At 37.4% G+C, this 72089-nt stretch overlaps 5 protein-coding genes, 1 long non-coding RNA gene and 1 pseudogene across 7 annotated transcripts in view; all 7 read left to right on the top strand.

Moving 5' to 3' along the window:
- The first annotated feature begins 4132 nt into the window (after positions 1 to 4132).
- Positions 4133 to 20202, top strand: LOC104905819 (probable nucleoredoxin 2). Of its 2 annotated transcripts, none has more exons than XM_010694456.4 (4): positions 4133 to 4289; positions 4432 to 4578; positions 15024 to 15527; positions 19368 to 20202. In XM_010694456.4, exons 2-4 carry the CDS (start codon positions 4444 to 4446, stop codon positions 19977 to 19979), a joined length of 1251 nt encoding a protein of 416 aa, XP_010692758.2. In that variant the 5' UTR covers positions 4133 to 4289; positions 4432 to 4443; the 3' UTR covers positions 19980 to 20202. The 2 variants fall into 2 exon arrangements, with proteins under 2 accessions (XP_010692758.2, XP_010692759.2); XM_010694457.4 differs by having other exon boundaries at positions 4179 to 4289; positions 4436 to 4578.
- A 17900-nt stretch (positions 20203 to 38102) lies between these two features.
- On the top strand, positions 38103 to 39182 carry LOC130592076 (uncharacterized; annotated as a pseudogene).
- Positions 39183 to 40453: 1271 nt separating this feature from the next.
- LOC130589632 (uncharacterized) lies at positions 40454 to 41801 on the top strand. The gene is made up of 2 exons (XM_057391038.1): positions 40454 to 40912; positions 41785 to 41801. The coding sequence occupies exons 1-2, from the start codon at positions 40480 to 40482 to the stop codon at positions 41799 to 41801; spliced, it is 450 nt and encodes a 149-aa protein (XP_057247021.1). The 5' UTR covers positions 40454 to 40479.
- Positions 41802 to 41846: 45 nt separating this feature from the next.
- LOC130592077 (uncharacterized) lies at positions 41847 to 42712 on the top strand. Its single transcript, XR_008970235.1, has 3 exons — positions 41847 to 42059; positions 42168 to 42404; positions 42596 to 42712. It is a non-coding gene; the product is annotated as an uncharacterized LOC130592077 (long non-coding RNA).
- A 5616-nt stretch (positions 42713 to 48328) lies between these two features.
- On the top strand, positions 48329 to 49703 carry LOC125494104 (uncharacterized). The gene is made up of 2 exons (XM_048637671.1): positions 48329 to 48436; positions 49284 to 49703. Exons 1-2 carry the CDS (start codon positions 48329 to 48331, stop codon positions 49701 to 49703), a joined length of 528 nt encoding a protein of 175 aa, XP_048493628.1.
- A 21472-nt stretch (positions 49704 to 71175) lies between these two features.
- On the top strand, positions 71176 to 71697 carry LOC130589634 (uncharacterized). Its single transcript, XM_057391042.1, has one exon. It carries the CDS (start codon positions 71176 to 71178, stop codon positions 71695 to 71697), a length of 522 nt encoding a protein of 173 aa, XP_057247025.1.
- The window catches only part of LOC130589635 (uncharacterized), a 759-nt gene continuing 367 nt past the window's right edge, over positions 71698 to 72089 (top strand). Inside the window, exon 1 of the mRNA XM_057391043.1 lies at positions 71698 to 72089. This exon is cut by the window's right edge and continues 367 nt beyond it. Within this exon, the coding sequence (XP_057247026.1) occupies positions 71698 to 72089 (392 nt within the window).

Consider the following 72089-nt stretch of genomic DNA (forward strand, 5'->3'; position numbering starts at 1 on the left):
GGGTAGAATGCACATGCAAATGAAATGACCTATATGCAACCTAATAGTATGCAAATGAACTAAAACTAAATGCTAAACATGAGAATATGAGAAATGATGGAAAAGGGAAAGAAAAAGGAAACTAAATGGCCTAAAATGAATCTAAATGACCTAAATTAAATGCAAATAAGTGAACCTAAAGTACACTTATCAACTATGTCTTTTGTGGTTAGGTCATCTTCAAAACTCAAGGGTCAACAAAGCTGAACCGCTATTTGAAGCATACGAGCGAACAAAAAGGGAAGCAAAAAGTAGGCTAGTTAAATAGCAGAGACACCGGGGGATTCATCGGTATCATCGTCGGCGGCTTCGCATCGGGCGGCCTAACCGACTGAGCTCGCAAGGTCCACCTCCAGAGCCTCAAGCACCAAGTGCTTGACGTATAACTACCTTGGGCCAACTGTCTTGTTATGACATTCAACGAGCCAAGTCGGACGTTGCATACCCCACACGACGATCCGTTGGTCATCGACCTCAAAGTGGCCAACACAAGGGTGAAGAGGGTGTTAGTGGATAGTGGGTCATCCGCTGATATCATCACCCTCGAGTGCCTCAAAAAGCTGATGTACAACGAACGGGATGTCATGCCCCTGGATCAGCCACTCATAGGCTTCGGGGGCAACTCAGTCCACCCGGTCGGCTGAATAAAATTACCCACTCGTATGGGTGAAAAAGGCAAGGGGAGAAGCCTACCAATCGACTTCTTGGTGGTAGACATCCCTCTGCCATACAACATAATAATGGGAAGACCCACGCTGAACAGGACTAAGGCTGCCATATCTACCTACCAGCTCCTCATGCAGTTCGAAACTGACGACGGAAGGGTAGGAAAGATACAGGGAGACCAACAAACAGCAAGAGAGTGCTATGTGAATAGCCTAAAAAATAACGATGTCCAAAAGGACTCGAAAAAAAGAAAGCGAGAAGAGGATCAGCCCTCAACCAGTCTCGGGGTATATATCACAGAGAACCCCAAACAGTACGAGCGCCCTCAACCAACCGAGGATGACGAAGAGGTAGTAATCGGCACAGAACCTAGGCAGACAGTGAGGGTAGGCAAGGCAATGGACCCTCAAACAAGAAAAGAAATTATCCAAGTACTCGAGGAGTACCAGGACGTCTTTGCTTACGAGGCCACGGAAATGCCCGGGCTCGACCCAAAAATCATGTGCCACGAGCTGAACATCAAAGAGGGGTTCGGGCCAATCAAGAAGAAGTTGAGGCACCAGGGCCCCGAAAGAAATGCAACAGCTCCCGTTGAGGTCAAGCAATTGCTCGAAGCAGGGTTCATTCAGGAATGTCAATACTCGAAATGGTTGGCCAATATGGTGTTGGTAAAAAAATCAAGCGGGGCATGGAGAATGTGTGTAGATTTCATATACTTGAACCAAGCCTGCCCAAAAGACAACCACCCGCTGCCGAAGATCGACAGGTTGGTCGATTCCACGGCAGGAAATGCCCTCCTCAGCTTCATGGACGCAAACGTCGGCTACTATCAAATACCTATGGCCGAGCAAGATAGAGTCCACACGGCCTCCATCACACCTCAAGGGGTCTACTGCTACAAAATGATGCCGTTCGGCCTTAAAAATGCTAGGGCTACATATCAATGAACGGTTAACAAAATATTCAGTGACCAGCTGGGTCGGAATATTGAAGTGTACGTTGATGATATGATAGTCAAAAGCAAAGCTCAGTCAGACCACCCAACAGACTTGAGGGAGACCCTGGGCACGTTGAGAAAGTTTTGTATGATGCTAAATCCCAAAAAATGTGTCTTCGGGGTCAAAGGAGGAATGTGCCTCGGATTCCTAGTTGATGAAAGAGGAATCGAAGCCAACCCGGACAAGATAAAAGCAGTTCTAGAGATGAAATCCCCTCAGAACGTGGGAGAAGTGCAACGCCTAACCGACTGTTTAGCGGCGCTCGGACGTTTTCTCTCTAGGTCGGCAGATAAAAGCTTGTCGTTTTTCAAAGCTTTGAAGCGAAAGGAATTCGCTTGGGATGATGAGGCCGAGTAAGCCTTCACCTCCCTCAAAAATCACTTATCAACCTTACCAAGCCCCTATTTTATATATTTAGCCGTCTCGGACTATGACCTCAGTGCAATCCTAGTGGCCGAGCGAGAAGAAAAGTAGCCCCCAGTTTACTTCATCTGCCACGCCTATAGAGGGGCAGAGGCCAAGTACAGCGATGTTGAGAAAATGGTTTTCGCCCTTGTAATGGCAAGTCGGAAGCTCAAGCCTTACTTTCAGACGCACCCCATCAAGGTCCTAACCGGACAACCGCTTCGCATGGTCATTGAAAGTAGAAATCATTCTAATCGAATGACGGACTGGACGGACCAATTGGCTGACTTCGGGTTAGAATTCCAGCTAAGAAGAGAAATCAATGCCCATGCTTTTGCCGACTTTATCACTGAATGTGCCACCCGACCCCCGGTCGGTCCACAAGAAGAGTGGGAGTTGCAGGGCGACGGGTCTTCCACGAAAAACGGATGCGGAGCCTGGCTAGTCATCAAGACCTCGGTCGGAGACAAAATAGAGTCTGCCGTTAAATTCGAATACCTCGGGTCTAACAACGAGGCCGAATTTGAAGCTCTTATCTTGGTGTTGCAGCTTTGCATCCTGACCGGGACGACATCCATCCTTGCGAAATCTGACTCACAACTCATTGTGGGACAAGTCTTAGGAGAATACGAGGCCAAGGAAGATAACATGAGAATGCACTTGGCCAAAGCCCAAGATGTCATCTGCCAGCTCTCCAAGTTCCGGATCGCCCATATACCTCGATCGGAAAACCAATAAGCCGACGCCTTGGCTTGGATGGCTAGTTCCGCTGAGGGGTCGGCTCCCAGAACTATAACATAGGAGGTACTCAACGAACCAAGCATAAATGCTAAAGAACAGCTCGTCCTCAACCGCACTTTCGGCCTGGATGGATGATATCATCAAGTACTTGCGTGACGAGCTCTGCCTAATGATCCTAAAGAGGCTAAGCGGATCAAGCACAAGTCGGGCTGGTTCCTATGGCACGAGGGTCAACTTTACAAAAATTCTTTCACTCACCCCCTCCTCAAATGTGTAACCCCCGAGGAATGAAATTACATCCTAAGGGAAATACACCAAGGGGCTTGTGGAAGTCACCAAGGGGGAAGAACGGTAGCCGGGAAGGCCTCGATTTTGATAGTGAATAAACACGGGGAATGCGTGAAGTTAAGGACAATATTTCTTGAGGAGGTAAGAACCTTTGCATTGAGTGAGATTATCTTGTGGTTATTAAGTCTCTAGAACATTTGGAAGATCCGTTGAGAAATTTATAATCTTAGTTTTGATGCAGAGGTGGATCTTTGGCAGTTTACTTCAGTCACCTTCAATCACTGCTTTCGTGAAACCCATCAAGTGGCACACTTTATAGTGCATAAAGGTTGCTCGGTTCGAACTTTTCACCATTGGTTTGAATTTCATAATCTCGTGCTTTTCTCATCTGCACGAATGTTTTAGGCTGGTCATACTTAGCTGTAGGTCCCAGCCTAGTTTCCATTTCTAATCCATAAAAAAAGCATCTCATATATTCTATTCCAAAACGTCACAGATCGTATTTATTGACAATGATCAATAGATGTTTTATAGTGAGATGTCAAAACGACATCTCACAAGGATACCAAATTAAAGTTTGAAGGTACCAAAGTAAAGTATAAGATGATACCAAATCTCAATCAAATGATTACCAATACCAAAATAGTAACTCTTAATTGGTACAAAAATGTAAGTTTGGTACCGAAGTAAAGTATAAGGTGGTATTAAAGCTCATTCAAATTGATACCAATGTCAAAATAACTCTTAATTGATACAAAAATGTATATAAATTTAAATATCAACATATAATTTACTTTAATGCCTGCATTTTATAAAATTATTTTAATATTCTTGTGAGATGTTATTTTGACATCTGACCATGAATCCCAACCATTTCTCCTCATTGACATATGATGCCGTGGAAGAAGTAATCATACAAAAATATCCTTCACCAATTGCCCTGTAAAAAGTAATCATAAAATAATTCACTCAAATCAACAGTGTCCACGCTATCCACATCTGAGATGAGAAGTAGAATATAAAACCCTGATGAGAGAGAAAGAGAGGGGTAGTATAAAACAGTGAAATGCTACGTGTTGCGGATTTATAATGGTGGGGTAAGTTGGTGATTCTATACTAAGATTGCCATAATTCGCTTTGAAGAAAATTCAGGTACAATTACATAACAAAAGAATGTGGTTCTTTTTAAATTTTTCGTTTTGTTTTATTTTCTTCTTAAAATTTCCCTTCTCTTCTCCCATGAGTTGAATTTGAATAACATTAATTTAACACTATAATTTGTGTTTTTTTTAAGACAGACAAAGTGATGGAAGTAGAGAGAGAAAGAGAAAATGAAATGAATATGGGAGCTTCTGAAACTGGTAATGGAAGTTTATCAAGATTATCATCTCTCTTAGCTTCTAAAGATCGTGATTTTCTGCTCACTTCTGATGATACCCAGGTCAGGATTTATATTATTGAACTTTTATTATTAAGATTTTAATTATTTCTTTGAGATAATAACAAGTTCATGTTATGTTAATACTCAAAACATTTTATCTTACTTGCATAAGTGCAACAAAATTCATTGACCTTTCTGATTTAGGGTTTCAGTAGTTTGAAATAAAAGATAGGATATAATTCTCCTAAAAACATATGGAATTTTATTGGTTTTCTTCCTCAAATAATCTACAAAAATCACATCAGAAAACAAGCAAAGAAAAACACCAAAAGGAGGGTTGAATCTTTTGTATCCCAACATTCATATCTTGTTGAACTTTCAACTTTTTGTTTGTTTTACCAAAAAACTGTATATGGTTTAATTTGCATCAACATGGAAAACCTTGTACCTCTAAAAAAATTTTGTGATGGAATAATTATAATTTCTATGTACCATATGTTAGGAGTTTGATTTCTTTTTCTAGGTACAACGGAGAATTTTAGGATAGTCTTTCAAGGAAAATCCTAAAGAATATGTTTGAAAATTGAAAATTGATGGTGTTGAAATTCTTCTACAGATTTACACCTTCGGCTCCCCGACAATCTTTATGCCTCTAAATCCAGTACAATTGAGCTTGTATAATTTATGAAATCATTCAAAATTTGTATACTTAAGCCTAGGTTCAATCCATATAATTAATGGATCAAACATAGAATTACATGAAAATTTCTTAGTATACCCACAATACAACATTACAACGGAATGGACAATGTGGAGAGCGTAGTATATAGTAGTACTGCCTTCCTTTCTTTTCTTTCTCGGAAATCTTTAATTTTTAGTTGACTTGTATTCATTTTTGGATGTTTTATTTTTGTTGACTCGTTTTTTTGTTTGACAACTAGTTTCACTTAAATGACTTTTTATACACCTATTTAACACTCAAAATAATTGTGCACACTTATCAGCCAACACAATAACTTTAACTATTAATATATCAAATATGAAAATTTTAAAAAGTTTATATTCTAAAAGTACATATATAAAGATGAATCTAACAAGATTTCACGTGATTATATTTTTTCGTATACATAAGTCCCACAACATAATTAAAGAAGAGTTTATAAATAATACATAAGCCAAACTATGTCTAATATTTTGAAACAGGGTTGTATTATTTATGCTCACATGTCACATCTCTTTAATATGTATGAATAGAGGAATGAGTCAACTAAAAAGTGGAAGGAAGTATATACTACCTCCGTTTTACAATATAATGCATGTATGATATAGGCATCATTTTTCTCTTTAGGATGTTTCACAATACATTTGCTCCTTTAAAACATCATCACATGGGTTTATAAGTAATCACAACACTCTCTTTCCTTATCCTTGATTTGCATGTCATATGATAATAATGCATGTATTGTGAAACGGAGATATTATATATGTAGTACTCCTACTAGCATACTACATTTAGTTGCAATATAGGGATGCACAAATCTTAAGCAACGTTTGCTAAATAATTAGTGGTTAAAGGAGACTACATCTACTGCCATTGTTGCAATTCAATTGAGAATATTCATTTATCATTTTTTTAAAAAAACACCCTACTTTAAATGGGCTATTTTCTTCTGATTTATTTTTTGTTTTTTGTGTTTTCTTTTCCTCACTGATAAACTACATTTACACTGCCCTATTGAAATTAAAAGATTGCATTTGACTTATTTCATAGTTCACTATGTTTTAAAAAAAACTTTAAGAGTTAGTTTACCAGACGAGCTCTAGCTATGTAGAACTTTATCACCTTTTTTTTTTATTGATCTTCTAATCGAAAAGTTTTAAATTTTTACAATATTATATTTAAACATTGCTTTCTGATTTGGTGTTGATTTTAAACAGAAGTGGGTCAAGTTTAACCATAAAAGTTCTCCTTTGTTTTGGAGGTTGGGGTTGATTTTTTTGGTGGGGGGAGGGGGAGCGCTTGAAGATTGAGTGTAACCCACTGAGAATTGAGATCTTCTAGGGTTTCAAAATAACTCTACACGGTAGAGTTCGTTAAATATCAACCGTTGATTAAGAAATCAAAGGCTTGTATATTCTTTCCCAAAAATCCCCCCTATTTTCTCTCGAATATTCTGCCCATATCTTTTCCTTTCCCACTAATCATGAACCCTTGATTTTATAATATATTATCAGGATTCAACTCTACTTTGTAGAGTTTTCATAAAATTCTAGAGGATCAGGACCCAAGAGGACACTATTGCAACCACATAAACCCAAAGTTTATATTTGATTTTTACCTTATGGAATGGGAAGAAAAGGAAACAAATTAAATAGAAAGATGAATTCAAATTTTTGTATAAGACGAGTGCATAGTAATTTATTGGGGGTAAATTTTTGACGTAAATGAGTCATTTATATAAAAATGATCTCTTTAAGATAAAAAGTTATTTGTTAGACGGATTTAATTATTTGTCCTAATTAAAATTATAATTTTGCCTTTTGTTTTGACCCCTTATAGTTTGAAAAGTGACTCAATTTGATTTAAAGTGAATCGGTGTGCCAATATATTTATAGTACACAAGGCACGCATAATACTAAGAGCATGAGCAATAAGGTTGGTTTTGGTGGGTCTAGGTAAAAGTAAAGTTAGCTTTACTTAGTTTTACTATTGGAGCAATTGGAGTTGGTTGGTCTGAAATGCTGGACCAACCATGCCTTGGATGGTGTGCATATCAACGAATGGGGTGATGCCATATGTATCAATATTGCTTTATTCTTTCTGAATTTTTTTTTTAAAAGTGAAATGAGCTTATAATTTTTTTTTGAAAAAAATTACATTACAACTATAAAATAAATTATCTATCAATTGAGCCTAAATTTGATATATTTTACCATATTCTTTCACAACCTGTTTTTCTTTATAATAACTTTCTCCTACCTAAAATTATTCAAAATGTATATAAATTAATTAATATATCACTAATTAAAATATGAATAATAATTATCTACTCTATATCAGAATAAGAACATTTTGGATAGAAAAGAGAGTATATGATGGAGTATACCAAAAGTAAGAGAGAGAATTAGAAAAGCCAAGTAAGACTAGTCTACCCATTGTGAGAAAAAAAAAAGATAAGTTGGTGGGAAGTTAGTGGGATGTGAGGTGTAATAAGGAGAAAAGGAGAGAGAAAGAAAAAAAAAACTCAAAGATCAATCATGACTAAACCAACCCACTACTCATGCTCTAAGAGTATGTTCAATGGTTAGACTTTTCAAAGAGTTTATCAAATACTATATTAATTTCTCTTTCCTCCACATCACTCATACTCAATCTACTCAAAAACCTCTATTTTCTTACTCCCAATGGTTAGACTAACTTTTGGGGTCATCACATTTCCCATAAACCAATAATACTTTGCCACTCACACCCAAGTGATACTTTTCAGATTTTTTTCTTTTGTAAACGGTCCATATTCATGAACTGAACAAGCCTCTATCTCCTCCCTTTTTTTCTCTCTTAATTGTTTATTATTTTTTTAGCCTTCTCTCTCCTCATGAACTGTCAGTGCACCAACCACTGGACATACTCTAAGTGAAGAATGAAATACTATGGAAAGAAACACTAGTGTGACTAGATTGAGGAGGGTAATAAAATGTGTTATCATAGGCATGAGTCATGACCGAGGAGGTAGGGTGATAATTAGGTAACCAGTTCCCCTTAACAAAACGTGTTATCATATGCATAGAGCTTGGCTAGGCGTCCAGCCGTTTGAGTCTCTTAGGGGACTCAAACGGGGGTAATTTGGTCATTTTAAGCCTTGAAAATTTCACGCGCGTGTTGCTTGGTACCAATGCTAGGTTATATTGGTACCATTGTCCGAAAATTTTGATACCAAAGTAAGATTTGCTTGGTACCAATCTTGATAACAATTTGATACCAATATCAGGTTATAATGGTACCATTGTGTAACTTTTTGAATGTTTGAGTCTTTTTTGGACTCAAACAGTTGGTTACCAAGGCTTTCTCCATATGCATATCCTTCATTCTACTAAATAACGTGCAACCACTTAAGAACAATTTCATTTTTGCTTTAAGGATATTGTTAAAGAATTCTGCAATATTGATTCATTTAATTTTTATTTTGTTACTTATTTAATAATAGGAATATTACAAAAAATCAATAATTTATTATCACAATATTGCAAAGTGTGAATGTTTTGGGACATTCCAAAATAACATCCTCCATTCTAAGGTAATATAACATATCTATTGTCAAAATGTTTTAAGAAAATGAACAGTTGCTTTCTTTTCGGTTATGGGTTCTTTTTATATCTCTTCTCATCATTCATTGGTATTTTCATTACATGTGTGAGTGACTATGTGACGTTGAACGGGATGAGTGAGTATTCTTTTGTGGAGTTCTTATAATGAATTAGATGAATATCAGTTATTGATTATTGAGGTTGTGACTCATTTCATACACCATGAAGGGTGAATATTAATATGCATGAGTACATTGTAAACAATTTGATAGAAAATTATGGTCTCCAGTTACCCAATAATAATCCTAATATTGAGAAGTTATTCCATACTAGAACTAAGGTCTTGTTTGGTTGACAAAACAAATCATGGGAAGTGCAAATTCCTGGGAAGTAGAATTATATGAAGTTGTTTAATTTGGTTGGCAAAATCATGGGAATTGCACTTCTTAGGAAGTTCTACTTTCTCCAAAATGGAGGAAATTACTTACTTAGGTCCCCCTAGGTAAGTAGAGCTTTCCATAGGAAGTTCTACTTCCCATTATCAACCAAACACAATTTTACACTTCCTAGGAATTTCAGATATATGGAAAAAATAATTTCCTAGGAAATATAACTTTCTATATACAACCAAACAAGGCCTAAAAAGATAAGTCATAAAGTGAATGATAGTGTTGGTGTATAGTATTATTAAAGTATAAGTTATGGATCATCATAACTAATTACCATAATAAGCCCATAATATTTTTCTCCATTATTCTCTGAATTGTATTTCTATTAAGAGGCAGTCATTTTCACGTCCAGGCTAGCCAAACAAGGTCTTGCACATCACTACACTACTGCATTAATGGTACGGTACAACTAGTACATAACACGTGGTCCATTCAGCAACGTCTGCTTTATTTTAGCTCTTTTTATCACTCATTTGAATTTATGCTTTTCCTACAAGATTTTGCTTTTTAGATTGAGTTCTTTGTACAAATTAAAGCTGATATAATAGTATGTGAAGAGTACTAGCTAGCAGAATTTGTCCCACATTGCATGTGAGCTTTACCTATTTTTTTACAATCTACTAGAATTAGTGATACATCTTCTTCTTAATCCATCTCTAAACAACATTTCAAAGCTAAAAGTAGTATGAACCATGAACCATATTGGTATTTCAACAGTTATCTGGTTAACTAGAAATTAGGGAGCCAACTACTTTGATTTGCATGAAATAAAACCAAAATTAGATGAGAATGTATAACATGAGACTATGAGGGACAACAAGATGGATTGATTGCAAGAAAGTTCTAACACAGAAGTAGTAGTGCAACCGACAATGATGAATAAATTGTCTTCTACTCCTATCTATGTCATATCAAAAGATTAGAAAATCTAGGTTGGATTCAACCCATTGCTTTATAGGTAGTGAGTAGCTTTACCATGTCTTGTTTGGCATCTACATATGAGTTTTGGGACCACGCACCCTTTTGGCTTGATGCTTCATTGCCTTCTAATTTTGTTGCATACAGCAAGCTGGAATATTGTGTAAGCTAAATTAGTAGAGTTCTTTTCGAGCTTTAGATGTAAAACAGATGGGGCCTAAGTCCTAACTAACATTTCAATATGTTAGGACTTGTTCTCACTTCTATTGTGTACTCCGTAAATAATCTTTTTTGCACGATCAACTTAAAAGTTTTACATCATTCATAAAAGCCTTAGGCTTATAGACAAGTAGCTTTCTAAAATATCCCCTAAGGGTGCGTTCTGTTCAACTTAAAAAATTAAGTTTCAGGTCCAATAAGTTCAGATAAGTTCAGGTCCTAAGAAGACCATTGGAATATGTATAAGAGAATGACTAGATATTTTAATTTTCGATGTCTTAATATTTTCAACATATATGAGTCTGTGAGAGAATTTGTGTAACTTTACTTTAAATGGGTTCCCAATTTTACTTTGTAATTTCACAATTAGATATCTATGTACATACATGTCTTCTATGTATGTATAACAAAAAAGACAGGAGAGTTACTTAAAAGGCTGAAAGAGGAGGATGATGGGGCGTGGGTGTGTGGGGGTGATTTGAATATGATGCTATGGTCCATGGAGAAGCAAGGGGGTGGCGACTTTAAGTATGAGGAAGCGGAGATTATGTGGGATGCTCTAAACTTCTGCTGTTTGGAAGACTTGCATTATGTAGGGCACCCTTTCACTTGGACTAACAATCAGGGGGGCGAAGCAAATTTACAAGAGAGATTGGACCGATTTGTGGCGAATACGAGATGGAAGGATTTGTTCGGAAGTTCCTCCGTTACCCACCTTGAAAAACGAAAATCGGACCATTTGCCTATACTGTTGCAGATTCGAACTCATACACAAATAGGGTCTAAAGCGAAGAAAAGAAAGCTCTTTCGATTTGAAGAAATGTGGATAAAAGAAAAGGAGTGTGGGGAGGTTATAGTTGCTGAATGGGTTAAAGGGGAAGACGTGAAAGGTAAGCTAGCTCGGACAGCGAGTAGTTTGCGTGAATGGAGCCAAAAACGCTTTGGAACCTTTGCGAAAGAAATGAGAGCTTGTAAACAGCAGATGCGTGATTTGATGGAGGCGGACCAATCTCCAGAAAATATACAGAAAATGAGGGATGTTGACAGTAGGATGGATGTATGAATTGGAGTCGAGGGAAGAAATTTTTTGGAAATAAAGGAGTAGACAAGAGTGGTTGAGCCATGGGGACCGAAACACACAATTTTTTCATGCAAAAGCAAAGCAACGAGAGAGAAGAAATAGTATTGCGAGACTGAAGGATGCGTGCTGCAGGGGTGGTGCATGAGGACGAGGAGAATATAGCGGAAGTGCTGGTCCACCACTTTCAGGAGTTGTTTTGTGCAAATTCGGAGACGGACATGAAACCGGTACTTGACAAAGTACAAAGATCAATATCGGATGAGCTGCAAAATATGATGGCAGCACCATTTAGGCGCGAGGAAATAGAAGATGCTATCAATCAGATGCATCCTACGAAGGCACCAGGGCCAGATGGAATGTGCGCGCTCTTTTACCAGAAGTTTTGGAATATTATTGGGGAAGACATGGTGGAAACAATGCTGGAAATGCTGAATAAGGAAGGTAACATTGGAACGCTAAATCAAACTTTTATTGCTTTGATTCCGAAGAAAAAAGAATGTGAGTCTCCGATTGATTTTCATCCAATAAGTCTGTGTAATGTGAGTTATAAAATCATTGCTAAAGCCTTAGCAAACAGAATTAAGAGAGTGCTTCCGAGTATTATACATGAATCACAGAGTGGTTTTGTTCCGGGTAGACTCATTACAGATAACATTCTTGTTGCTTATGAGTGTTTTCATTACCTGAGGAAGAAGAAGAAGGGGAAAGAAGGCTATATGGGAATGAAGCTAGACATGAGCAAGGCATATGATAGAGTGGAATGGAGTATTCTTGAAGCTATGATGTTGAAAATGGGCTTTCCTGAAAATTTTGTCAAATTAATCATGCAATGTGTGAGCTCGACTTCATTTTCGATTCTTTTGAATGGTCAACCCACCCGACGATTTTGGCCCACACGAGGACTCCGTCAAGGAGACCCCCTGTCACCCTTTGTTTTCATTATTTGTGCAGAAGGCTTATCATCTTTACTTCGTGATGCTGAAGCGAAGAAAGAAATTCATGGTTTAAAGATTGGGAAGAAAGTGAATGCCATCTCTCATTTATTTTTTGCGGATGATAGTGTGTTATTTACAAGAGCAAATGAGGTAGAAGTTGAGAAAATCCTAGAGATCCTTTCAACCTATGAAGCAGCTTCAGGCCAAAAACTGAATATGGAGAAATCGGAGGTGTCTTTCAGCCGAAATGTAGAACAAGAAAAGAAACAATTGCTTCAGATGAAGTTATCTTTTAAGGCCGTAGATGGACATGACAAATATCTTGGTCTTCCCACTCATGTGTGTGGATCAAAGAAGAAAGTTTTCAAATATATTCAGGAAAGAGTTTTGAAGAAGCTAAAAGGGTGGAAGGAAGGGTTCTTATCTCATGCGGGCAGAGAAGTACTCATTAAAGCAATAGCACAAGCAATTCCCACATATGCAATGCAGTGCTTTCGGATTCCTGTGACGGTGTTAAATGAGCTGGAAGGTATGTTCAAGAACTTCTTTTGGGGGGAAAAAAAAGATGAACGGAAGATGTCATGGGTGGCTTGGAGTAAGTTATATGCACCGAAGAGTGAAGGTGGACTTGGGATGCGGAATATGCAAGTTTTTAATGAAGCATTGCTCACCAAGCAAGCTTGGAGGATCGTTAAATATCCGAACTCACTTATGGCGAAAACGTTGAAATGTAAGTATTTTCCCAATACTTCTTTCCTGGAGGTCAAAACAAGCCCTCTGGCTAGTTTTACTTGGAGGTCGATTCTATCTGTGCGTGGACTACTACAAAAGGGTGCAAGGAAGATTGTATGTGGAGGTCATAGTGTGGATATATGGGCTGACCCGTGGGTTCCTGGAATCACAAATTTTAAACCGACGAGAGTTGCTGGCATTGATGAGGATGGGCCGAGGGTGGTGAGTGATCTGTTGCACAACCGTGAATGGAATACCAGTTTGCTGAACCAACTCTTCCTCCCATGGGAAGTCGAGGCCATGAAAAGCATTCCAATAACCCAAAGGCAAGGGGAAGATAAATGGATGTGGCATCATTCCAAAAATGGGGAATTCACAGTTAGGAGTGCATATTATATTGCCCTCCAAAGTAAACAAGAGCAGGGGGCGTCATCGTCCCGAAGCATGAAGAGTGGTGTGTGGCGAGTTCTGTGGCAGGCCAACATTCCTCCAAAGATCAAGCTGTTTGGGTGGCGTACGATACATAATGGTATTGCTGTAAAAGAAAATTTAAATGCGAGGGGACTGGAGAACGATCGCATCTGTCCAATGTGTGGAGAGGAAGGGGAGACAATCATGCATATGTTATTCCTTTGCCACGAGTCCAGGTGTATTTGGAGAATATCGCCGCTAAGACTCAAAGTAGATGGTGCACAAGGGGTCAAAGCAAAGGAGTGGTGTGAAAAGCTCGCAAATACCACGAGAGATATGCATTGGTGGGCGCTATTCTGGGGATTGATGTGGGGGATATGGTTACGGAGGAATGCGTGGGTTTTCAATCAAAAGCGGATGGGACTTAAGGAGGTTGCCGATAACTCAGTAGCTCGCACAATGGAGTTCTTTGAGGCACAGGAGAGGTTACGAGTCACCACCAAGCCGGAGAGTGGGAACAAGCGTTGGCAAAAACCACCCGAAGGAATAATAAAAGTGAACTCAGATGCAGCTGTATTTGATAATGGAAAGATTGGCTGGGGAGGTGTGGGGAGAGATGCAAATGGGGTGGTGAAGGTGGCTTGCAGTGGGGTGTTGGAAGGCAATTATGCGGTGGATGTGGCTGAAGCCATCGCAGCTAGGATGGTGTTACAGATTGCATGGGAAGAAGGTATGCGAGATATCGTGTTCGAAAGTGATTGTCTCAAGCTCGTAAATCACATGAAGAAGGCAACAGTGGAACTCTCTAGTTTTGGTAATATAGTGCAGGATATTTTCGATATTGTAGGTCTATTTGATAGATGTTCATTTTCGCATGTTTGTAGGAATGGAAACAAGGTAGCTCATCACCTTGCCCATTGGAGTATGGAGTCTATGGATAGGAAGGTGTGGTTAGGAGAGTTGCCTCCGGAAATTGAGTCATTTGTAATCATGGATTCGAAAGATGATGAATAAAATGATCACAATTTCCCGTCAAAAAAAAAAAAAAACAAAAAAGGGGATGTTGGAAATTTAGCATGGCGTTTATAAGAGTATGTATCCTACTTAAGTACTTCGTGTAAGATGTTGCTAAATCATTCTTTTCAAAAGATTTTCTATGCAACAGGTGCTATTTGTCACTGGTGCAACTCCATGACAATCGCTTCAAAGTTAGGAGGATTTCAAAGATTCATATCAAAAGAATAAGGGGAAAAATTGATTCGTTTATAAGTAATTGATTGTACCATGTTTTATATGTATACAAGAATTGCATCGAATATTTTATGACATCGATGTTCTTTTACGGGTTTGATAGATGTTAATAGCTAACAAATTCTAGAGCAGATAATGAAGTACAAGACTTAAACATGCTTGCATATATGATCTTTATGTTCTGCCAATTAATTTTCTATGTAGGTGAAAATCTCTGAGCTTCAAGGGAAGGTAGTAGGAATATACTTCTCAGCGAATTGGTACTCTCCTTGTCGAAAATTTAACGAACTTCTAATCGATGTTTACGAGCAACTTAGGAGCCAAGGGAGTGATTTCGAAATCATTTTGGTGTCTTCAGATGAAGATATAGGCGCCTTCAACAGTTATCGTGCTTCCATGCCTTGGCTTTCGGTGCCATATTCAGATTTGGAAACGAAAAAGGCCCTAAATCAAACATTTGACGTGGAAGCCATGCCTTATTTAGTTTTCCTGCATCCTAGTAACTATAGTGGCAACGATGATACCACAATGCATGATGGTGTTGAGCTTATCTATCGTTATGGAATTGAAGCCTTCCCTTTTACTAAAGAAAGGTTGGAGATGTTGCATACAGAACAAAGGGAGAAAGAGGAGAGGCAGACGTTGGTAACTTTGTTAACTAATCATGACAGAGACTATGTTTTGAGTCATGATCCTTTGACTCACCAGGTTAGTAGATACTTGACTCCTATATGCCCGTTAATAATAATTTCCTTGCCTTCATCATCATCTTATAATCTCATATCTCTCTCACTTTGTCCATAAATACTACTATCTAATGTATTTGTTTTTATTTACTATACACGGTGACGTTTATGCTTGTTAATGAAATACTTTCATCATTGTTAATATAAATCTATATCTATACTAATAATTAAAAGACGTTTCTAAAAAAAGTCTATGTGCCACGTCGCGCGCTCTTCGAGGGCTCTAATGCAAATGCTCTATTTCCATGTCAAACCCCTCAATTAAAACATAATACTGTGTAGTGACAAGGTATCGAATACGTGATCTTTGAAATGAAAAGTGAGAGCTTGAACATCAATCCAACATAACATCATTGTTTACTATTTCAAAGTAAAATTCATAAGTTCTTGTAATTATATTTCATTAAAATACTTACACAAGTAGTTAGATACCTAACGCATCTATCATAATAAAAATAGACTATTGTAAACATAAATTCTTACTTCAATTTCTTGTAGAAAGTTATCCTATTGCTTTCATTTCTAAACTTTTAAGGATACATTTTTCAAATTATAACGTCAATTTTTTGTCATTAAACAAAAAATTACGGAAAAAAAAAAACAATTAGATCACGCGGGGACAGTCACTAGTTGACAAGTAAAACTTGTAAAAATGGTAAATGTATCTTTCATCAAAGTAAGGAGATACCACAACGATGATATCGTACCCATAAAGCACAAAAATAGTTAAAACGATAATCCTTCCAGTCCCAACACGGTAATAAAGACAACAAATTAAAGGAGTCGTTGACATGAATCACAAAGACATCACGAGGTTGGGGAGCATCTAGAGTATTTGTTGGAGGGGAGGTCTAGGGTAGGCATCCTAAGGTTTTTACATGGTAAATTGCCATACTAATAATGGCATTGGCAGGAGAAAGGGGATGCTAATACCGCGTTACGGAAGATGCACCTTTTTATATTTTTCCAAGTCCCATGACACAAGTAGGGGAAAAGCTCCCGCCACGCAAGACCGACCGATCTAAGGCTCTAACCTAGTAACCTGGACGTTGCTAGCCATATTGTGTGCCAACCATTCCTTGAAAATAGAGACTATGTTCGAGCCCCAGGGGAATCCAATGTTAGACCAAATCTTGGAGGGTGAGGCAATCACAGATTAAAGCCGTGTTCTCAAAAGGACCTTAACACCTAGGGCAGCACGGTCAACGGTGATTTTCCTAGCAAATTTCGTTGATCCACAGAAGCCACATAAAAAAATATTTTTGGTTAGCAATGACCCTTCCAAATTCAGGAGAGGTTGAGAGAGACGGGAGGAAAGGGGAGCCGAGCTATGTATGCAAGAGCCAAAGAGAAGCCCTTATAAGAGATGATGAACTATGAAAGGGGGAAGAGTAAGAGATAAACATTGGAGGTCCCATGTCCCATCAGAAATAAGGGTTGCAACAGTTATTGAACTGATAGACCTCAAAGACAGAAGTTGATTGACTTACATACCAAGGTTTAACGAGCTATTTTGTTACTCAAAAGCTCCCAACCTTTGCCAATATTTTTCCACACATAGGAGCCATTTTTTAAATGCGTGACACAGTTGGGGTAGATGTATTTGGAGCCAATGTAGTATGTGCAAGCCAAACTTAGCCACGAAAGCCTTATACATTAAAGATCAGATTTAATATCTAGCCACCTCAAATGTAGGAAGAAATGTGGTTTCGCACTTAACCAAGTGAATTTTTTTTTCCTTCGTCACCCCCCTACAAGAAGGTGTTACAAATTTGATCTATATCTTCTAGGTTTTTCCCTAAGAGGAAGGGGCTTGCATGTAGTAGGTGGAGATAGTCTAGAGGGTGGAGCTAACAAAGCATAAACGACTCGCTTTTGAGAGGCATTTTGTTTATCTACAACAAATTGGACCTCGAAATGGGAGGGTCTTTTATTGTTCAAGAGCAAGCCAAGATATAATCTAAGATTTTCACTATCCTGAACATTGAAGGGTGGTCTACTGAAAGAACAATCTAAGATCCGAGAGGGATTGTGAGAGAACGTGAGTTTGCTTTTAGTCTCCTTGATTTTTTTTTTTTTTGGAGTATATGGGAAAATGTCGTGGTTTCATCAAGAAGACCAAAAAGGAGGAGGTCATCAGCAAAAGAAGATGGATATGGGAACTAACCTTTCTCCTAGCTACCTGCTAAAAATGGAGTCCACTTTTGCTCGAAACATGTTTGGTTAATCAACTGAGTAAGGACCTCAAGGTATATATTAAATTTGAGATGATTGGCTTCAGCCTATTGACCAAAATTTCGTGACAACTTTGTACAATGTATTGCAAAGGCTAATAGATTGAAATTGTTTCATAGTTTTCGAAGATTATCGCTTTGGGATAAGACAGATGAGGACATCACACATGTCTTCGAGAATAAATCCACACGTGAACCAAGATTGGATGCTCTTGACAACATTAGGGCCCTCAATGTCCCAAGCTTTTTTGAAAAAAGATAGGGTGGTAAGCCACTTAGCCCAGAGGATTTTAGAGGTTCCATAATAAACAAGGCTTGGTGAATTTCCCAAGACGAGTATTTAAAAAAAAGGAAATGTTTCATAATATATCTTTATAGATTGTATTACCTTATTGGCTTATTTGGAGAACAAAAAGAATAAAAGAGGAGTATTAAAAAACAACAGAGAAGTGAGAAAATTTTCAAAAAGCTATTTTTTATAATTTTGTCATCATCCAATTGTTTTCGTATAGGTCCATTTATATCCAAGGGTATAAAATATCACAAAAAACCAGTTAAAAAAGATCCCCTAAGTCCAATTAGGAATTCATTGGGTCCTTTAGGAACAACCATTGAAATTGCGAAGAGATAAATTGTTGAAAAGTACATTTTAATTATTCAATTATGCTCATATTCCATATAGAAAAACAAAAAAATAATGGAAAGGATGTATAAAATACAAAAACAATAGTATCATTTATTTTTTTCGGAGTATATGGTGAACAAAAAAGCCTTGGTTTCATCAACAAAACCAAAAAGGAGGAGGTCATCGACAAAAAGAACATGGATATGATAATTGAGGAAGTATTAGTTTGATTTGGGAAAAATGTCGTCACACGCATGACGTGCATTAAAAGCTAGTTGCATGAAAACCAACTTAATGAATAGTATAAATTAAAACAATCATTTTCTGTGTATTTGATTTCCAATGTTGGGAGGATCATAATTTTATTCAATATGCTAAAGATTAGTTTATTCAACCTAGCTTTCTCAATTTTTAAGTCTCTTATAGGAATGTTCACTTCATTTAAAGTAACATAATATGGTTTGAGTGCATTAGGGTTTGGTCTTGTCTGATTTAGTCTAGTCTGAATCTTTTTATTGTAGGTTAGTAATATTGTTTTAGCTAAACATTGACTAAAGTTGACACCAATTGATAAGAAAAAAAAGTATTCATCTAAAATATTGTTGGAATTGTCTTTCTTATGTACATTGCGTATATTTAATTCTCATAATCTTTTCTTATATGAAAATGAAGATAATAGGAAACAAGAAGGTCCAATGCGATTTGATTTGAATTTGATAAGAATAAGTAATAAATTTGTGTAGTAAGACTTATAGGTGAAAAGAGCATAGCCATCATATCTTGAAGTTACACAGGAAAATTATTCTAACTAACATTCCATATGATTATATTCATTATGTTGGAGGAAATTGATTGTTAAAGTTTGTAAATTTTGATAAAAGAAAAATACCAGATTAGGACAGATCAGTAAATAACTTGATCAGTATATATTGGAGTACTGCAGGTACCCGTGACATCCTTGCAAGGGAAGACAATAGGACTATATTTTTCAGCACATTGGTGCCTACCTTGTATCACATTCATCCCAAAGCTAATCTCCATCTACAAAATGATAAAGCAAAATCTACAAGAACAAGACGATTTTGAGATAGTTTTTGTGTCAAGTGATCGCGATGAAGCATCCTTTCATTCTTATTTTCAAAGGATGCCATGGTTGGCGCTGCCCTTTCGCGACCGCACCATCAAGGACCTTGCCAAGCATTTTGACGTGCGAGAGATCCCGTGCTTGGTTATCTTGGGTCCGGACGGTAAAACCGTGACGAAACAAGGGAGATATTTGATAAACTTGTACCAAGAAAATGCTTACCCTTTTACTGAGGCAAGGTTGGAGTTTCTAGAGAAGCAAATGGATGAGGAGGCTAAAAGTTTGCCTAAATCAGCATATCATGAGAGGCATCAACATGAGCTAAATTTGGTGTCCGAGCGTACTGGTGGTGGGCCTTTTATCTGTTGTGATTGTGATGAACAAGGTTCTGGGTGGGCTTATCAATGCCTTGACTGTGGGTTTGAGGTCCATCCTAAATGTGTTAGACCCATTCAACAGCCTAATACTTGATAGAGAAAGAGTTCAAACAAGAAGATATAGTTTACTAATATGTCCTCATAAGAATGGTTTTATTCGCTACTACCCCTCCTTGTATATTGCTGGTAGATCCTTTCCTAAGGTTACCAAAGGTCAGCAATTCAAGGGTTTGTAAGAGAGAATTTAGGAAATTGTTGTCACTTATTTGATATATATAAAGACTCCCAAATATGCTAACCAAATTGGTGTTTCTCAATATGGCTGTAAATATTCATGATCATATAAACATGTAAACAACTTATTTCGAAAAAAAACAGGCAAACAGATATACCATTTAGTAATAGATGGAGCTGCTTTCGAGCATCATTGGCAAACGGAACCTCAACGATCCCAATCCTACGTAGAACTTTAATCTTGTAGGATCTTTCGGTCCTATCCATCATTAAGATTCACATGATAGGATCTTAGTATGATCATATGATCCTACGACTCCATAATTTGATACCATCATAAAGTAATTTCACGTATTATTTTTCTTTTACTTAGTTTTTGGTTGTATTTTACTTCAATTTTAGAGTATTATACCACTTTCATCATTTGCAAATGTAAAATGTTACTGCTACCCTAGAACGAGACAAAGAACATACGTTACTTGTAGGGGTCTAGAAACAAGAAGAAGACTAAGTCATAGGTACAATCAATATCTCCTACATTGTAGGAGCCAGATGCATGTCTCTTTGGCCACTCAGTTTTAGCCGCTAAAGAGCAATACAAAGAGAACAACTTAGCATTATTTAAGAGAGATTCAGATTAGACAACGTACAAAAGATACATCATCAAAGGCCATCATCACTTAAACACATCCTATTCCACGATCATCAGAAGTAAATATATTTTCTAAAAGATACTCTTCTATAACTCTTCCCTTAGTCAAATACTTTTGATTATCAATTATTAGCATCGTACAAACATCCAATATAGATGAATTCAACATGGCTTTAACGCTAGCATCATAGACGATTGGGGAATTGCAAGTTGTAGGCGTGATATTATTGCATACGCGGGATTAGCATGTATGTGACTAACTCATTGTAAAGATTTTTTCGAAAAGTATTTTGAAGTCACTAGTAAGTCCTCAAAAGAAAGACTCCTAAACCTAACTAGATATTGGAAAATAGTAGGGAAAACTCAGGGACTTATATAATATAGATTTTCCCGTTCATGACTCCATTAATGGTCAATGAACCATAGATTGAGTTCAATTTTGGGGGGGGGTTTGAAATAGGAAATTCAAGGGTTTCAATATGTTTGAATGTCATTTTGAGTGTTTAATATGAGTTTGAGTATAAGAGAGTATATGTAAAAGTCGTAGGAAAGCATTGTTAAAAGTCGCTAGAAGACATGAGGTATATATAAGCAAAGGAATCCCAAACATGAATCGGAAAGATAAAATAAAATTGTTCGCCTGGCAAACAACTTTGCCCTTGACGTACAACTTGTGCACCAAGCGCACAGCCTGTGCGTCACACACACACTTGCTTCGCTAGTTTTTATTGTAAAGCCAGACTCACGAAGAGATAAAGTGTGAAAAAGAGAAAGTGGGAAGAATAAAGCTCATAAATTAGCGTAATTCATATAATTGAAAATTGAAGTCTTTGTTGCAGCTTCAAGTACTAAAGAAACAGAAGAAGTGACATGGAGACTATAAAAAAGGACAAAATAAATTATTGATAAAAGTTATGGGAGTTGAATGCCCCCAATTAATTATATATTGTTTCTTACACACTTCTCACCATATATATAGAGAATTTGCCCATCTATTCTTGGACCTCATAAGAAATTTTTAAAAATCAGGTTAAACGGGTCGGGTTCTAGTCAACCCGTTTATAAATAGGTTGGGTCCGGCTTGGAATTTGTGACCTGTTTAGGTAAATGGATCGGGTTTGGGGATGCTGACCCGTTCATGTAAACAGCTCGACCTGAATTTGACCCGACCCGACCTGATTGACAACCCTAGATCTACCCCTCATTCAAATCCCTTAATCCATCAAACCATTAAAACTCATATGATCCAAATCCATGATTCATATCAAAGCCCATCCAATTAAACCTTCATCTAAACGTCAAGACTTAAACCTTTCAGGCTTTCAGCAATCTTAATTCCTTTTTCAAGGTATGTACAAGTTTGCTAGGTTGAAAACCCGAAAAGGCGACCTCTGGAATTATTTGGTTGGCCCCATCTTCCTAGACGCTTCTATGGGAAGAATGCTCGAGCGCCGGTCGCACACTTCGAATATCGGGTTCCCCATCATCGGGGATTCACTCGGTTGACGCCTCCATCTCAGAACTGGAGGCCGGGAGAGTTATTCAACGTCTAAGATGGGCAGCTTGTTTGACGCGCGCCAGATTAACCTGCACAGCTAAAGACTGGGTCGTCTGATTTTGTCATCCATATCCATAAAAATAAAATGCATTACAGGCCAGAATAGGCCTAACTCTAGAATGTGTTGAAGAAGGAAGGCTATCGATTTTAGTGTCAGGACCAACTCTTGGGTGGCCGGGATTATTCGACGAATAAGATGAATTCATTATTATTGATTTTATAAAAGAAAAATAAAGAATAGAGAACAAATAAGAAAAAGGGGGATACCTGATGAGCTACTCTGAAGTTAACAGAAGCTGGACGAGCACGCTCTCTCTCTAGAAATTCGAAAAAAAGGGAGAGTCTCTCTCTAGAAATTCGAAAAAAAGGCAGAGTCTCTCTCTCTCTAAGAAAATTCTTTGAAGGTGTGAAATGGTCTCAGAAAGGACAAAAGTTCATATTTATAGAGGGGTGAAAAAACTTGCTACCCCGGTAACAATAATTGTTGGAATCAAAAGTTTATTAAAAGTGACTGGTTAAACCGGCAAAGTGGCGCGTTTTGCCATTTTTTGAAAAACAAGGTGGTTTCCATGAAGTAAAAGGGTTTTTAACCGTCTTGGTGCCAAGCAATAAAACCCCCTTTGAGGGTTAAATGTTGTAGTCTGGAAATCAATGGCACCCCAAGGAACACGTGGATCTATCTGGAGTCTCCACATGTCTACTATCTACAAAAAGAAGTACAGGGCAAAAAGAAGATGGCTGAAGTACAAATTTCCACTAAGAGAAAGTACCAGCCCATCTTCTTGGCCTGACATACATCCAGGCTCGAGTCACAAAAAACGGCTGCATATGTTTGGTTGATGTGTACTTCCCAATCATTGCCTGCCACGTGTCATGCTGTAATTGCATAGCCAATCAGGTGCCCTTAAATTAGGGTGACCTCAAAGTACAACAATCAGACCCCAAACACTATAAATAATCCTTGAAATCAGGAGAAAGGTAACTTTTTGAGCAGTGTGTACTATTAGTCTGTGAAAAACTCTCTATGCAATTTCTCTCTCTAAACTTTACTTTCCCTTATTACTCCTAACTAGGTTTTGGCCCGTGCAAAATGCACGGATTTTTTTTATTTATAAATTTTATTACTTTATGGTGTTTCTCCCAAAATCATGGGGTGAATATTAGATCGTGATTTAAACTTTTTACAATCATATCGTTTATGAGGAATATTTTAAAACCGACTTATAACCCGTGCGTTCAATGACTGATGTAATTAATATTATCGTGCGGCGTTGACTGAAGAAGTCTTTGCTCTACCCATTGCTTCACATTGAGGACCAAATAAAATCACAATTCGCTCCATTATTGGGATTCAATCATGCAACCACTTCTTTTCCCACTTTCTGTCGTCCCTACTTTCCACAGTCCCTCTCACCCCCACTCTTTTGTTGTCTTGATATCCCGTGATCTTTATCACAAATAAAACTTCAAACCCTAATGCTAGTAACTCTTGATATGGCTAACTGAATCCGTGCACATTACAAACCAAAAATGGAGATTTAAAACATAGCTAGTATTGTTATATTTAATTGAACCTTTCTCCTGAATTTGGGCAATATCATATTTAAATAAAATGGAGATTTATTTCAAAAAATTGCTACATTCGATCAATTGAATCTTATGTTATTAAAGAAAAAATTTCCCGTTCAATTCCAGATTTATTCGAAAAAAGTTATCCAAAAAGTTTGACCACAGATTTATCGAACATACTTGATATTTTCGAAAATGGAGAAAAAATGAATTTGATCGTGTTTTTATCCATTAACGTTGGATGTGTGAGATTCAGATGTTATCTACTTAAGTTTTTTACATGAAGATGATGATTCACTTTTTAGATGTTCAAATTGAGATGGAAAAAGATAGAATTTTTATGGCAGTGAAAACTGAGAGTTCTAAGCAAGGGTTTGTTACAGTTTGAAACTTTATTAGCAAACTTAAATTTTGTTAAGATTATATTCGGCTTCTAGATAGAAGTAAGATTCTATGCACCTTTCTTAGAATTTAAAGCTTGTAAGTTTCATACTATTTGACCCATTTATTTATTTATTTTGGAAAGTAAAATATAGAATAAATTGTATTGTCAATTATTTGTTACATGCACAATTCACCATTTTTTTCATTTTTATTGTGAGTTTGTGATTAGCTCACTCACCAATGTCAATAATACTTGTTCCAAATGAACGGTAATATATAGAAATATAAATCAATTTATATGTGGAAATATATTATATGACATTTTATCTTTTCTTTGAGATGAATACCTCGAAATTATGAGCTCTCAAATTTCATATGTATCGTAATATTATTTTTTTTAGTTGTGATTCGGTTGTTGTGAATAAACTGAACAAATATACTTCCTCCGTTTCAAATTACTCGTTACACTTTGACTTTCACACTTGTCGATGCACTACTTTGACTACTAATATCTTTAATTATGTATTAGAATAAAGTATAAAATTTTGATTTTCTGAAAATATACGTTGAGACAAATCCAACAACATGTTAATTACATTATAACATTTGATTTTATCTAATAGTAAATAATGCATGGTCAAACCTCATTCATTAATAGTGAAATTTTCAAAGTGTAGCGAGTAAATCTTATAATTTGAACTTTTTTAAAAAACCTATAATACAACTTATTGTATGATTAATACGTCCCTTGGTAAACTTTAAGTTTAATATTATAATCTGTTAATACTTTTGTTTTAATTTGGGTTTAAGAAGAGAGTACAACATGTTCATTTAAGTAGTTGTAATAGCTTAAGTAGGACCTAAAATATCAGCTTCTTGGTATAAATTTATTTTTTAATTAGTGCCAAAATATATGATTAGTAACTCAAATACCGAATTTAGGGGATATGAATTTTTAATTAGTTTCTAAAATGCCGTATTTAGGGGATATGATTTTTTTAATTAGTGCCTAAAATATCGGATTTAGGAGATATATTTTTTTTGGCAGTTTTATGATGCATAAGTAATTACTAATTAATAGCAATCGATTCCCCTCAAAAAAAAAAATTTAATAGCAATCGATCCCCTCAAAAAAAAAAAAATTTAATAGCAATCGATTCCTAAAATTTAGTTGATTTACATTCTATAACAGAGAACTTTCTTAAATAGCTTTCCAATTATATGCCTAAAAAAAAGTAATGCATAACTGAAATATTTAAAGACAAATACACGTGGCAAAAAATTGTAAAAGATATTACAAAGGATTGACACATCAGCAATTCAATTTGCTCTTGACACATAAGCAAATCCTTATTGCTTTATAGTATTATATAGATATAGATAGATAATGAGCCACATACTAATGTATTTTGGGGAAAAAAATTCAGTTTTTTAAAATTCTAAATGTATCTTGCGATACAAGCTACATGAGCACATTATGATTGCTAAAATCAAGCTAATTACGGATGTAACTGTAGCCATCCAATTTGAATTTTTGCCAAGCATTTTATTCTAGACCATTGATCTCAAAAGATGATTGAGCATAAATTAAGCATGGTTTCAAATTATTACCTAATATAGGAGATTACAATTGATTGAAGAAATATTTTATCAAAGGCAAAATTACGGCACACTTATAGATTGACCAATTGAACAACAAATATTCTATCACTACATATCATAATAGTATAGATATGAATTAAAAAAGGATTTAGTAAAGCATATTCTTGTATATTTCCTCTCAAATTTCGGATATGAGATGATATATCAAAGGAAAGTTTTTATTATCGCTTGAAATTAGCAATTTATTTTCGGCTTTCCTAAGCTAAATGATCATAATTGATTTCATGATTGCAATATCCTAGCTATGAAGATCACGACACACACAAGATTCATGTATTTTACCAAAGGCATGACACATCATTAATATTTAAGTTTGAAGTTTATACAAAAGCTTGACACCTCAGCATTTTTAACATAGACATGACACATAAGCAAATCCTTATTGCTTTATAGTATTATATAGATACCTCACTTAAGTTTCGTAGGGGGAGCCACCGCCCAAATCTCCAGGGTGGGCCTTTTTTTTTTCCAGGTTCGGGAACGAAGCTCAGGTTCAGGATTATCTAATCAGGACATCATTGCACAAGTATCCATTGAAGAACCTATTGTGGGATAATAGTATATTTACGAGTCAAGCACTACGTAACACCATCTATCATATGTTTATCGATCGCTTCAATTCAGGTTTTTGTCCATGTATCAGGATATAATGGATGTTATGCATTAGATTAGGATGAAATTGCCAACTCTAGTGACTAGTGACCTGAATAATGGGTATAATTTTTTTCCCCTTTCGAATGCATCCACGACCATGAAGTCACCACCACCTCTGAGAACCAAGACAACCACCCGTCCACCATTCATATTGTCTCTTCTCCCCACCACCTCCACCATGATTCACAATCTGTATATATGGTAGGATTATTATAAGTAAATTAAAAGTATGTAAGGTTGCCTTATTCTTGAAAAAATTTCAATTTATTTTTAATAGTTTTGACTTATTGTTTGTTGCTTATAATTACAATTTCATAAAAAAAAAAATCAAAAATAGTTTTTAGATTTTATTCAAAATTTCACACAATATTGGTTAAGCAAACTTAAAACAAATAAGGTAATTGGTCTCAACACCCTACACTATAGTGTGGGTGCAGCAAAGAGCCACAATTATGGCTTATAGCCAGAACACCCGAAGTACGGACATGGGTTCAGTCCGTACCATAAATGAGGTTGGTGCTCAGGATTCTCACTGGATTCTCTCCCCTTCCTTATTTTTTTCTTTTTTAACCCTAATTTCCTTACTCAAACAAAAAAAGGCATGTGCCTTCATTTTTTCCTTCCTCAGTTGAACAAAAAGACTTTCTTCCCTAAATTCCTTATTACTTTCCCAAATTCACTCTTTCTTCTGAAATGAACCCTTCTGAAGACTGAAATCCACATAACAATAGTTAGCTCAACTTCATCTTCAAGTTTCAACAAGAACTCCAATACTTGTTTAGGTAATGGTAGGATTTACTATCGACATCGATTGTCTGCAGTAGTCCAAACTATTTAAAAGTTCAACCACGATCAAGGAAAACGCCTCTATGGCTGCCCAATATCTAGCACTCGACAAATAGCCGGTGAGAATTTGGATCACTGACCTTATTTATGGTACGTACTGCACCCACGTCCGTACTTTGGAGTGTTCTAGCTATAAGTCTTACTTAGGGCTATTTGGTACACCAACGCTATAGTTTAGGGTGTTGAGGCCAATTTTGCTAACAAATAAAGACAATATAATTTTGAAAAGAATTTACTTCATTAGTCTGAATTTTAATTTTGTATCTTTTAGTATTTTAAAAAAATTGATTATAAGTTGTATGTATAACTAGAACATGATTTTGTTGATTAACTTTTATTAAAGAAGTTGGTTGGTTTCTATGTATGAAATAATATTATTTTATATCTTTCTTTTAAATTAAAAGCTCTATGTAGGCATAAATAAAATTTTTGAGGTATAAGTGTGTTATAGGAGATCGAACTAAAATGAGTAGAACAACGAAGTTTTAAAATTTATAAGCATGATTTTTCCCTTTCCAAGTTATTTTGCAAACAACAATTGTGGCATTATATATTGAAGAGCAGGGGCGGATCCAGGATTTCGAATTTGGTGGGGCACCAAAAAATCATAATATCATATTTTAAAACAATGCAACACTTTAATCTTCACAACCTTAATAAATAATATTAAGTATTCAATACTATCTCCATTTTTAGTATATTTAACATATTGACTTTCACATTCATCAGCAGATGCAACTTTTATTTCAATTTGTTACTAAAGTTTATAAAAAGCTGATATAAATTTTTTTAATGTAAATAGAAATCAAAACAAAATTTTAAATAGTAAAATTTATTTTTAAGTATTTGCAAATAAATTTTGGTCATAATTAATATATTTTAATAATGTCGAAAGTTAAATGGTTGCATTTATTTGTAAATGAAAGAAGAAGTAATCGTTATATCACAAACAAAAAAAATGGTTAAAATTAGAGGTAGAATTCAGGGAGATGGATACTATTTAAAATATGAAATGAAGATTCAAAATGGAGAAGAAAAAAAATGCTACAATAGAGAAGAGAAAGAGTAAGAAGTAAAAAAGGAAAAAAAAAACAAAAGCAAATAAGAAAGAAAAGGAAAAAAAGAAAAGAAAAGAAAGGAACAAAAAAAAAAACAAACAAAAAGTGAAGGTTGGGGAGTCGAACCTGAGGCGGCAGCAACAACAATATTTTATGAAACTAAGAGAACTACTGGACCAAGTTGCACTATATGTTATTTTTTGCGTGCGTTTAAATGTTAACCTATTGTAAAAATCTATTTGACCGTTAAAAGTAAAAAGAATCCGATTTTTTTTTGGTGGGGCACGTGCCACCCAGGACCCTTAATAGGTCCGCCCCTGTTGAAGAGGTGTTATATGATCTACCTTATTAACATGAGGTTGTGACTTAAAGCATGCTTACATCTACTTACTTTGTTAGCATGTACTTATATATGCATATATATGATGATATGACGTCGTGATATTTGCGAAGAAGAGGGTGACATGTAGCAAGTTTTCCCCATACATTGTAATAATATATATTGATATTGATACGATCGCCCAAAGTTCTTACCTTATGCAAACTGTTGTGATTCTATAAGTTTCTCACATCAGGCCAAGATATGTAACAAAAAGTAACAACAAAATGAGGCCGGCCATAGGAGTTGATATTTTATCGCCGATTCCGTGGTCTTTTATAGGGTACCATTACATCCATTCGTATATTTCAAGCGTTATATTGCTCACGAAAATGGAGGTCTTTGTAACATACTTCACCCCCTCCAATAGATCATACTTCCATTCTCTTAAACTCACTGAAATTCTCCATAATTCTTAACTCTCTACTATCTTTACCATAATTCATTTTGTTTAGTCCAAAAATTGCCCAAGGGATAATATTTGATTAGGACATCGATAACTAGATTAAAACAATATAAATGGGAATAACTTATCAGTTAATTATCCTTTGTGTATAGTTTAAAATAAAAAAGATTCACATTTTTAGGAACCCAACCCTATGAAAATGATTAGAAATGGGTATAAATTATGGTTATGATGGTGATATAGGCCTAACTATATGCATATGCAGATGTGGACTGGACTAGACAAGACTATGCAAGCAGAATGGACTAGACTTTGAACTTACAGGTGAGCAAGCAGACTAAATTCAAAAGGATTTCATATGCTAGCTTCACTAGACTTAGGGGGGATTGGCTTCGCTAGACTCGATGATTTGGGGTTGCTTGTAACAGCCTGCACTTCCAAGCTGCTAACTGATCACACTTAACATACACAATTTCAATTAACACTTAATAAACCTCGAATAAAATATTTACTCGCGCAGAAACATAACCTTTTTACACGATCCTAGACCTGTGGGTTATGGACCCACAACATAAAAAATTTAAAACCAATAACAGATTACATAATATCTTTCTCAATTCCCAAAACATTATAATATTTTATTCTCAAATAAGGATATATACTCCTAAATACAATCTCTGAATAACTAATCTAATTATAATTTCATAACCAAACTCTTCCTTCTTGATACATTCCGAGCTTGCACCACGAACCTGCAATTACAGAAGAGAAATACAAAACAAACCAAAACTAAAACGAGCGAAAAGCCCAATTTCTTCACTTCAGTCTGTCAAAACGGTTTTGATTTACAAACGTTTTTCATATAAGAAACTAACTTGGTAATTTTTTGGAAAATAATTTATCTCTTAAATATATCGCTGGCATAGCTCAATCACTTTACAAAAAAGTCTAGCAAGTAACGACTTATAACATAACATAATATTCAACCTTTTCTGGTCTTAACTGCACTTATATCTCGATGATTTTTCTTCACCTGTAACTTGCCCACTTTTCATATCAATTCATAAGCTAAGCCAGCTAAATCAATAGAGAAATCATTTTATCATCATTATACTCAAATCATATTCCAAGAAACACAAATATTTTCGGACACCTCCAATAACAAAACAAGATCATATTCCACAAATCCGCACATGAAGATGCATCTATAACATGGCGATGACTATAAACGATATATGATATCTAAAAATCAATATAACACACGCACATATATTTAAATAGATTTTGCTGAATATAAATCTTAACTTGATAAGATACTCATGAAAATAAACCCAAGAACATTTATACACAACCTCCAAGAATCATAACTTAATCTCCATCTTGAACTCCATAAATTATGTCCATGAACATATCAACAACAATAAAAAGAATTAGAACCTACACATGATTTTCCTATATGGAACCTAATGTACTTTTATATGAATATGATCCTCTCATCCTCGTGTCTTTTATTTAATCTCAAGTATTTAAACAAATTCATCTTACTCTCTACACACTAGCTTTAATTTCATCCATAATAGAAGTCATCAATATCCATTCTCAAACCAATCTCACATGCTAACTCTAAATAACCCCAAGTTTGATTTATAAATGAATATTGTCAAACAACAAATTAATTTTTTTTGAGGGGAAACATCAAAGCTAGCATTAATCAAGGGACAATTGTCCATCAAAATATAAGGAGCCACTTCCAGAGGGGAATGGTTCTCCCAAATCTGTTCCACCCCAAAAGGGGTTAGCTTAGCTAAATGATGAGCCACAAAGTTTCCATCTCTTTTCACATGAGACAAAGATAGAGAATAAAAACTAGTACAAGTAGCTAGAATATTGGACAAAATATTATCTAAATCTATAAGAAAGACAACATTCTTCGAAAGCCTTTTAATAATTGTTTGACAATCCGCTCTAAAGGCGCTCTACAACCTTAGAAAAGAAAATTTTGATCAGGGTGAAAATTAGTTAAGCATGCCGAGAAGATAGAGCGGGCGCTCTACTCCCTTAGAGGGGGGTGCTCTCGAGCTAGGATATTTCCTCCCTTATTTCAGACCCCCTTAGAGCGGGCGCTCTAACCCACTTAGAGCGGGCGCTCTATACCTGTGCCGCCAATTTTATTTTACTTTCTTTCGTAATTCACTTAACTAACCTCCTCACTATAAAAGGGTGGATGTTAAGAGAGAGAAGGGGAGGAGACATCAAAGTTTTAATATTCAGTTAGTTCATCCCCTTTTAGAGAGAGAAAGTGCTACTTTTAGAGAGAGAAACTTGTAATTTTGCACATTTAAGCTAATATCAATTTAATTCCTTCATTTCATTTGATTTAGTAAGTCTGAATTACTTGTTTACAACATTTAATTCTAGCTTAGTTTTAACATAAAAATTTCATGCTTATGGTTGATTACATGATTTTTGCTCTTGATTCTTGATTTTAGCTTTACACTTGCATTAATCTTGAAATTTTGACAACATGTTCATTGTTCAATCCATTGTTGCTTCTTTTTCTTCTTCTTCTTTAAGATTTGCCATGAGTGAGTAATTTTCTAGCTGGAGGTATGAGTTGAGCTACTTGATGCTTCAATTGCTTAATGAATTTAGAGTGAAGTTGTGAGCAATTATAACTCTTGATTCTAATGAACCTTAGTGAATAGCTTGATCACCTAGAATATAAGGGAATTTAGAGTGTATTTTTCATGCTAACGAGGGATAGAAGGTGTGAGAAAGTATTCTTGATGTTCTTAATTGAAACCTCAATTAAACTATATCATAGCGAGAGCTAGGTTAAGGATAATTGAGAGGATCTGAACAACTTGGGAAAGAATCTTAGAATAATATAAATCAAGATTAAGAGTGCTTAACTGCAAGCAAATTCATTCAAGATTCTATATCAATTGAAGTGTTAATTAATAAGGCTCATAACCTCTAGTTCGTTCTTGATTGATAAATTCTCCTTTATTTGGTTGTAGTTGGTACTTGGTTAGGAACAATAGATTCACTCACCTTACTTGGTCTCAATCTAGTCTAGCTTTCACAATTGATTAAACTCACCTAATCATCCTTATCGTGGATCGATACCAAACATACCACTAGGCTATCTCTAGGGTCTATTTGGTTATAAATTTTGTTTGTGTGGTGGACTTGCTAGCCCATAACGACCTAGTAAAAATCCCTCACCAAATTGGCGTAGTTAAAGTGGAGATACAATGGTTTATGTTTTTCAATTGTGTAAGAGAGTCTAGTTCCTTCTCAATATTGTGAATATTACTTTATCTTTTGAGTCTATTGTATGGTTTTTACTTGTTTGTGTGTTTTTATCCCTTTTGAGTCAAGTTAGCATATGCACCACAATAGATCTCTGTCCGTTACTCCTTTTAGCCCTGGGTTTGAAAGGAATTTTAGAAAGAGGCGAGCTCGAAGAGCTAGGAGTGTTGGTGATCCAAGTAATAGAAGTCTTAGTCCAAGATCTAGCCCAAGAACTCAATAACCTAGGATGGCTAGACCACTTAAGGAGTTAGGTACCCCCGGTGCATTTGAGCCGACTTGTGAGATTCGACCCCCCACCACTAAAGCCAATGATTTCGAGATAAGACTGGCTTTGATGCAACTAATTGTGAGTCATCCATTTTGCGGTATCAAGCATGAGTCCCCTCATAATCACTTAAAAGAGTTTGAGAAGTATTGTGACACCATCAAGGTGAATGGAGCTTCACAAGAGGACATTAGAATAAAATTGTTTAAGTTCTCACTAAGGGGCAAGGCTATGGATTGGCTAGACAAGGAGGTTAAGACTAATTCTCTCACATCATGGCAAGAAGTGACTTTGGCCTTTCTCCAACGCTTCCATCCTCGTAGGATGATGGCCGAAGCATGTGCTAAGATTCAAGGCTTCCATCAAAATCAAGATGAGACTCTATACGATACTTGGGAGAGGTTTAAAGAGTGTCAAAGAGAACGCCCCCATCATGGCATCCCTAAATGGCTCTTCTACCAAACTTTTTACGTTGGGCTATATCCTTCTTCAAAAATGAGCCTTGATGCCGGAGGGTCCATTATGAATCGCAATGAGGATGAAATTGAGGATATATTCTAAGATGTGGTCCAAAGCTACCATACTTGGCAAGAGGGGGAGAGAGAAGGCACAAAGCCAGACAAGGAGAAGGTGCAAATAGTGGAGTAAGGAGACATGGTGGAGAAGATCTTGGAGGGAATCAAAAGCATCATGGACACGCCACCAAGCAAATCTACTCCGGGTGCATCCACTTCACTTGTTTCCAAAGGCAAGGCTAAGGTAACCCCTTCTTCTTACAATATGCCTAGTGGTACAATATTTTGCACTATTTGTGGAGAGTATGATAATTTAGCTTCTCATTGCAATCTCTTGAATAATGTCTCATATGTTGATCATGATGATGAATGCTCTGAAAATGATTTTGAGCAAGTTAATGCTTTGAGTAGTGACATGAGACGTAGAATGGAACATGGACCTAGGTTTGGGGGACTAATCATGGTCAAAGGAATATGGGTCCTAATAATTTTCATGGCCACGGTATGGGAGTTGACTTCCATAACCAGGGGGCTTTTAGGGGGTACGGGAATTTCCCTACTCCAAATGCCTATGGTTATGGGGGTCAAAACCCATACCAATAAGGGAATTATGGTTATTAAAACCAAAGTTTTGGCAACTATAACTCTCCTAATGGAGGCCAAGGGAAACTTAGGGGAAATTTCAACCCCAATTATGGTGGGAACCACGGGAACATGGGGAGGAATACTAATCAATTCGCCACTTATGCATCATACAACCCCCTCCCGGTTTCAACAACCGAATTGCCTATGTGAATCAAGGACCATTCAATGAAAATCAATTTGGTCAAGGTGTGAATCCCCCTTCCCAATTTCCTCAATCTTCAACCTCCGACCTTAGGCTTGACTCAATTGTTAGTCAAATGGCCCAAAACCAAACTCAAATAAAGATGCATGAGACCCAAATAACATAAATTGCCAATGCACTTAAAGGGTAATCATTCCAACCAACCCTACCTAGTCAAGGTCCAGAGCACTCAAAGCAAGTCAATTCAATTGTGACTAGGAGTGGGAAATTAGTTGGAAATGAGAGTGATAGTGTGCCTATAGAGTCAAAGAAATCAAGCAAGGATGAGGGTGAGGTTGAGAGGGAATATGAGTCCACTAAAGATGAGAGTGAGAAAGAGCCTTCCAAAGAGAACCCTAAGCCAATTGAGAAGCCTAAGCAAATTGAAGTAGAGCCTAGACTCCCTTACCCCCGAGAAATTTGCTAGGAACAAAATGGATGTTCAATTTTGGAAAATTTCTTGAGATGTTGAAACAACTCCATCTTTCTATTCCATTCACCGATGCCATAAAGAAAATGCATATCCACTCCAAATTTCTTAAGGACATCTTAAATGGTAAGAGGGAGTGTGATAGCATTGAGACCATAAGCTTACCCAAGAATTGTAGTGCCTTGATTCAAAGGAAGATGCCTCCCAAACTCAAGGATTCAGGTAGCTTCTCAATTCCATGTGCCATAATAAGAATGCAAATTGAAAAAGCTTTGTGTGATCTTGGTGCTAGTGTTAGTGTAATGCCCTTGTTCGTCTATGAGAGACTTAGCTTGGGGGACCTTTTGCCTACTAATGTCACTCTTCAATTGGCCGATCGATCTTTGAAAATGCCAATTGGTAAGATTGAGGATGTGCCATTGAGAATAGGGAAGCATGTTTTCCTGGTGGATTTTATAGTGCTTGACATGGATGAGGATAAGCATGTCCCCATCATTTTGGGTCGACCCTTCTTGGCTACCGCTGAGGCCCTCATTAATGTCAAGCATGGAAAAATCACATTCAAGGTGGGCTACTACCTTTGATTTAAATGATTCCATGAAATATCCCTCAAGTTCTTTGAATGACAAGTGCATGAGAATTGACACCATTGATGGAATTTTTAATGATATGCATGACTTTTTCATTGGCACTAACAGTCCCTTGGAGAGTGTTCTTTTGAATTGGCCAAAGATAGGTGCTCAAGCACAAGAGATGGTAGACATAGAAGCATGGATGGAGATGAAGCCCTTATTGAGGAAAAGCATGAGATGGTCGATGTGGTGCTAGGTCAAGAAGAAATTGTGCAAGCCCTCGAGGAGAAGCCACTCAAACGACCTCCTAAGGTAGAGTTGAAATATCTACCTTCCACTTTGAGGTATGCTTTTCTTGGTTCCAAGGATACATTCCCCGTAATTATTAGCTCTTATCTCGATACTAAGCAAGTTCACAAGTTACTTGAAGTTTTGAGGGCGCATCAAAGTGCCATTGGCTATTCCATTGATGATTTAAAAGGAATTAGCCCGACACTTTTCATGCACCATATTGAACTTAAGGAACTTGCTAAGCCATCTATAGAGAGGCAAAGGAAACTCAATCCCTCTATGGGAGAGGTGGTCAAAAAAGAAATTTTAAAGCTACTTGATGCGGGAGTCATTTACCCCATTGTTAATTCTAGGTGGGTGGCTCCCGTACATGTAGTCCCTAAAAAAGGTGGTATGACCGTGGTGAGGAATGAGAGAGGGGAACTCATTTCCACCAGCACTACCTGTAACACCCCGTCCTTCTACTACTAAGATACTAAACAATATCTAATCAAGAAGTACTAAAAAGACGTTAGCGAAAATAACGTCGGGACGTTTATGCTACTCTAAAACAGTAATTAAAGATAATTCCTCAAACCAAAGTTTCATAGCTTAAAAAGGGAATTAATATCCGAGATCACATCATAGTTCTAAAATAAAGAAATATCCCAATTATATCATATTATCAATCCAAAAACTATGAGACATGCAAGTCTCCCGATAATACTTAAATAAAACTAAATATCCTTGAAATCTATCCAAAAGTAAGTCTCTCTATGGTCTACATAGAATTCATCTACCAAAAACAGTACTAGGAGCTTCTTCTCACTACAAACTCTCACTCTGCTAGCCCAAGCAGTCACAAGTCTAGCAGTCAGTTCCATTTGCAAGGATGTATTAAATAGTTCCACAGTCGGTGGGGAGTAACTAGCAGTTCTCCCAGAACAAGAGTGATCAAAGCACGATTCAGAATTAAATTATTAAGAAAGGAAAATCATGCAATCATTACAACAATAGCATGCACCTAATCATAAAGCTCATAGGTAAAACATGTGATCATCAATAATAAGTAAACATGATATAGTGAGTGAAACAATTCTAATATATATAAACACTAGGGGAAAAAAACAGAAGGGCTGCGCAAGAAGGGCTGCGCTTTTGATATAAGCGCGGCCCTATTTTTGAAGGGCTGTGCTTTTTTCAAACTCGCGCAGCCCTACTAGCTGCTATTTTTTTTTCGATACTTCCTATGCATGCGCGCCTATTCTCTTTCATTCCCACTTTCCCTCTTTCACTTCTTACCCCAAGTTGTGCGAAAATAGCGAGCACCACCACCACTACTTTCCCTCTTTCTCTTCGAGTGTTGCACACCACCACCACCACCACTACTTTGCCGTAATTCAGCACACACACCACCACCACTACTTTGCTCCACCCATTCGAACACCACAATTCGCACCACACTTTGCGCACCACCACAATTCGCACCACCACCTTGCGCAGCACCCCCCACATTGTGCCCACCACCTTGCGCACCACACTTGCGCACACACCCTTCTTAGTTTCTTCTCTTTCTTCTCTTCTCTTCTCTTTTCTTCTCTTCTCCACCATTTGAGTGGTTAATTAGGTATGGATTAATTTTGTTTTTAAGTTATTTTGTTTTTGTTAATTGAATTAAATGGTTAATGTGCAATGTGGGTTTTGTCAATTGTAGGAAGAAGAGGCTAAGGAAGGCAAGTAAAGTTCCAAGTATCTCTTTCTCTTCATTGCTCGTCGTTGGTGTTAAGAGGTAACTACTTTAACATGTAGACAAAGTTGATAATTTATTGATGTATATATGTATTTTTTATAATGTATATATATTATTTGTTGATATGAGATTGTATGAAAACGCAATGTGATTTAGCTATATATATGAAAATAACTAGTTGTTTGAATCATCATCATATATGCCTAGATACCCGTTCAAGACTTACTCATTAGGAGTAAGTCTTGAATAGTCCCCGGTTTGGGACTGTTCTTGGACGTTTGATCTCACTTAGGTGGTGAATGTGTGTCTTCTTTTCAATTCTGAGGAAAATCTTGGCTTATCGTTTCGCTACATTGTTCTCTGGGTACATATGTAGATAAGCAATTATCTACATTGTGTACTTGGAGAACTGTAGGGAAATGCTGCCGGATTTTCCTTAGAATTGAAAAGTTGGCATATATTCACTAGTGAGATTAGACGTCCAAGGATGGGTTAGGTTGGAGTGATAAGGACCTTTGACTGCATGCATACAATTGAACATGTGACTATCTTAGCTTGTTGTATACGTGTGTGATTTGAATATGTGAGTGTGTGTACTTTAATAATGATTGATGCATTATAATGAATGTTGTGTTTAATTATTAGAGGTGGTCTTCTTGAATGAGATGGATCGTACTTGGATGTATGGTAGTCGTGAATCGATTGAGTTTGTGAATGGGGTCTTGGAATTCTGTAGAAGTGCATTAGAATATCAAACATCCTCTGGAGCAGTCGACTTTTATTGTCCTTGTTTGGATTGTAGAAATGTGAGCAAGGTTAGTAGTATATACGTGGTTAGGGAGCATGTCTTCGCCGTGGGTTTAGGCCTCAATACCACGTATGGATTTGGCATGGTGAGCAGGGGAGGTATATGGGAAGCTCTGGAGTAAAGAATGATGTATGTGAAGAAAAAAAGAAGGATGATGATGAGTTAGGGGATGAGAATTTGGATGATGAATTTGGAGATGATGATAGGGATCGGGTAGACGAGATGATACACGAGGTTGAAGATCAGTCGTGTAGACGACCTCGTATTTTTGAGTCTATGTCTCAGGCTGCTGAAAAGCCGTTGTATCCAGGTTGTACAAAGTACACCAAACTTTCCGCGGTGGTAACACTGTTCAACATTAAGTCGAACGCTGGTTGGACGGACTCTAGTTTCACATCGTTGTTGGAAGTTTTAGCTGAGATGCTCCCTGATGGAAATGAACTGCCAAAGTCGTACTATTATGCGAAGAAGCTGATGTGTCCTTTGGGTTTAGAGTACGAGCGGATACATGCTTGTCCTAACGATTGTGTGCTTTATCGTAATGAGTATGAGCATTTACATGAGTGTCCACGTTGTGGATTGTCGAGGTACAAGCGTGAAGGAGCTGGAGGTAGTGAAGGACCACCAGCCAAGGTGTTGTGGTATCTACCCATAATACCTAGATTTAAGCGCATGTTCTCAATTAAAGGAGATGCGAAGAATTTGAGGTGGCATGCAGATCGTAGGAAGAAAGACGGTCTGCTCAAGCATCCGGCTGATTCGCCTGAGTGGAAAACTATCGACAGGGTGCATAAGTCATTTGGTAATGAGGATAGGAATCTGAGGCTTGGATTATGTACGGATGGCATGAACCCTTTTGGCAATCTCAGCTCGCAGCATAGTACATGGCCAGTAGTTTTAGTGGTTTACAACTTGCCTCCTTGGTTGTGCATGAAACCAAGTACATGATGTTGTCGCTTCTTATATCGGGGCCCAAACAACCTGGAAATGACATAGATGTATACCTTCAGCCGCTTGTTGAAGATTTACAGAAGATGTGGAACGAAGGAGTGTTAGTATTTGATGCGTATGCTAATGAGATGTTCACTCTGCGTGCCATGCTTTTTGTACTATGAACGATTATCCAGCTTATGGGAACTTATCTGGGTATAAGACTAAAGGAAAACAACCTTGCCCGATTTGTTTAGATGACATGAAATCTACACACCTTAAGGGCTGCAAACATGTGTATATGCGCACACGAAGGCTCCTCAGCCGCGACCATCCCTATCGGTTTAAGAAGAAGGCATTCGATGGGACGGTTGAAGAAGAAGTTGCTCATAGACCATTAACTGGTACTGAAGTTTATAATCAGGTGAAGGGCATTGAAACAGTCTTTGGTAAACCTGCTAGTGAGGTTGATAGACCTACAGGATTATGGAAAAAACAGTCCATTTTTTGGAAACTCCCATATTGGAAAGATCTAAAGGTCAGACATTGTTTGGATGTCATGCACATAGAGAAGAATGTTTGTGAAGCTATTATCGCGACACTTATGAATATTCCGGGCAAGACAAAAGATGTTAAGGCGTCACGACTTTACTTGGAAAAAGAGGGGATTCGACCAGAGTTGTGGGCTCAGAAAAGGGACGGAAGGAAGAAGAAAAGAGGGGAGGAAAGGGTTGATGATGATGAAACTCAGAAAAGTAAAAAGGTGGAGGATTCGGAGAAGAATTATTTGCCACCAGCTTGCTACACGATGTCGCGTGCAGAGAAACGGATTTTTTGCGAGTCATTGTATGGCATTAAGGTCCCTACTGGCTACTCATCGAATATGAAGCGCTTTGTTACCTTAAATGGTGAGTTGAAGTTATCGAGTATGAAATCGCACGATTGTCATGTCATGATGCAAGTATTCTTACCGATTGCAATTCGTGGGATACTTCCAAAGCATGTGAGGCACACCATTACAGAACTGTGTTCATTTTTTCATTCAATCTGCAGCAAAGTCCTAGACCCGTCGCCCTCGATTCCTTGCAGCAGAGTAGTTGAAACTCTATGCAAATTTGAGATGTATTTCCCCCCCGCATTCTTTGACATTATGGTCCATCTCATTGTCCATCTAGTTCGAGAAATTAAGCTGTGTGGTCCAGTGTTTTTGAGGTGGTGCTATCCTTTTGAGAGATATATGGGAACTTTGAAGGATAAAGTTCGAATCCTGCACAACCAGAAGGTAGTATAATTCAAGGGATTGTGGGTGAAGAGATCAGTAATTTTGTGGCTGAGTATTTTGCTAGTGTTGATCCTGTTGGACTTCCGACATCCCGACACGAGGGCAGACTTGAGGGCAAGGGTACAATTGGTTCAAAATTGATCAACCTTCCGTAGAAAAGCGTAAACAAGCTCACTTATTTGTATTGCATCACGTACCAGATGTCCATCCTTATTTAAGTGAACATATGGAGGAATTACGTGTTAGCAATCCTGGAAAAGGAGTGAGGGCATTGACGCAAATGCATAACAAGACTTTCATTGATTGGTTTCATAAACGAGTACTCAATGATTTGGATGAAAGTGTTCCTGAAACAGTCAAGTGGTTAGCATTTGGTCCTCGTGAAGCTGTACGCTCTTATGAGGGTTATGATATTAATGGGTATACGTTTTGGACTGAACGTCAAGATCTCAAGTCAAGATCGCAACAAAATAGTGGTGTTTCACTTGTGGCGTCGTCTACACAATATGCAAGCTCGAAAGATAAGTCGCCTGTACATGCTGAAAGCAACTATTATGGGCGAATACAAGAAATATGGGAGCTGGACTACTGTACTTTTAATATTTGCCTCTTGTGTTGCACGTGGGTTGACAATAATCGACGTTGTGTAAGAAACGATGATCCTTGCGGTTTCACTTGTTGACCTTAGTCGTTTACGTGAAACTGAGGAGCCATTTGTAATTGCATCACAAGTCAAGCAAGTATTTTTTGTAACTGATCCTGCTGATCATAAGTGGTCAATTGTTGTACCTGGTAAAAGGAGTATCCTCGGTATTGGTGATGTTGATAATGAGGAAGAATATGATGCATTTGAGGACCTCCCCCCTTTACCTATCCTGAAATTCGTGTGGAAGATGATGTAAATATGTCGGAGAATTATATGCGTGTAGATCACACGGAAGGGATACATGTACATGAGGATCCTAAGAAAAGGCGGAAGCTAATGCCATTGTAAGTACATATTATAAGTTTTTGATAATGTTTACATAATAATATAACTTGTGCGCTCACGAGTATTTCTCTCTTATCCTTATGCAGATTGGCTTGAAGGAAAAGGAGGCAACTGGTGAGTTCACTCCTAGATGACAAGTTGATGCCTTACACGAGACTCTAGGACGGGACTAGTATGGACGTGTGAGGGGCGTAGGAGGTGTCCGCCTCGGGGTGAGAAAGGTGTATGGTGATCAATACACCTCTACGTCAAGATCCAGTGCCTCTAGTGTCAATTCAGCAGTTGCCATAGATGTGGAGGCTATGAAAGCCGAGCTTCGGGAGGAGCTGAGAGCGGAGATGACTCAGAATTTCAACGCCATTTTGGCGCAGATGGGCTTACCGACTTTTGGTGCTTTCCCGCAGGGCGGTGTTCCTGCGCAGCCTGTTCCTACGCAGCCTTATCCATATCCGGAGGTCACGGTAATCATTTAATATCACAACTATTGTTCTTAAATATGTTGTTTCATAGACTAACTATGAATAGAGTTTTTTTTTAAAGGTAGAGACACCATGTGAGCTACTAAATCAAGGAGATGGCCATGGTAGTTTCTTTATCGTGGCTTATGGATCTGTACAGCCCCCTAGGGACCGGGTACGATTGCACAACCAGCCAGTCGCTGATATTCACTATGTGGTCAGCGTTTCAGACATTGTGCCGGTTTCGAAGCATTTCCTCTTCCGCTGCCGAATGCAGGAGTTGGTGTACAGTTATTGTCTGATGCCCTTGGCAGTTATATTCTATGGCCGCGTGCATTGGTGCGGTTATCAGATCAGGTACAATGTCTAACATAAGTTATATACATATATAGTTTTCTTTTATAGTTCCTATATATGATTGTCAGTAATATCTTTTAATTTAACTAATTACTAGGGTTCGGGAAGGCCGACAGGAAGGGAAAGAAGGTAGCTTCACCTCAGGGAGGCCGACGTGCCCAAGTAAATGTATCTACGGCAAAGTCTCCACTCATTACGGATATGGAGGTGGTGCAAGGCCTTACTCAACCGTGCTTCTGGCTACATGAGTGCGTTAGCGATGCAGACGATGAAGCAATGATTGAGATTAAGTTGTCGGACCACCAATTCCACTACATTGAGGAAACATCGACCTTTATTTCTAAGGTTGATATTAAAGAATTCTTACTTGGGGACGAGTTGAATGTTTCCATGATACAAACTTTCATGAGGTAATACTTTATTAGTATATTTAAATTAATAAATATACATATATGCCTTAATTAAGTAGTATTCAATCCAACTAATAATAACTTCTATAATAAGTAAGTTTTATTTGTAGCAATATGAATTCTCAGGCTATTATACAATGATTTGAGGCGATCTAGTCAGCCAATGTTTGGTTGGTTATGTCCAAGCTTTGTACGAGAGAACAGTTGCGTAAAAAACGAAGAGGAGGTGAAATCATATCTCAAGGAATCTTTGAACGCATGTTCTCGTATTGGATATAAGATCATTCTTCTTCCTTACATTGAATCGTATGCTTCTTAAACTCACTTTTTAATTAATTAAATTGACCTACCTATTAGTTGTTCTACGATAAGAATAACATTTTTATTGTTGTAGTAACCATTGGACACTGATTGCAATATGTTTGTCACGTAACGAAGTCTACCACTTTGATTCTATGCGTAAAGGAACAATACGGTCCTTACTAGTCAAATCATTGTTAAATAGGTAGCCTAATCGAAACTATATGCACACTTAGCTTATTAAATATTAAATGTACATCTAATCTTATATTCTATTGATGTAGTGTGATGAAGAAGCGTAGTGCATCTGGACTTCGACAAGGAAAACCTCCTGTTTGGTATTTAGTTGAGGTAGCATGAGTAATTTTTTGCATCCAAAAAATAGAAACACATAATACACATCTAACATGTCATTTATTGCATCTTTGGTGAATTTTAGTGTCCGGTACAATAAGGTGGACTTGCGTGTGGGTATTACGTCATGAGGTTCATGCTCGATATCGTCAACTATTGCAAAGATGTTGCTGATCTTCGAAAGGTATGTAACTTTTAGGTTTCCAATTGTTGTTTGTTGCATTTCCGACCTATTTTGACCTTTTAGGCCTCAAAATGTAGTTATGAAGTGATTTAACATCAAATTCTCTTTGAACATGATTATATGAGGCATAATATAACCAGTATGTAGATTCTTAGGCTTGCATATGTTGTTGGTTGCATTTCGGGAACGAAAAGGCCATTTCCGGCCTATTTTGGCCTTTTCGCTCCCAAAATGTACTTATGAAGTGATTTAACCCCAAATTCTCTTTAAACATGATTATATGAGGCATAATATAACTAGTATGTGGATTCTTAGGCTTGCATTTGTTGTTGGTTGCATTTTGGGAACGAAAAGGTCATTTCCGGCCTATTTTGGCCTTTTCGCTCCCAAAATGTACTTATGGAGTGATTTAACCCCAAATTTTCTTTGAACATGATTATATGAGGCATAATATAACTAGTATGTAAATTCTTAGGCTTGCATATGTTGTTGCTTGCATTTCGGGAACGAAAATGCCATTTCCGGCCTATTTTGGCCTATTTTGGCCTTTTCGCTCCCAAAATGTACTTATGAAGTGATTTAACCCCAAATTCTCTTTGAACATGATTATATGAGGCATAATATAACTAGTATGTGGATTCTTAGGCTTGCATTTGTTGTTGGTTGCATTTTGGGAACGAAAAGGCCATTTCCGGCCTATTTTGGCCTTTTCGCTCTCAAAATGTACTTATGGAGTGATTTAACCTCAAATTCTCTTTGAACATGATTATATGAGATAATTATAACTAGTGTGTAGACTTTTAGGCTTGCATTTGATTTTGATTGAATTTCGGGAAGGTATATGTCATTTTTAGAAGTACTAACTACGGTAAAATGATGAATTCTTATATGTGTGTTTATTCCTTGGTTGTTTTGCAAGGTTTATGCGAATTCCACACCACGTTTGAGGAACTTCACCAAAGAAGAAATTGATGAAGTTCGGGATAAGTTGGCGTCCCACATTACCGATGATTGCATAGGATGAGATTTAGCCCGAATGTAAAAGTTTCTATCAATCCTATGTACACTTTTTATATCATTAAATATATATGAAGTTAATTATTACCTTTCTCCACTTGTCATATATTATCGTATTTTAATTTGCGCTTTTTTTTTGTCCAAGGGAGGTTTTGGGTGGGGGTGAGGTGGTGGGTGGGGTGGGCTGTGGATGGGGGTACAGGGTGGGCTGGTGGTGGGCAGTGGGTGGGGGCTGGGCAGAGGCAGTGGGGTGGGCTGGTGGGTGGGGGCAGTGGGTGGGGAGTGGAGTGAGCAGTGGGTGGGCTGGTGGGGTGGGCTGGTGGGTGGGGGCTGGGGGTGGGGGTGCAGAATTATATTAAAAAAAAAAAAAGTAGGAGAAGGGTTGCGCTAGTTTGAACTAGCGCAACCCTTCTATGTAAGAAGGGATGCGCTAGTTTGAACTAGCGCAGCCCTTCTATGTTAGAAGGCCTGCGCTAGTTTGAACTAGCGCAGCCCTTCTATGTTTGAAGGGCTGCGCTAGTTCAAAAAGCGCTGCCCTTCTTTCATAGAAGGGCTTCCCTTTTATGAAAGAAGGGATGCGCTAGTTCTAAAAAGCGCAGCCCTTCTTTCATAAAAGGGCTGCGTTTTTTAGAACTAGCGCAGCCCTTCTTACTTGAAGGGTTGTGCTTTTTGTCAACTAGCGCAGCCCTTCTTACTTGAAGGGTTGCGCTGGACTTGCGCAGCCCTACTTGAAAAGTGAAGGGCTGCTATGGAAAGGGCTGCCCTCAAAAAGCGCAGCCCTACATGCCATTTCCAGCGCAGCCCTACTGCTTTTTTCCACTAGTGAAATAATAATAAATCAAGAATTCACAAGTTATTGAGTCAGAAACCGAACGCCAGTGATTCGCAAATCACTTTCTAAGGTTTGTCAGGTTGCAATCTCCAGGTCAGTCTATGGGCTTACGTTCCCCACTGCTTGTGTCTAAGAATGGCCAAACTCCCGATGCAGGGTAGAACACGCAGAACTCCCTGACCTCTCGGACGATAACAATCAACCCAGGTGTACCCCTAGTTCGCAAACCAGGTGGTTGGCATGTTCTTCACCAGGGACTACATCTATCCGACCGGATGTTCTTATCTCAAAATACAATCATGCATATAATCCAAGTATCATTCATCTAAAATATTCATCAAAAAGGGGATGCCACCCGACCTTATACCCACAGTTCATCAAAACAGTTCTTCATAATTCCTCAAAATAAATCACTTACAATTTTTCAACAGATGTCTCCCACAATAAACACTTGAACACCACTAAACATCATTAATGATATTATACTAGTATTTACAGCAACCACAATTCAATCAAAAAAATACACCACCAATTAACTCTAAATCATATTCGTTGAAAGAGTAGTAATAATTAATCATTTTCTTTCATAAATCAAACATATACATATGGTTACCCAATAATACATACTGCATGAAAATCAGCAACCCAGAATATAATAAATTATGAATTATTTCTGATTTACAAGCCCTTAAATAATTGAAAAGTGTATCCTCAACTTCACAACAAAAACACAATAGTAATTATTATACTAATAAGTTTGAGCAGTAAAATCACACAAAAATTATCATACGACCCTAATGGATCTACTGACATGGTACAAATTTTATTTATAAATTTCGGACTCCAAAATTATTTTTAATAGTTAATATACAGATTACTCAAATAAGCCAAAATGATATATAAAAATATAAAAGGACGCCCAAAAATCACCAAAAATTCACATAACATGAAAAACCTCACGGAAATATATAATATTCAAAGAAATGAATTTTCAACCCCTAGAAATAATTTTCATGAATTATATACTGACAGAAACGAAATTACAAAAACAGATATATCAATTATATAAAACAGTAAACAGTAGGAAAAAATTATTCTAAGGCATTGAATACATACTAAGAATGTAACAAGATCTAAGAAAAATGATTTCATAAATTTTAACATTCGTTCAATAATTATTATGCAATTTAGCCAAAAACGCACAAAACACCAATTAAATTAAATAAATACCGAAAACAATGAGAAAAATATTTTTCTCTACACATTATTCACATAGAATGTAACAAGTGTATTCATGAAAATTTTCGTCCATAATTTCATTCAAAAATATTTTAAATAATTTCTAGCGTAGTAATCTAATACTGAATAATATTCTAATCACTATGGTTCTAAGATAACTACTAGTTACCTGGATCGTCGGAGGCGAGCTGAATATTTCTGAAAAATCCCAATATAGGCGTGTGATCCTCTCCTTCTTCAAATTCCCAAGCACCAAGTATAAGAAAAAGGCAACAAGAACAAATTCACGAACAATTAACAAGGAGTAGAAATGAAAATTTTTGAGAGAATAGAGAAGATGATGATGGCCGAATTACTTGGATTATAGCAGCAAGGAGTTCTGATTTTCTAATCAGAATTTGAAATGATAAAGGGTGGTTTAAAGAGGTTTAATTAGGAAGAATCGTTAGGGGGTTATGGGAGTTACAAAGCAACAAAGAGTCACAAGGAAAAATAAAAGAAAAGAACGAAGAGAGGCTCTCCTTTTCTTTCAGTTGGCCGGCTGTCAAGCCCAACAAACCCACAAAAATTTTCGGCCCAAATCAACAAGAGTCTATAACGATTAATTCCTAAATCGCGCCAAAACTTTGAAAATACTTAATAATAAAAATAATTCTAATAAATTATATTATAAATATAAATGAAATAAACACATTAACACGCCACAAAAATAAAAATAAGAATTTGGCTCCCAAAATTATAAAATAAAAATAATTAATTTAGAGAAAATAATAATTTTAGGGGAAACTTTTGCGAAAAGCTAGGAGCAAATTTATGGGTTGTTACACTACCACCGGTTGGCGCATGTGCATAGATAATAGAAAGTTGAATGCCGCCACAAAAAGACCATTTTCCTTTGCCTTTTATAGATCAAATGTTGGAGAGACTCACTAAGCACAAGTATTTTTGTTTTCTCGATGGATACTTGGGTTTCTTTCAAATCCCCATCAATCCCAAGGATCAAGAGAAAACGACATTTACTTGCCCCTGTGGCACTTATGCATATAGAAGAATGCCTTTTGGACTTTGCAATGCCCTGTGCCCCTTCCAAAGGTGCATGATGAGCATTTTTAGGGATATGATTGAAAACTAAATGGAGGTGTTCATGGATGACTTTTCGATTGGCGGAGAGTCTTACGATAAGTGTTTGGAGAATTTGGGGAAGTGCTTAGAGAGATATGAGAAGGATAATTTGGTGCTTAATTGGGAAAAATGCCATTTTATGGTAGAAGAGGGAATTGTTCTTGGGCATAAGGTTTCACAATGAGGGATTGAAGTGGATAGAGCAAAGGTTGAAGTCGTTAAAAAACTTCCTCTGTCAGTGAGTGTGAAAGGAGTAAGGTCATTCTTTGGTTATGCTGGGTTCTATAGGAGGTTTATCAAGGATTTCTCCAAGATTGCTCAACCACTCAATGCTTTGTTACCAAAAGAGTATGAATTTGTGTTTGATGAAACATATTTGCAAGCATTTGAAAAGCTTAAGGCGGCTCTTACTCCTCCAATAGTGCAAGCCCCGGATTAGTCACTTCCTTTTCAATCGTTGTGGTATACAAGTGACAATGCCGTGGGTGCTGTTTTGGGACTAAGAAAGGACAACAAACTTCATGTCATCTATTACATGTCTAAGACACTCAATGAGGCTCAACGCAATTATACAACAATGGAGAAAGAATTTCTTGTCGTTGTTCATGCAATCATGCATTTGAAAAGTTCTGTACTTACTTAATAGGGTCTAAGACAATTGTGTTCACGGATCACGCGGCTCTTCGGTATCTCATAGCTAAAAAAGAAGCTAACCGAGGTTGATCCGGTAGGTTCTCCTACTTCAACAATTGGACATTGAGATAAGGGATAAAAGGGGGCCGAGAACTTTGTTGCGGGTCATTTATCAAGAATGGAAGATGGTAGAGAGGAAGGTGAGGTGCTTCCCATTGAGGACACTTTGAAAGTTGACGCTTTGGCTGCTATTGATGACAAGGACCTTTCTTGGTTTGCGGATTTGGTGAATTTCCTTGCTAGTGGGATTTTTCCCCCGGAATTCTCCAAAAATAAAATAAATTGAAAAGGCACGCATGGTATTATGTGTGGGATGAGCCTCACTTGCTCAAAAGAGGTGTAGATGGTATCCTTCGGAAGTGTGTCCCGGAGAGCGAATTTGCTAGTTCTTTGAAGATGTGCCACTGTGATCCTAGTGGTGGACACATGGGAGAAAATGAGACGACATCAAAAGTTCTTCAATCCGGTCTTTAGTGGCCCCACCTATTTCGAGATGCTTGGACTTATGTGAAAACTTGTGATGCGTGTCAAAGAACTGGGAGCATTTACAAGAGGGATGAGATGCCTCAAAACCCAATTCTTGAGCTTGAGATCTTTGATGTTTGGGTCATCAACTTCATGGGGCCTTTTCCTCCTCATTATGGCAACTAATACATCCTTGTTGCGGTGGACTATGTGTCCAAATGGGTTGAGAAATCGCTTCTCCAACCAATGATCACAAAGTTGCCTTGAAGATGTTTAAAACAATCATTTTCCCTCGTTTTGGTGTGCCTCGAGATGTGATTAGTGATGGTGGCTCTCATTTTGCACACAAATCATTCAAGAAGATGTTCAAGAAGCATGGGGTTCATCATCGAGTTAGACTCCCTTATCATCCCTAATCTAGTGGGCAAGCGAAAGTGTCTGATAGGGAGATCAAGGCTATCTTGGAGAAGACCATGACAAGGAATAGAAAGGATTGGTCGGCCAAGCTTGATGATGCTTTGTGGGCGTATCGGACAGCTTTTAAGACCCCTATTGGTACGACTCTTTATCGACTTATGTATGGTAAGGCATGACACTTGCCGGTTAAGCTTGAGCTCAAGACTCAATGGGCCATTAAGGCTATCAACTTTGATTTGGCAAGTGCCGGAGAGCAACGAATGCTAGATTTACATGAGTTAAAGGAGTTGTGGATGGATGCCTATGATTGTACTAGCACATATAATGCTAAGACTAAGGAATGGCATGATCAAAGGTTATTAAAGAAGGAATTTGCCAAGGGGGACAAGGTCCTATTGTTTAATTCTCACCTCAAGCTTTTTCCGGGGAAGTTGAAATCCAAATGGACCGGTCCTTTCGTTGTTAAGCAAGTTCATCCTCTTGGTGTGGTGGAATTATGGAACAAGGAGCACACATCTTTGTTTAAGGTTAATGGATACCGGCTCAAGGTTTATTATGATGGTCCAATCAATCGAGCCATGTCTGTTATTCATCTCTTAGCTCCTCCTTAGTTTGGGGGGGGGGGGCACGTCCAACTAGTGACGTTAAAGAAGCGCTTGCGGGAGGCAACCCAAATTTCTAACCCTTCTTTTCATTTTCTTCCAATTTCTTCATGCTTTCTTCTTGTGTTTTACCCAAATATAACTCTTCAACTATTGAAGGCTGTGAGTGAAACAAACTGAGTTTTTGTCTCTTGACATATGTCTGGAACAACCACAGTATAACTACCAGAAATTTTTATCTTTCTCTCTAGCCTGCAAAATCAAATCATATGTTAGATTTAGGAACCTAATCTTGTTTGGGTCCCTGAACGGAAACAGTTTTAGGCTTTCTATCCTTTCTTACCCTCACCTGTTCCACCTCTTTCTTGTCCTTGGTAATACTGTTCTTTTACCTCCAACAAACTTCAACAGTGTGTCCCTCCTTCCCACAATGGGTACAAACAATTATGTCCTTTGCTAAGACATATTTTCCACCTCTATGAAAAGAAGAATTTGTTCTCCTCAACTTACGATGTGGGATGGCTTCTACTCCCTTTCCCCACCCCCTTAAAGGGTGCCTGCATCCTCGAAGACATGATTTGACATCGAATCGAACCTTGGGTCTGATACCACCTGTAACACCCCCGGGCCTTGGCATTCATTTTTGTGTATCAGGGTTTCATTTATAGACCATGCTACCGCTTGATCACATATTCTTTTTCTTAGTTTTTATGAGCTTTTTGCAACCAATTTGAGCTTCCACCTTTTCTAGTCACATATGATCTCTAGCCCCAATTCTCATTAAAGTCCTAGGTTGTGGTGAAGCATAGGTAAGGGAGTGTATGATTATGATTGTGTTGATGGGTGGTAGTTAGATAAATGACTGCATAGAGAGCAACGAAAAGGAGTTGTAAAAGTGAATAACTTATCATTATTGAAAAAGTATTGAAAAAAAATTAAGAAAAAAGAATAAGAAAGAAAAAGAGAAAAAAAAGAAGGTTGAAAGTTGTTCCTAAGGTGAATAAATTCTTAGTGATCAATGTTTTAATTGAGAGATGTTTTGTTTTGGTAGAACGGGTTGGAGTTGCATTTGGCGTTCGGAGATGATCTTTGGTGTGGTTTTTGGTTTTTCCCCACTCATGACCTATGCTTCATACCATATAGTTTGAGCACCACATTTGTTTAAATAATTTTCCTACCTTCGCCTTATATACGTTACATCCCGCAAATCCCCTGACCTTGGGGGGTTGAGTTGAAGTCGAAAGGAGTTTAAATCTAAGAATTGAGTCACTTGGTCGATTGTTCAATTTAACCTGTCAATTGGTGCACATTCATAGAAGTTTTCGACTAGTTAGGGAGGGTTGGCTCCGAGATGGGGTGCGAAGTTTGAGAGGCTTACGCTAGCCTAGCCTCTTTGACATTGGCTATGTGACTCCCAACTACGGACATTCTTTTAGTTTGCATACCCGCCATTTTAAGTAGGTTGAGCATCTATTGTTTTGGTTCTTGGTTTGAGTCTCCAAGGAACCATTGGATTTGTTTTCATTTTCATTTATTTTTTCTTTTAACTAATGAGCAACAACCAGACGAGGTTCGAACATTGTCAAAGGCGGCCTGGCTTTATGCTGAGGAGGTAGTGCATTCAATTTATGTACCTTCTACCGTTTGACCTTGGAAATAATTCCATGCGAAAATCACTTTTCTAATTGTGTGATTAAGAAAAATCGTATGGGAAAACGTGTGCGGTATGATTGTTGAAAATTTTCCGTTATAGATTTGGATTTGTATTTGTATATTATATTTTTTATTTTTTATCTTTTTTTAAAAAAAAAAAGAGAAAGGAAAAAAAACGCAAGAAGAAAAAAGGGAAAAGTTTTTGAATGTATCCTTTTACAAACTCATTTGCTAAATGCCGCCCTGGAATTTCCTACTAACGCCCTATATAAATGCATATACATGTATTTATACTTTAACACTCACTATCTCACTCTCTTTCACTCTCCCTAACTCTCTTCACTCTCCATCACTCTCACTACATCTCTTTCATCAACAAGGTATCTCCCATCAAGAACTCCGACAATTTTTCTGGCGACAATAACTCCAACAAGTGCTCATGTACTAAATTAGGTACCCGAACCTGTGGTCAAGCGCCCAAACACAGGTACAGGCGCCTAAATAAGGTGCATGTACCTGTGGTTGGGCGCCTAATTTAGGCGTTTGACCACAGGTTCGGGCACCTAATTTAGGCGCATGTACCTGTGGTTGGGCGTCTAATTTAGGCGCCTGACGGCCTGACCACAGGTTTCGGCACCTAATTTAGGCGCTTGTACCTGTGGTTGGGTGCCTAATTTAGGCGCCTGACCACAGGTTCGGGAACCTAATTTAGGTGCCTTGGCACTTTTTTTTTTTTGAGTCAATATAGTCCAATTTTGTTTATTAAAATAATTATAAAATTTTATTTAAAATATTAATAATGCGATAATGTGGCCGGAAAATTGGTCGGAGTTATTGTCGCAGGAGTTATTGTCGTCGGAAAGTTAGCCGTAAAAATTGTCGAAGTTCTTGATAGGAAAGTTAGCCGGAATAATTGCCGGAGTTATTGTGGATGAAAGAGATGTATGGAGGGAAATACAACCCATGTATACAAATATAAAAATACATGGCGTTAACTGGAAATTCTAGAGCGGCATATATTACAACCAGGGAAACAACGGAGTAGTCGTATGTTATAAGAAGGGGCTGGTATATATTGCGAATTCATTAGTCGCCTATTCGGTCTGGCTTAACTCGATTGATTCATGAACTTCCAAAATTATTCAAGGAAATTGCAATTTCATTTAATACCATTACCAACTACAACAAAACTTGACCCAGAGTAAGGAAGAATAGCAGAAAGCTTATCATCTTGAGGAGTCATGTGAGATATAGCTCCCGAATCCGGGTACCACACTGAATCATTTCCTTCACCGCCAATAGACAGTGCAGCTAAGGCTCGAGTGACACTATTCGGGGAAGAAGGAAAAAAGCTAGAATTGAATCTTTGTGGACAATAAGCAGCTTGATGACCTGGAAACCAACAAAGACCACAAGTATCGGGAGTAGGGGTAGAGTTTAAATTGCCACTTTGCGAAGTATTTCCTGCTGAGGACATGCCATAGTAATAAAAGCAATGCAAGGCATACTAGAAAATAACAACTTAGAATGTTTAATCATTCCATTACGACGTCCCTGATCAGTATCGTTGTTGTTGTTACCAGAATCACGAGCATTGTTGTTACCACCATCGCCATGATTATTATTGTTGCGGCCACCATTGTTACCACCTTTGTTTTTATTTCTCTTTCCTTTACTAGGGCCACCAGAATTGTTCTTAGTAGACAAAGTACTAGAACCAGATAACTGAATTGCAACCAAAGCATGATGAGCGGAAGAATCCAACCCCTCCTTAGAACTCTTGATACATTGCTCATGAAGCAAGAGCTTGGGACGTAAATCATCAAAACTTAAAGGAAATGGATAATGCAACAAACAATGGAAAGGAGAAGGAGGCTTTAAGAATGGTTACCTTAATCAGTTGGAGCTAATGTTAAATACCAAGTTTCTTGTATTGTACCCCTATGTGTGTGTGTGTGTGTATATATATATATACATATATATATATTACAATGCCAGGGTTAACGTAATCAGGTGAGCACAATTATTCTCCACACTTGTACATGGTATCACAACCTAGGTTTCTCCAAAAAAAATTTCTATGATTCCTTCGACCGCTTCTCTTGGTCTCTCCTACGCCATGGACGAAAATTCTTATGCATCCCTCCCGCCAACATCTGCCATCCGCTGCTCCAGCCACATCTACATTGCCGTCGCCAAGGTGTGGATTTCTTGCGCCATCCACGTCTTATGGCCCGCTGGCCTCGTTGGGCATTGCTGCCCTCTCGCAACCACTCTTTGGTGTTGCTACCTCGCTGAACCACTTTAGTTCTTCAGTGCAACCCTTCTCGGATTGCCCTGGTACTCCGACGCAGCCTTGTTCGTCCATCATGCGCACACCCTTGCGCTACCCATCGGGTTTTACCCCGCATATCGCTACCATGCCACAGTCTTCGACGGTTTCGTAGACCTTATTTTCTCTTCGCAAATATCCGCTCCTTAATTCAGTAAGTTGGTAACTATAACTCTTTCTTCTCTTGAGGATTATTTGTTGTGAAAAACTCAAATTACTTGTTTGCTTCTTTCCCATTAATTACTTTGTATGGTTGAAGGCATTGTTTCAGTTCCCCCTGCTCATATTTTTGATGAACGTGGTGTTTCGGTTCCTAATGCTTAATTCTATGAATATTTACGTGTTGATCAACAAATAAAATCTTGGATTTTTGCAACGTCATATCGTGATGTCTTTTTTGATGTTCATGATTTATCTACTTTTGTGGAAATTTGGAATTGTTTGTGAACTCACTTTATGCATGCTAGTATGGCGCGATCTATGGAATTGAAAGGTCGACTTTGTCATATTGAAAAGGGTGATTCTCAGACTATGGATGGTTATTTGCGTGAAATTAAGGTTATAGCAGATTCTTTTGCTGATATTCAGTGTCCTGTTTCCAATCAAGATTTAGTTCAGTATATTTTATTTGGTTTGAATCGTGATACGGGCTATGATCATAGACACACAGAAGACAAAGTAAGAGGACGACTTGCAGTTTTTAATGTAAAATTACCAACACTTTTTATTGGGAGAGAGGTAATAAGAGTGGGCTATATTAGGTAGACACCTTGCTTACTGGATCCAACCATGCCCATTGCCTTGTCCTTAACATAAACAAAAAGTTTATCAAGAATTTAACATATATAGAGTATGAAAGTATGAAAATTGAGAACAAAACAAAACCTAAAAGAGAACTTACTAGGCGAGGGCGGCAGAGACATATCCAACCCTTGGTTCACTAATTTTTCATCATCCAACCCCTTGTTGCCTGACACTTCATCTTCCCCAATTCTTCATCTTCCCCAAAAGAGAAACCAGAACTACAAATATTGATGCAATTCCTTGGGAAAATCGGAGCAATACGCTTTTTTATTATTATTAAATAAGGCATATTGCTGCGGTTTCCCCAAGAAATCGCAGCAATATGCTCCTTTAACCTGAAAAAACATAATTATATCGTTGCGGTTCGGCATAGAAACCGCAGCAATATATGAAGATATTGCTGCGGTTTACCTATTGCTGCCCCCTAATTATTGTGCATCCAAAACTGTAACAATAGGCCACTTAATGACCGCAACAATAAGTATTTATTCTACTAGTGAAATTATAACTATGGATATTTTATCTCAACTGCAATTATTCTATCCCAACAACAAAAATTCTAGAAATTAGGGATATTATATCTCAACTACAAATATCAATCAACCCCCCCAAATTATAACTATGCAATCAATAAAATCAAGTGAATAACTATACGCGCAGAGACCTCGCCTTTTCGATTGTCGTTTCATGCCATACGTAGTCATCGCTCATCGTAGTCCGTAGAACTAAACAAGGACCCACCATGTCCAGAACAGAGGTGAGCAGAGACTGAACATAAATGGGCGGAGGCGGAGGCTTGGAGGAGTCTTGAGCTCTTGAGTGTGATGTAGTGGAGCGTTGGATACACTTATTCTTTTTTTTTACACAAAATCAGGGTACAGTTGTATTAGTGTAATATTGGCATGCTCGTCTTGGTCATACTTCATCTAGAGTTTTAGGATCTTTATGTTCAAATAAGTCCATCACATGTACTTCTAAGTTTCATGACGATTCTGTTGGTTGTTTGTTAGGAAAAATTCATCAATTACCTTTTAAACCAGTTAAACATGTTTCTCCATATCCTTTATATAAAATTCACCTTGATCTTTGACAATCTCTTGTCTTGTCCAATCAATTATATCGCTATTATGTTGTTTTTGTTGATGATTTCTCGCAATATTCATGAATTTATCCTTTACGTAGCAAATTAGAAGCTCATTCTCAATTTCTTGTGTTATAAAAGATGGTGGGAATTTTATTTAATTGCAAAATTAAAATTTTCCAAAGTGATGGAGATCTGGAATTTGATAATTCTCCCCTTCTTCAACATTTTCGTTACCATGGTATAATTTTTCAAAAGTCTTGTCTCCATACTCAAACTCAAAATGGTGTTGCTGAATGCAAACATCGTCTCATTATTGAAATGGCTCGTACTATTATTATTCATTCTGATTTTTCTACTGAATTTTGGGTTGATGCTTCATACACTGCCACCTACACTATCAATAGGTTACGTAGCTCGGTTTTAGTGAGTGTTTCTCCTTTTGAAAAGCTATTTCATCATCCTCATTCATATAATTTTTTGAAAACATTTGGTTGTGAGTGCTTTCCGTTGCTCATGGATTCTAAAATAATCAAAAAACTTCAACCTAAATTTAAGCCTTGTGTTTTTATTGGATATGGTATGGATTATAAAGGTTATCGTTGTCTTGAACCTGTTACCAACAAAGTATTTATTAGTCGTCATGTTCTTTTTCATGAACAGAAGTTTCCTTATCGTACTCTTGCTGGTCTTGAGTTTGACGTACCATACATATCGCCTATGGTATTGACTTTTGATTGGAGTCCTACCAATGTCACGTGTGTGTCTCCATCTTCCGTTAAGTCGACTGAATTTAATGTCTCGTCGCCTCTCTTGACTCCCTCTCATCTGCCACAAGCTGCCGGCGGCCTTGAACCTCATGCCACGAGTCACCCGTGGCCTTTACTGACCTCCCCCAACAAGCAGTGCTGCTGCTCTTTCGGTCCCTGGTTCTCCAACGCCAGCTGGGCCTCCCCCTCCCCATCAGTTGGTTCTGCCATGCCTAATGAGTACCTATCACCAGATGGATCCCTCTCCACTCCTCAAACGCATGCTACTTCAAGCGCAGGGCCTTCAGCACCCACTAGCCCGTCCCCATCTCATCATGAGTTTGCTGCCCAATCAGTTGGGCCATATGCGTCTGCTGCCGGGCCTCTCCTGCTTAACGTTGGACCTTGCTCCTCTATGGAGTGTGTAGGCCCAACTTCCCCCTTGTTGTCTACTAGTGCTTCTTTCCCACAACCGACTACTAATACTTTTCCGTCTCCTCCAACCTCTGTGATCTGAAAGTTGTTCCTCATATTGAATCAAATTCCAAGTGGTTCAAAGACAAGTATGCAGTTGTCTTTGAAATGTTGAACAAAACATCAGGTTTTTAGTGGGATGATAAAACTAAAATGATAAAATGTGAGAGACAAGCTTATGATGACTTTTGCAAGGTAAACAATTGATTAAACTAAATATTATATTTAAAAGTTTATAGTTTTGTTTTTACTACTTAATGTACATGATTAATTTTTTAGACTCATCCTAAAGCTGGAGGATTATGGAAAACTCATTTCCCTTATCTTGACAAGCTAGATGATGTCTACGGTATTGACAGAGCAAACAACCTTGCATCTGAGTTGCCAGAAGATTCTATCACCAACCTTGAAAAGGAGACTGTTGACCTTAATGATGATAACAATGATGATGATATCTTTGATATATCTCAATCCCCCTGTTTAGCTGTAAATGATACTTCATCACAACCTCCTCCTGCTTAGAAAATGAAGAAATAAAAGACTCCAAAAGGCAATGAGAAAAGAAAAGGTTCTCAATTTATAGATTTAACTTTTGTAGATCAGATGGCTACTGGATTCACGGGATTTATGAAGGATATGAGTAGTCACTTAGCAACTATAGCCAATGCCTGAGTACAACCCAAGAACGTGAAATAGAAGTGGTTGAACAAAAGAAGAGGTTGCTTTCAGAGATAGCTAGTTTACGTGGTATTACTCAAGTTGAAGCAATTAGAGCTGCGAGTTTGTTTTCATCAAATCCAAGCCAAATGGATGTTTTCTTTTCAAGTCCTAATGATGATTGGAAGAAAGAAGTGGTACTTGACTTATTAAGTCGTAATGCCTAATTTTTGTAGAACCATATTATGTATTTTTTTTTTCTTATTATGAGTGGACCTTCGTTAGAATTTTGGGAATAAGTAAACAATCTTGCCTATTGATTTGTCTTGTAGTTGTGAACATTTGTAGTTTGAAAATTTGTTTTTAAAATGAAATAATTTTATTTGGACTATATGCTCTAATCTTCTAGTATTTTAAAATTTCACAATAATGATTTCGGATAATTAAAGAAGTCTAAAAAGTGAAAAACATTAGAATTACTTTATAGTATCACGGTTGAATTATTCAAAACAAGACATAACATAAAATAAAATAATATTAATTTAATTCTTGATTCCAGACACATTGTAAACCAAACACCAGATATGGAAATCATCTTGATTCCCGGGACATTGTAAACCAAACACCAGGTATTAGGAATCAAGTTCCAACCCCATACCACTCTTATTCGATTCCTGATTCCAAACCCATACCAACCTACGAACGGAACGCCCCTTCAAGGATATTGCAATTTCGGTTAATTTCTTAATCGAATCAAGGTAAGCTTGCTAAATTTTGAACCTAATTTTTGTTTTTGTTTTTTCTATTGTTATTGCTGCAACTGAAATCATCAAAATGCTACAATTACAGTTCTTATTATGCTAGATTTGCTTGCTAGAATTTGAACGTTGAAATGTTCTTACCGAAATTCTAAAGTAACTGTTAGTAGCTGTTGCTGCAAACTAAAGATAAACTGGGGGTAATCTTGTCTCCTTTTTGTTCGAAGAATTGATTGGCTTTTCGCATTAGAATCTGGGATTATCTATCTAATATATGTTGAATTTGATTTCATTTATCGAATGATCCATACGAGGGATTGATTTGTGTTTGTTATCTGATAGGGGTTTCTTTATTTATTTATATATAATATAATGGTGAATCGAGTTGTACAAATCCTCTAACTTGTAGGACGAATCCCTAATTACAAGAGGAAGTTTCATTATGGATGAGAAGAGAAGAAGCGCAGCAGTTGATAAAGGGGTGAACAGGGATGATGAGAGCAACACTGGTGATACAAATCAAAATCGTAAAAGGGTGAAAAGAGATGCTGATAATACAAATGTTCAAAAGGGAGAAGCAAGCATCCGTGATTTGAGACCACGGCGGCGTGACCCTGAAGAACTGTTGGCCTTACGTAACACAGAAAAGTATATGGAGTACTATGTTAATGCGGCATTCCGATCAATGCGTGATAATGAAGTGTTTATGTTCCTGCAGAACGATTATTTTGTAATCAAGTATGATCCCGAAACACCAGGGAATGATTGCCTAGTCAAAGGCCCTCTCTTGGTTTGCGATGGCTTCCCCTCCCTTTACTCCTCTGGTTTTTCCGATTATGGAACTGATGCTGCTTTTGGTTGCCATGGTGTCAATGAAGCATTTTTGTTTTCGGCTATAGAGTGTGCCAAGATAAGGTATGATTTAGACACCCGAACAGGTGATCTAATAAAGGTCAAAGCCATAAGGCCGACCTGGACAATGTTTCCCTGCCTGGGTGAGCTAGAGAGTGTTGTTTTCGACGCTGCCTTTGAATCCACGGTTGTTCATGAAGCTTATCTTTTTCAAGGCTCACGATATGTTCTCCTTAACTACTCCAAGCGGAAGCTCATCGCCAGTGGTCTCATAACTGATGCTTTTCCATGCTTGCGGGATACCATCTTCTCAAGTGACATTGGAGCTGCCTTTGCCTCGCACAAGTCCAATCAAGTCTACCTTTTCAAAGACAAGTCTTATGTGCTCCTACACTATAACCCTTGTGAACCCGACGACAGCTACATAATCGATGGTCCCGGGGAGATTGTTCCTGTCAACTGGCCTTCTTTACGCGGCATAGTGCCTTACAATTGCTGGGGACGTGGAGATATCTCGCCCAAAACATGGAAAGCAGGTTGGACCAATGATGGCTGGGTTAAAATTGCATAGAAAGTTCTGTGCCTTGTGAAGCGCATCAATCAGCGTTTGAGACTGGACTATGTCACACATTAACTCTTAAGCAGATTGCAATCTGTCCTTGTGTTTTTCATTGTATTAGAGTTCTTTAGAAGTTTGAGACTGGTTCCACATAATTACAGTCTGTTTTAAGTCACTTATCTGTGCTTATTCTATAACTTTTATTTTACTTACGCAAGTAAAAGAAGTGGATCTTAAAAACAGTTTAGGTTCTAAACTTTAATTTCTATTTTGTGACTGAGAAATCAAATGAGCCTCAACTCGATCTCAGAGGCCAAGGGAGGTATATTTTGCACAGTACTTGTTTCTGAGTTGGGTTTAGAATCATGTCATGCGCCTATTATGAATAAAGCAGATTCATATTGGGCCTTCCTTGCTCATTAACTTTAGTTGTATGAAGTTTCTTTGGTATCAATAAACTTACTTTTAGTCATGCATATGTAGGATGGTGCTGCCAAGTTGCCAACCTATGTTGTTAATGGTTAAGGTTCATCAAAATAAATAAGCATGTTTTTTTATATCTAATATTCTAATGCGCTAAAAGTGCCTGTAGTTTAACTAATTCAATAGTTATATACAGATTGAAATAATCCTTTCTTTACTCTTGATGCAATAACAACTGAATCTTTAGGATCTTCTGTACATGTGGAGCTGAACATCTGGCATTTTTAAATAATACTCTGTATGCATTTTCTCTTCCAACTATGGAAATTTCGATATATAGAATCGCTAATTTTGCCTCAACTAATCACGAATTCTCCATGACTCTAATTTGTCTAACTAAATTAGGCGTCAGAACTCGAAAGCACTGGTCCATACTTAATCCATCACTTTCTAATATATAAAACCCTATTGTTTATCTAGCCATTAATAGTAACAACAATATTCAGTTATGAAGAGTAACAACAATAATAAAATAATATTTTTAACTTTGGTCAATTGTAACAAATAAAGCTTATTGATTGCTTGGAAAGCTTTCCACAAGAGTGGCACTTCGAAGTTCCTGAAGTCATTGAAGGTGCTTGAAACCTTGTGATATATTTGCAAATTATAATCTAAAAAATTGTGCATGATAAATAAGATTAATCTTCCCTTTCTTTCCTTAGTATTAATCTCAATATATATCACTCATTTGTAGGAAAACCAAGATCTTGGTGCTCACAATGGTTTGATTGGACAATTTGGTGTTGGATTTTACTCTGCCTTTCGAGTCGCAGATAGGTAACTGTGGTTCTTGAAAGACTGAAACATTATTCTATTAAAATTGGCATCATGGAGATTATTCCGGAGACAACTTATTAATTTTTTCTTCAAATACTTCGTATTAATTTTCGAATCTGATTTGATCTGATCTTTTTTGAATAAACATTAAAAATGGTTAAATAGGTTAAAATGAGAGTATACATAACTTGATTTCGGTTACATGATGACATAATAAATTTCATAATTGGGTTCTTGACATTAATTATTTTTTCATCAAGTGATGCCATATTTAATAAATTGATGGTGGTTGGCTGGGTGGTGTAGGTAGTGGGAGGTGGCTGGATGGTTGAAGGCTGGGTGGTTGGGGTGTTGGGTGATGATTAATAGTTTTGGGGTTAGATTAATGGGGTTGGGGTAAATGTTTAATTTGTTGTTGTATATGTTTAATGTGTTATTAAAATATGGTTAATTGTATATAGTAACGACATTGTTGTAATTTTGTTGAAATTTTTTTTGCCAAAAATAGAAAGAAGGGGAAATGTTGCCAATATTGTGTAACAACCCAAAATGGCAAATGTTGCCAATAAAATGTAACGGAGGGAGTATTACATTTGGTAGTAGTATTGAAGGTGGACAATTTTTTTTGGTGATGGTTGTTTTCAATGATCGCAGTCATTAGTCTTGTTAACAAAATGTACCTGTATGTTTGGATTGAAATTTTGGTTAAAGGCAGTAGTTCAAGGTTTCTCGATACTTTATATTTTAATTTATTTATTTATGATGGAAAGGTTACTAGACACTTTTAATAGATTGGTTTTGATCTAATATCAATTAGATTCATCATTCATATCCCTGAAACTCATTCTTTGGGAACTAAACCAGATTCTAGGCTTGGGTATTTGGACTATACTTGATGCTCCTACATGGGTGTTGACTCTTGACAATTTATTGTGAATTGATAACATTTCTTGGCTGCTGAGCCTATTCCGTCAATGTGACACTAATGGCCTAGTCTGATTAACATCAGACACTGAATTTGTGCATATCTGATTTCAAGTGTTATAGGATTTCTACTGCTGCTCTCAATTTATCAACAATTACATGCTTACAGACTACGTGTCCGAGTACTCTTTGTCGGTTGCCTTGTCGTATCTGCTTTGCAGTATGAGCTTTGTAAATGGTGTGGTGGATTCAAATAATCCTCCGCTTAATGTATCCCGCGATCTTTTTCAAGAAAGCAGAATTGTAAGACCTACTTCCCAGTTTGTCCATGTTTATTTTTTATTGATGTTTTCATCTTCTATTTGTATTATCCATCCTTTGAAAATGATGTAGTGTTATTGGGTCTGATTTTAATCTTCTTTTGATGCAGGTAAGATTCATGAGAAAAAGGCTAGTAAGAAAAACATTCGGCATGATTCAAGAGCTATCTGAGAGCGAAAATAAAGAGGTTAGCTATATACAAATGGTGAGTTTCCCCCTTTTCTAAGAAGGTTTCTCTCAAACTATTTTGTGAATGTTTTAGGACTACAAAAGATTTTGGGAGAACTTTGGGAAGTTTGTAAAACTGGGATGTATAGAGGACAGTGGAAATCACAGACGAATCACACCTCTACTGCGCTTCAGCTCGTCAAAAAGGAGGATCTGATAAGTTCAGATGATTATGTTGAAAATATGTGCGAGAACCAGCTATTTGCTACTTGGCAACATACAACCTCAAAAGTGCATATACAACTCCATTCTTGGAGAAGCTAGTGATCAAAAGTGTAAAATGATTGATACCTTTGCCCACGAGCCGTCCGGCAAGAATGAGAGCAAGAATTTCCACGTCCAGTAAGAAGTAGGGAGACCGCCCCTCACTCTCGTCAGCTGTACATACGTCACCTTCCATTGTCTTAGCGAAGATTTCAACATACTCCTGCGCGCCGGGAAGTTCATTCCTTACCCTAGAAAGCCAGTCTTCTTCGAAACCCGCCAATCCATCTTTAAGCGAGAATCGGAAGATCTAGTCCTGGTAGGTTTCGACTAGCTTCCTGAGTCTTGCAACTCAGCTCCTTCGCTCAATACGATACAATCTCTTATAATATAACTAACGAAAAGTTAAATTCTTTAACTCTCGAAAACAGTAAACTTCGCATTTTTAAATCCATACAATATTATTAAATGGCTCATTGGATACCGGTGGTGAACGTAGATGACAAGAGAGTTGTCGGACTGACTTTGAGAGAACCCGCGCGTGGGATTCAATCCTTTCGATCATGGAAGCACACCTTACACTACTTTGAATTCTGAATAAACTGCTTAATACATGAATTAAAAGCCATTCAAGGGTATAGGGACCGGCCTTCCCCCCTTGACCCCTTAAGGGGGAACCGAACAAAAGCAATTGTTGACTGCCCCTTGCCCCTTTTCTCTGCCTTTTTGGAGTACGAGAAAGAGGCGGGGGAGAAATAAAGCAACCGGAATCCGGGGCAGGTAAGGGCATGTTTCAAGCACAGTTTCAAGCTCGATTTTTCGGAACGCCCTAATTTTATTTCCTTACGGAAATGGAACAGGCGAGCAAAGGGGATAAAATCCCCCCTGTGACCCCCCTTTCGGCCTTCCCCCCTTGACCCCTTAAGCGCAACCCGGTTCTACTTGACTAAGCCCCGTGCTCGTTTAAGGGGGGGGTTTTACCAAACTACCTTTTTGATAACAGGGCAGAAACCCTCGACCCGACATTCATTGGTTTCGAATGAAGAATGAAGAGTGCCCTGCCCCAGCAAGCACCTACTCCTATCAAAATGAAAACTAACCAGATTCGGAAACAAAAACAACTGAGAATCTTCCTGCTCCTAAACCAGCAAACCAAGGAAATAAAGCATAAGCAAAGCCTTTTTCGGGTATGTTGATTTGGTGGCATGGTTATGATGATATGTGTGTGGGAAATGAGTATATTTTGGTGTGGTTTTTTTTTGTTGACTCTGCTCTTGGCCTATGCTTCATACCTTATAGTCTCGAGCACCACAACTTACCAAAATTATTCCCTACCTTCACCCTAGCCTTACGTTGCATCCCACAAGTCCCTTGACTGGAGGGGTTGAGTTGAGGTCAAAGGAGAGTTATACATCGCGACCCTTAATCTTTTGTCTGAAGGTTCACTTAGTTAGTCAAGTAAGCACACATTTGGATAATTTTAGCCATTAGAGGAGGGTTGTTCCGAGATGGGGTGTGAAGTTGAAATTTTCATGGTTAATTTGATTATCTGACATGAGTTTGTATGATTCCCAACTATGGTATTGTCTAATTTGATTCTCTACCACTTTCAAGTAACTTGAGCATCCAAATTATGATTTGAGGTCCACATTTTAGCGGAACAAGTGTTTGGCTTGGTTTGTGATTTCCTTTTACTTTGTTTCTTTTGTTAGTGATTTGCAACTTGGACAAGGGTCACTCCTTGTTAGAGGCGGCCCGACCTTGTGCTTAGGAAGGGTGCAATCAATTCACCAACTTCCTTTTGCCCCACTTGGGTCAACCAAGCGAAGCCTAAGCTTATCTTGCCACTCACAACGTCTTCTTTCCTTTTCCTTTTCTTTTTCTTTGGTTTAGTTTTAGCTTGAAAGTGTGCCTTTGCCTTGGAGTTTTGTATAGTGGAGTTGTGGATTTACTCTTGGGAAACCCTCATGAGAGCATTACTAGTCCTCTTAAGCGATTTTAAGGTTTAAATGGCTTGTTACATGTGCTAAATGCAACCGTGATTCCTATGACAGTAAGTCCAGTGCATAGTTTGATTTTATTGCTTATTTTAGGTTTTTTTTGCTCAAGGACGTGCAAAGGTCCTAGTTAGGGGCATTTAATAAGTGACCCAAAGGGGCACTTCTAGGAGTAGTCTTCCCCTCAAATTAGTCCTTTTTTGTGTGAATTTGGCATGTTTAGTTCACTTTTGCATCATTCGTAGCTTAGAATGTAGTTTGTGTGCATTTTTGTGTTTTTGGGAAGGTTTTTGCATGATTTTGATGAATAAATAGGTGGTTATTGTAATTCTATACTTAGTTTTGCTTCTTATGCAATGTTTAGGTTGATTTGGAGCTTAATTGATGAAGTAAAACATGCTTTGGAGTTGCAAGAGTGAAATGGTGGAAGCAATGAGCTCAAAGAATGGAGGAGGAGACTTACAACATTAGAGCGGGTGCTCTATGAAGTTAGTGCGGGCGCTTTCGAAGGCATCAACAATCTGGAAAAAATGCCTAGATAATAGAGCGGGCGCTCTCGATCAGGGTGAAAATCAGTTATAGCATGCCGAGAAGATAGAGCGGCCTGTCTACTCCCTTAGAGCGGGTGCTCTCGAACTGGGCTATTTCCTCCCTTATTTTAGACCCCCTTGGAGCGGGCGCTCTAACCCACTAAGAGCGGGTTCTCTACAACTCTGCCGCCTATTTTATTTCATTTTCTTTTGTAATTCTCTTAACTAACCTCCTTACCATAAAAGGGTTATGTTAAGAGAGAGAAAGGGAGGAGACATCAGAGTATAAGGTAGCATGGTAACAAACATCATTTATAAAATGTTGAAGAACCAAAGACAAGTAGAAAGTATAAGGTAGAAACGTTAGCAAAATAAACTATTGCTAATTTGCAAGGGAGCATGAATAAATATTGAAGTAAAATTATAAAAGAATAAATTTGATCATACATAAATATTTTTAGAAAGGAAACGAAGAAGCAAAAGTTCGTAGATTGATAGACAAACCAATTTAAATAGAGGTAACCACACAGGCTTATACTCTACTTAAAGAGATAAGAACACTTTAATAAAGAGTAGCTAGCTGCTTTATTAAATAGCACTTACGAACACAAGTCATGACATATGTTATAAGAGCGTACGCCTCCTAAACATATATATGAAATTTTACGTTCGCAAAAGAAGTTGATAACTTTAAAATAAATTTCACGACGACGAAAAACTAATAATAAATAGGCTATAAAATAATAAAAAATAAACAACAATTTTAAAATTTGTCAAGTCGACACAAATGTGCATGGAACCACCCATTGCAACATAGTATCAGCAAAACAATATTTGAAAGGCTTCTTATCAAATCGACATTAAAGTTTACCGGAATTACCCAATATAAACTTAATATCAACTCAAAAAGAAAAGTAACTCAAAATAGATAAAATGTCTCAACTTATCAAATTGACATACAAGTCAAAGAAATCACCCATTATGACTCAATATCAACTCAAATAATTTTAAAATTTACACTTATCAAATTGACATACAAGTCAAAGGAATCACCCATTATGACTTAATATCAACTCAAACAAGTTTTAGATCTCGGCTAAACACAATTTTCTTTTCAAAGAAAATAGCAAAATATTAACAATAACAAAACTTGAATATCAAAATATAATTATAATATAAGTATGAAATTTATTAAGAGCAAATATATAAAATATTATTTGAAATATGAACTCAAGTTCGAAAGTTTTGTAAATGATAAAAAACAAAAAAAAACAAATAAGAAGTACTCGCATAAAACCAGCACTTAGTTGAAAGAAATAGATGCTATATATCGTCTCCATAATAAAACACACTATTAAGCAACCATAAAAATAGAATAACAACAATGTACTATACATGACTATGTTAAAATAAAAGGGAAGTTTATTTTAAAATGCACAACATAAAACAATTTAAACACGCAACTCAACCCTGAACTAGAGGGCTATAAATCACTTTGCTTTCACACCGCACTCTGATAACAAGAAAGGTTAAACGTAGGAGGTAGTCCTGCAAATAAGATTAGCAAACTTGATAGACTAATTCCACCAATAAACAAGTAACTATACATATTATATATGCTCCACAAGCATGAGAGCACATCACATTCCATAAGGCTTCCTCTTACTTACTCTACCCATCTTTCTCTCATTATAGCGAAACTACAAAACTTAATTCTAAACAGATTTTATCTCCTAAGCTAACTAATAATTCCAAAGAATCATTAGCAACTCATTTTCAGAGTTTAGAAGCGTTTTGCTCTGATACCAACTGTAACACCCCAGAATTTTAAAGCAAAATAAAGAAAGAAATAATAATAATAATATAAGTATAGGACGATGGCGGAAACATCTTCTTCCGGGAATGTCACTACTACAAGAAATGCGTTTAATTATCTAAGTGATAAAACCAACGTAAATAAATAGTATAAATAAATTAAATTGATAACCAAAAGAATAAACTAACTCTTAAATTAATATAAGAGTCTAGGCATAAAACATCTATCATTTTAATGCTCACATCTTAACCCGAGCCCAAAACCAAATAAGCTTGTCATCAACATAACCTGCAATAATATACAACAAATATTCACAATCAGTGGGGAGTAACCAACAGCTCTCCCAGCTCAATTAGGAATCCACATAGGAGTTATCAAGCATTAATAAATAAGTCTCAATCAACATAAAAAAATATCAACTGAACCAAATAACAACAAAACGACAGCTGACAGTTTAGCATGCTTAAATAAGGTAAATCATGAATAGTAAACGTAATATAAGCATACAAGATCAATAATATAAACCTCCATAATAATATAATATAATAAAATAAATAATAACTTTTGAGAAAGAGCAGAACGCTAGTGGATCGCAACCCACTTCCTAAGGTTTGTCAAATCGAAATCTCCAAACAGCCTATGGGCTTACGTTGCCTACTGCCTGTGTCTAAGAATGGCCAAACTCCCTATAACACCCCTCTGGGGACCACGAGCCCACTAGTAGATATTGTCCTCTTTGGGCCCTAGCCCGCAAGGTTTTGCTTTGGAGTGGGAACGGCCCACCCAAAAGGCCTCTACTAGGTTGAGGTATCCACCTCTATATAAAGAAGGCTTTGTTCTCCTCAACTTCCGATGTGGGATGGCTTTTACTCCCTTTCCCCACCCCCCTTGAAGGGTGTCTGCGTCCTCGAAGGCACGACAGGACATCGAATCGAGCCCTGGCTCTGATACCACTTGTAACACCCCTCTGGGGATCACGAGCCCACTAGTAGATATTGTCCTCTTTGGGCCCTAGCCCGCAAGGTTTTGCTTTGGAGTGGGAACGGCCCACCCAAAAGGCCTCTACTAGGTTGAGGTATCCACCTCTATATAAAGCTTTCTTTATATAAAAGCCATCCTACATCGGAAGTTGAGGAGAACAAAGCTTTCTTTATATAGAGGTGAATACCTCAACCTAGTAGAGGCCTTTTGGGTGGGTCGTTCCCACTCCAAAGCAAAACCTTGCGGGCTAGGGCCCAAAGAGGACAATATCTACTAGTGGGTTCGTGGTCCCCAGAGGGGTGTTACAAGTGGTATCAGAGCCAGGGCCCGATTTGATGTCCTGTCGTGCCTTCGAGGACGCAGACACCCTTTAAGGGGGGTGGGGAAAGGGAGTAAAAGCCATCCTACATCGGAAGTTGAGGAGAACAAAACCTTCTTTATATAGAGGTGGATACCTCAACCTAGTAGAGGCCTTTTGGGTGGGCCGTTCCCACTCCAAAGCGAAACCTTGCGGGCTAGGGCCCAAAGAGGACAATATCTACTAGTGGGCTCGTGGTCCCCAGAGGGGTGTTACACTCCCGATGCATGATAGTACCCAAGTACTTCCCAACCTCTCGGACAACAACAACTAACCCAGGTAATACCCCTAAATCGCAACCTAGGTGGTTGGCATGTTCTTCACCGGGGACTACATCTATCCCACCGGATATCTTGATCTCAATAAAATATTTCTACCGATAAATATAATAATTTATTCGATATTTATTCATCAAAAATAAGTAATAAGGTTGCCCTTAAAGCCTTACACCTAAAATCAGCAGAGACTAAGATCGCAATCCAAGAGTCTCAATAATCCAACAATATTATTTATTCTTCTCAAAGTAATAGTGATAATAACAATACTAAATAAAAATCATTTCGCCAACCAAAAATAATACACACTCTTCAAAACATAATTATACACCAAAACACAGTATAATCAAATACTCCAACTACCACACCCTCGTTGTCTGAGTTTGGGTACAAAGTTAATTACAATGTTAGTTATAATACCCCCAGTACATAACTCTTAGCGAAACGGTAATAAAGACAGTATTATTCTCCCTCCAGTACTGTAACGTCGACAACTTAGATATTGATTTATAGAATTGCAACATTATTATACTCTCAATATAATTACAAACAACAATAACATCATAAAATAAATAACACTCAACGATATTATAACTATATGTAAATATATAATTCAGCTCATGTACACATATAACAATAGTCATATATAAATATACTAATTAACAAAGATAGATGTAATTCCCCACAACAACCCACCTGACTTGTCAAGCACTATCCCTTTTACTGCTACAGGACAAATATGTAATATATATATATATATATATATATATATATATATATATATATATTATATATATATATATATATATATATATATATATATATATATATATATATATATATATATATATATATATATATATATATATAATTAACAAAAGAAGAAGTAATTACCACAACTAACCATCTACCTATTTCAAGAACTTGCATATCAAGGACATTATACATCACGGAGGATGTACCAAGAACTTTAAGATTATGTAAGACATATCAATCTTGTTAACAGCTATAGAAAGAAAAGTCACTATTAGAATATCAATGTAAATATAGAATATTTCCATAATGTATATTATGTAGGGCTGGCAAACAGATCAGGTCGGGTCGGGTCGGGTTCGTGTTCGGGTCAGTTCAGATTCAGGTCAAAAACCTCTAACCCGAACCTGACCCATTTAACTTTTCGGGTCAAATTGCTTAACCCTAACCTGATGTTTTCAGGTTCGTGTCAACCTGAATGTGACCTGATTTAACCCGAGTTTTTGATAATATTAAAAAAAAATTAACCAAAAAAAATCATAACTAAAAATCAATACAAGTAGCATTTCAATTAAAAATCACATGCAAATTACACATTTATAGCCAAAAAATTCTATCAGAAGGATTCAAAACCTTAAATTTACAACAAAATTTAATTTCTTCTTCTTAGCCTACGTACTGATTCCCCATGATTTCTTCTTTCCTGCCAACAAGATCAGAAAACAATAATGAACGAATAATCAAATCATCAATGGAAAACTATTAATATCCATCAAATCATAGTAATGAATAAAAGATAGAATAAAAAGTTTTTAGCATGAGCAAGATCCAAATATTTTCAGTTGAAATAAAAGTGTTAGAATTAATGAAAAATTCTGTAAACATAAAACCAAACATGACAGAGGATGAAGTATGAACACGAAGCAAAGATTCTAGAACAGACCACACAAAAGTTCATAAGGTCGATAATTACTCATAAAATAACTCAAAATTTTCCATATATTTACTCGAAAATTAGTCATATAAATTTAACTACTCATACTTTCATATACTAACTCGAAAATTATCTAAGTAATTACTCGAAAATTAGTTATACAATTCCTCTAAAATTAGTCATAAAATTACTCCATAATTAGTCATATAATTAGTCGATAATTAACATGCAATTACTCTAAAAATAAACATGCAATTACTCGAATGAAATCAAGAATGAAGGAAAATTACCTTAACGTTTGTCTGAATTGTTGTACAATCTTCTCTTAATTTTATTTTGATTTTTCGAGTCCTTTTTGATTTTTTTTGCACTGAGACTTGAGAGAAGAAAGAAGAGAGAGTGAGAGCGAAAGAATGAGTGAAAGAATAAATGAGAGAGTGAAAGCGGCGCATTATGAATTATGACCGAGTGAATAGAGTTAGGGTTTATTTTAGGGTTGGGCTTAAAGTTTGCTAGGTAGGTATTTTGGGCATAATTAAAATTTTGGTATTTTCGGTCTAAATGAATTTTTTTGGGCTTTTATATTTTCAGGTCAATTCAGGTTGGTTTCGTGTTAGAAAATTCAACCTTAACCTAACCCGTTTAACTTTAAGGTCGTATTCGTGTCGACCCATTTAACTTTTCGTGTCGAAAATCTCAACCCTAACCCGGTGTTTTCAGGTCGTGTTCGTGTCGTGTTATCGTGTCGTGTCAGCTTTTGCCAGCCTTAATATTATGTGATAATTTGTTCCCTTAATCAAGGAGATTAGTTAGGTTTGTCTAGCTCTATATTATTAGACTGTAAACATGAGAAAAAGGTCAATGAATCAATTCTTTCATGGTATCAGATTTCTAGGGTAACTTGATCTCTTGCTTCCGCCTCACCCTAGCGTCGTTCTCCTCATCACAGCCCGCTCTCACGCTTGCTTCCTTCCGACAGCCATGACTGGTGGCAGCAACAGCTCCTCCTCCTCCTTGTCTTCTTCTCTCTCATCCTCCCTCACTTCTTCCAACATCAAACACAATCTTCCCATTACTCTAGACATGGACACCGTTCAATACTCCACGTGGGCGGAGTTGTTCAAGATCCATGCGCGTTCTAGTTGTGTCATTCATCATATTATACCGTCGGCTACCACCACACCTCCTCAAACTGATGAGGAAAAGGAGGAGTGGTCCACCATTGATGCCACGGTTTTAAAGTGGATTTATGCCACGATTTCGGATGACTTGCTCAACGCCATCCTTGAGCCGGATTCTACTGCCAAGGAAGCGTGGGATCGCCTTCGTGATATCTTTCAAGATAATAAAATGTCTCGTGCGGTCACCTTAGAGCAAGATTTCTCCAACCTTACTATGGAGGATTTTCCAAATGCATCATCCTATTGTCAACGCCTAAAAATGTTGGCTGATCAGTTGAAGAATGTTGGTGCGCCGGTATCTAATAATCGTCTCGTGTTGTAAATGGTTGCGGGTCTCACTGAGGCTTATAGTAGCGTCGGAACTCTTCTTCGCCAAAGTGATCCTCTACCTCCTTTCTATCAAGCCCGGTCCATGCTTGTCCTTGAAGAGGCTGACTTGAGCAAGAAAACTACCATCGGGGGTTCCTCTACTGCCTTGGTGGCCGGTTATGGTGACGGCTCAATCACAGATTCTTCTACCAACCGAAATTCCAATGCTAATAAAAATAAGAATAATTCTCGTACTCATAACAATAAGCATCGGAATTCCGGTGGGCAGCGAGGGTCACAGACCGGCGGTACTGCCGGCGGCAGGGGTGGCCGGCAACCTGGCGGCGGTGGCCGCGGCACTGGCAACCAGCAGCAGCAGTTTGGTCGTGGTACGCAACAGCAGCA

This window comes from Beta vulgaris, chromosome 1 (assembly GCF_026745355.1).
Source record: "Beta vulgaris subsp. vulgaris cultivar EL10 chromosome 1, EL10.2, whole genome shotgun sequence".
NCBI classification, from domain to species: Eukaryota; Viridiplantae; Streptophyta; class Magnoliopsida; order Caryophyllales; family Amaranthaceae; genus Beta; species Beta vulgaris.

Excerpts from the sequence above, each read along its gene's own strand:
- LOC130589632 (XM_057391038.1), top strand. The coding sequence starts at position 40,480 with ATGGAGGAATTACGTGTTAGCAATCCTGGAAAAGGAGTGAGGGCATTG.
- LOC104905819 (XM_010694456.4), top strand. The coding sequence starts at position 4,444 with ATGGAAGTAGAGAGAGAAAGAGAAAATGAAATGAATATGGGAGCTTCT. Across the intron at positions 4,579-15,023 it reads TCACTTCTGATGATACCCAG|GTGAAAATCTCTGAGCTTCA; the intron begins GTCAGGATTTAT and ends TTTTCTATGTAG. Across the intron at positions 15,528-19,367 it reads ATGATCCTTTGACTCACCAG|GTACCCGTGACATCCTTGCA; the intron begins GTTAGTAGATAC and ends GGAGTACTGCAG.
- LOC125494104 (XM_048637671.1), top strand. The coding sequence starts at position 48,329 with ATGGAAGATGGTAGAGAGGAAGGTGAGGTGCTTCCCATTGAGGACACT. Across the intron at positions 48,437-49,283 it reads TTTCTTGGTTTGCGGATTTG|CTTGAGCTCAAGACTCAATG; the intron begins GTGAATTTCCTT and ends TTGCCGGTTAAG.
- LOC130589634 (XM_057391042.1), top strand. The coding sequence starts at position 71,176 with ATGACTGGTGGCAGCAACAGCTCCTCCTCCTCCTTGTCTTCTTCTCTC.